The following is a 71,415-nucleotide window of genomic DNA, read 5'->3' as shown; positions in this document are numbered from 1 at the left end:
TTTTTAATCGTGGAAGGTATTTTATTGAATGACCAGTTACCAGTAACCAGAAAGTGCTGTGAGTATTTACAAGGAGTTGCAATAATGCATACTGTGTAATGATCTAAAAAATCTATCAGCCTCCATATCATTTGATCTGATGTGGTAATTATCTGCACAGTTATCCTTGGGAGGACAAAAGATGAATAGGCTGCTATTTCTTCTCCCTTATGTTGTTAATGGTATATATTGCTAATCTAGAAAGTCAAAGCCCAAAATGGATATCTTACACAGTGTGGTTCTGCTGCATAAAATTCAATTTCCAAATGATTGAATTCATCTGTCTACTTATTTGATTTTTAGCTATGTTGTTCATCTAGGATTCTAGGAACAGGGTTACTTTTTAGATGCTTCACCTTGTTCAGCAGTGAAAGCTTATTTTTTTTTGGGGGCTTGCGTACTCTGGGGTCACATATAGCCAAATATTCCTAGATACTTACCATTGATGATACCTCATGGATATTATCTCCTTTCACTTTTATATATGCATCCGATGTGCGCTTGACCTTATTCCTTGTTCTTATATTGGTTGGTTCTTTTATAGGTTGGTCCCCCCGCCTGGTTCTTTTTTCCTTTTTAATTTAATATGGGGTATTGATTTGAGCAGCAAAGTTATGTATTCACTTTCTGGTGTTGCCTGGATCATCTCTTGTTCTGAAAACTCTCTATGGCTTGTTCTGCAGCTATGACATCTTCAAGCCAATGCATGATAGGTGGAAAAACTATGTGACAAAACTCCTAAAGAATATTGGGTTGGTGTTTTGTTTCATCACTTTTGTTATGGTTTAGTTTTTTCTAAAATAGGCCTTTCCTCTAGTGATTCTGATAAACAATTGACTTGTATGTCTCTCTCACCTACAATATTGGTCTTGCAGGAAAAATCAGTTATCACAATGTCTTCTTAATGCAGACTTACATGGTGCACTTATTCTAGGTGAAGTATAAGTCACATCTCCTCCTCTTTAACTCTTTTAGGTAGACCTTTCAAAACTATAACAAGGAAATGCTATATTGTTACTCGCTGATTCGGTCCTGTCACTAATGTTTTACAAGGATCTAAGCATTCTTTGTGGTTGATCTAAATTAGGATAAGCAGTTCTCTTTATCTAAAGCCTGAATAATAGAACTTTGATAGAGAAAATTTTCGCTGTTTAACTCTTGTACAGTGGCACATGCTCACAGATAATATAATTCTTTGTTTCTGAAAAATTGTGACATTTATTTCTTGCAGTTGTTCAGTGCAAAATAGCAGGCTTAGTTGGTGTACGTGGTATCATGATTCGTGAGACCATAGAAACATTTGGAATAATCTCAGAAGACAACAAATTCCAAGGTTTGTCCTGTTCAACTTAGATTTCGTTGGCTACAATATGACATACATATACGTAGCAAATATATGTCCATTACAGTCTACTTTCAGTAGGGTTGATACCGGAGTAGAACATATTTTGACGCTTGCTTGCTTCTATCTTCTCTTTATTTTTCTTTTGCATTCTTGGTTGAGCGCTTTTCGGTTGGGCCACTCACCTTGATGAGCAATGAATCATACTACCAATTGAGGCAGTATTTTCAAGTTTTGTTAGTTTTCATTTCTACTTGTGCCATTCACATCCTTAGCTTAAAAATATTGTATTTCATTTTGAATCCAAAAGAAATTGGCACCCTAGCCGTTTTGCTATTGTTCTGAAAGAAATCTTTGGGAAGAGTAATCCATTCCGACTCTCCTTCTGGGAATCGCACCTCAGTGTAGGCTCATTTGGTAAATACTCTGTCCAACCTTATCCTTATTTCAACTAATTTTAGTTCTTCCACTTTCCATTAAGCTGTGAGTAGTCACCCATGCTGTCATTGCGACCTGAACTTCTATTTGATGCACCTTGTTGGTAATTTGGTGTATATTCTGTAAGATATTGTATTGATTAGCTGGTTCTTATTATGTATATTAATTTTCAGAGGCTTGGTAACTAAGTCTATAAATCCAATTATTGTCTTTTTTTTTTTGGATGAAGAAAGGTATTTCATTAAAAAGCATCAAGCAGATGCAAAATTACAGAATAGACAAAAGGGCTCACAGAGAGTATAAGCAAAAGTTGTTAGCTCCTTTACAATCTTCAAACTAGTACTAGAGAGCTAACAAGGTCAAGAAATAGTTCACTGCCAAATACAGGGGTTAAATTAACCCAACTGAACAGCATAAGTAAACATCTAGCTTTAAGAGAGTGGCTTGGAGTTGAGATCCCATCAAAACATCGGACTACGGTTCCTTTCAATCTATTAACACCAAAAAGTAACTCCAGGGATCAGACTTTCTTGATGGACTTATCAACTCCATGTATTCCAGCTTGCGTAGTCTTCTTTCACATTATGTGGCATGACCCATTGTAAGCCAAAAATGCATCAGAACATATTCCATAGGACCTTAGCCACTGCACAGTAAAGGAGCAGGTGATCGACTGTTTCTGTGCTATTCTTCTTACATCCTCAAGAGTGTCTATTATACATGATTTGGAGCAGGAACCTATAATCGACTTCTTATGTGAAAACCTTGAACCAAGCTAAGAAAAACTACTTCTCTTCTATGTTGCTTGGACTCTCCAAAATGCTGCCTGCCGTGTCGGATCCATCACGCACTCGGCGCCATTTTTGAAGAGTCCAAGTAACCTAGCTTATCTTTCCCTTGTCAATTTATGCCAAGAGGAGAAAGGGATGGGGAAAGAATGCATAACTCCAGTTCTTGTTTTTTTACTGCCTTCTCTCATCTTATTGCTTATCTGAATTGCAGTTGTACCAAAAAAGCTTTCTGTATTTATGCTACAAGTGGATTGCTGGAAAGTTACATTGCTTGGAGACAAACTCATTTCAAGAAACATGACTGCGTGATCGATATTGTGAAGACAAATATTTATCATATGGGAAATTTCTTCACCTTTCAGGTGAGTGGCATTACTCGCAACTACACATCTAAAATTGTTGCCACAAGCTCTGGTTATAACTAAACTTTCTTTTTGCAGTATCATCTTACAGATGAACAATGATCCCAATAGCTGTATTATTTCTTGGAAGATCAATTGGCCTAGTTTTCGTTCTTTTAGCCGATGCTGATCAAAAGAAAGACTACGTTGGGATTACAAAGGGGCATCTAAGGGCATTATTAGTTTTTGAAATTTCAATTCTGTATTAGAATTGAATGCGTCTTTGTTAGGTAAGTTTTCCCTCGGTGATAAGAATTGATGCAACAGTTTTTATATATTTTTATTGAGACACTGGTCAAGGAGCATATCAGTTGTTGCTGCAACAGAAATTCAACAACAACTACGTACTCCGTGAAACCTCACAAGTGGGGTCGGGGGAGGGTGGTGTGTACACAACTTTATACCTAACCTGTGAAGGTAGATAAACTGTTTCTGATTGAGATATTCCTCGGGTCAGTTATAGGTGTACAGTTTAACTTTTTATATAGAAAGTGATATTTGTCATATTTATTTTCTGGTTGTGTAACTAATAGCCATACACATACTGAGTTGCATAAAGTAAACACTATGGAAAGAAAAAAAAAACTACTAAGTTCTAAAATGAAGGAAATAATTGAAATTTATGCATGTTCGATCTTCTAAAAGTTCTCTAGTTTTGGAGGATCTTGCACATGCCAATCAATATTTTTGACTAGTCTGAGCAACATAGGTTGAAATTCACGTGGCATACTTTTGGTCTATATATTAAGATAAACTATATATGATAACAAAACAAGGTAATATAGCCCTTGGATTCAAAATATTTACTTCTCCCTTGTTATCTTCTTTGCATTTTGCAATCACTCTTGAAACTATAATAGCTTTCTTTGAGATTCCATCTCCAAATTGCTTCATAATTTTTCTATGTGCACTCCAGCAACTAGTAGAAAATGATTCAATCCAATTAGTTTCCTCATGAATTAATCTACAATTTTGTACTATGATTTTGCATACACCACATGTTTTCTTGTTACAAATTCTTGTCGACTTGTCAAGGCCTAACGAACAAGTAATCGTTGCACCATGGTAGAAAACTCTCTCTACTCTCTTTTTACTCGAACTTCTCATGGATTTTGAATTCATCGACATTTTCTTGCATTCTTCAAAATTTTCAATAACCTTTTCACTATGGTTCACTTTCAAGATTTTTTCAATTTTGTATCCTACTTCATGCTTCCATTCAAATCGAAAAATATCTTCCACTATGGTTTTTAAAGGATTCCCTTCAGGAATCTCGTCTAACAGCTTAAGCGGTCTGTGCACATTAAATCTCGGAGAGTCACAAATATTGGTACAAGAATTAAACACCAACCCCTTTTTTGATTTTGATATCCCTTTGTCTTGATTTTTTTCTTTTTTTGGAGAATTAGTTGAAGTTGGCTTTGGCTTGAAACATCTAATAGTAGAACTTGGATGACAAACAAGAATTGCTAGAGATGTCATTAAGAGACATTTTTCAGCCATTTTTTATGTATTTTTTGGTATTGGGAATGATGCCTAATGTATACTAAAATTCAAAAGGGCTAAGAAAATCTCAATATTAATGATCAAAATCAAGAAAAATATTCAACATGATATTATTTTTAGTACTTTATAATATGGAGATTTCAGAACTTATGAGGTGTAAATCAAGTTCAATTATTAAGATTTTATAGCCATTTAGATAACCTAATAACATAGTCTACAAAAGGAAACTTAGAGATTCTAATGAGTTAGATTTATTTCGATTAATACAATTAATTAAATCTTTTTCAATGTACCATTTTTAAAAATTAAATATAATGACTACCCCCAAATTATCTAATCAAAGTAAAAAAATAATAATTGGAACACATTCATTATGTTTCCAATTATTTGTCATGCATTTAGTTAATTCGATTTTGATGCAATTATGCACGATCTATTATGATATATGCCGTCCGTCTCAAATTATATGTCGTGATTTTATTTATATAATCCTTAGAAAACATTAATTATGCAGGATTTCTAACTATTTTATCCGTCATTGATATTTAAATTTTCTCTTTAAACAATCATAACATCACCCCATAATTGAGGTGTTTGTGGTCCTTAGAAAACAATTATTACAAGTGGGAAAACTTAATTAATTTTACTTTGAATATCTGAAATGTCAAATAATTTGAGATAACTATTTTTAGAAATCGAGATATAAATAACTATATTGAATCGAACGAGTAAATCTCACTCAACCCTCTTAATGTTTTGAGTTTGGAAAACAATATTCTCTTTCCCTTTTGAGGGAATAATAAATCCCATAATCTTAAATTAACGATAAAAAATAAATTGTATCATTACATGTTTATTCAAAATGTCAAATAGCCCTCAATTTTTTTTTTCAATAATAAAAGAATTTATGCAATTCTAATATATAAAATTTAAACTTTCATAACTCTATTTTTCTCGTTTAGCTCTTCTATTAATATTCAAAACCTGTCTTTTTTTCATCAAATATTCTTTTTGTTGAGTCCGAAATAATCTTAATCCTTCTTGTTGTTTTTATTATCGTCAAAATTGAAATTTGAGTTAAACTAGCCAATTTTCTATAAGATATTTATTCTGATTTCAAGTCAATTATACATATCTAAAGGTGAGCTAATTTTTTTTGAAAATATATTACATTGGTAGTTATTATTTATTTATTTTAAAAAAAAACATGTAACAATTTCGAATGATAATACAATTTGTAGGCAACATAATTTTCAAATTTTAAAATCATTTGAAATGCTAATTTAAGTGATTTTTCTATTTTATGCTAAAGATGAATGGGTGCCTCATTATTTATTTACCTCAACCTCTTTTTAGGTAAATCAAATAAATTACTCATTTCTATAATATACATGGGCTATTTTTAGTTATTCTCTAATTTTTAAAAGAACATATATAATAGTTTATCATAAGTTCATAACTAAAGGTTATTGTGACCTTTTATATATAAAATGATCTAACTCAATTTTGGTCGTTGATTTATGGAGTCTTTAGAGAGCCTTATGTGGTGGATTAATACCTCCGTCAATTTGAAGGTATTTGAATCAAATTTCGAACACAATAAATCGTACATCAATTTAATGCCATTTAATACTCTCAAACTCTCATTCATGCCTAATTGATGATAAGATGTTTTGGAATTTATATGATGGTGATTTGAAGCTATAATTCTAGCTCAGATATATTTCTTTTTGATATTCACACCAACTTCAAATCTGACAATTTGAATTTTTTTTAATTTTAAACTAACCAATTTCAACTTCAATTTCACATATTTGAAATTAATTCTAGAACGGCTAAATTTTTATTTTTTTAATTATATTTTTCAATTATTTTTTAAACAAAGATCCTAAAAATGGTTATTTGTACTTCTCTCCTGGTTAGGAAATGAATGAAGAATAGGACTTCGGATACATGCATTCGGTGCGTTCGAAAACAAGTATCTCGGATATAAGGGGTTAAAATTAAGTGTAATTTGTTATAGATATACTGTATCCAAGTGGATTTGCATGTATCTTGAATGCACAGACAAATCTCGTCGCTCTCCCTCCTATCTTGCTCGCCACTCTCCTATCTCACTCGTATATCTGGTATCTCAAATACATGTATCTAGTGTGATTCACATGTATCTGGGATACATAGACAGAGATCTCACATGCATCTTCCTATTTCAGCGTATCTGGTAGCAAAACACATATATTTAGATGAGTCTGACTTGAAATCTGGTATGAAATTATTAATTAGTGAGATTGAGACAATATGTAATTATTTCAAACGATGGGGAGAATTAATAAATATGATAGAAATGTTTGTGTAATTAGGTAGTTTTTCAAAAATAAGGTAACTTACAGAAATTCCACCAGTTTAGGAGTTAATTATTTAGATACATGTTAGTTTGCAATATTACAAATCTTACCACATTTTGGACTTCGGATACATGTATTTGATACATTCAGATACATGTATCTCGAATACATGGGGTCAAAATTAGGTATAATTTGTTCTATATATATTGTATTCAAGTGGATTCGCGTGTATGACAAATCTCGTTCGCTACCTCCCTTCCTGTTCTCGCTCGCCTCTCTCCTTATTTAAACGTATCTGCTAGCAAAAAATATGTATCTAGGTAGATGCAACTTGAAATCTGGTATGAAATTATTAATTAGTGAGATAATATGTAATTATTTCAAACTATAAGAAAAATTAATAAATATGATAGAAATATTTATGTAATTAGATAGTTTTTCAAAAATAACAAGAGTGGTTAAGAGGGTGCAAAAGAAATTTATAATTTGGACCTCTAATGGGCCGTAATGGTTGCTGAATGCTGATGCATCCTTCAGGGCCTTCGGGAACTCGGCCCAATAGGCTTAAACATGGGTCATGTAATTTTCATTTGAAAATAGTCATTGTTATTTGAAAAAATTACTTGGATGAGTGCATTTTAATAAATAATTATTAATTATAGTGATACTTTTTATTTATTATCATTCATAGTAATACATATTAATACTATGATAAATCTGCAATATGTATTACAATTGAAGTATGTATGCAATATACATGTATTATAATTGTTTTAAAATATATTATGCTTATTTGGTAAGAAATTGACACATTATATCATAAGTGTATTAAAATGTGTGATACATGTATTATACATCAATAAAACATGTATTATATGTGTTTTATAAATTGTTCTTTATAATATATATATATTAAAAATGTATTAAAAAGTGATCAAATAAAAAAAATTGTTACTATAAATGGTAAATAGTTTCTTGATACAGTATATTTTTGTAAGTTTCCTTGTCATTTTATGAAATTTTATTTGTGAAATTTTAAACTTCATAATAATGCCTATTTATCGGAGTATATTTATTGAATTATCGAAAAGTAAAAGAGAAAACACTTGTTCCCGTTATTCTTACTTTTGTTGACAAAGGATCATTTTTTTACTTCTTCCAAATTGAGCCTAAAGTTTTATTAATTCCTAAAATATATCATATCAAATTATACTTGCACATATAATTTTATGAAGACTTATCCAAGGGAAAAACTTAAACATAAATGTCAAAGTTGAATGTTTCTAAGCGATATTTACATTTGTTAACCCCCATGTCTCAATATTTAAATTAAACAATAATATTGTAATATATACCTATAATTATAATCACAACAAAATTGTAATATATATCCGTAGAGGATCTTGGATTATCATTAAGGAGTGTCAATGGTTGTAGTAAAAATATAATTATGAGTAGTAAAAATATAATTATGAGATTAATAGGGCAAGAACACACAACCTCAAAGAATTTTCACAACAATTAATCACTATACTACAATTTTAACTTGTGTCAAAGAAGGGTCAATACTTGTATATATATTTATTAAACCAAAATTTGACGGCGAAAGGACACTCCTTAGGTGGGTACGCCACTGATAGATACAGAGTCTCATTTACAACAACAAAACTATATAATAAATCAGTAGATTGTCATGCATGTTCAGAAACTTTAAGATCGATATTTAATTTGTGTCCAAAGAACCTACCATGCGACTCGAGAATAGCGCTACACCGGTAGAAATTGCCACAAGTCGGACAAATGAGGCGCTGCTCTTGAACTGGAATACTCTTGTGGCAGGACTGATAGTGTTTCTTGAGTAGATCGGTGCTTCCAAAGGTATGATTGCATTGCGCGCATTTATGATTCGTTGCGGACGGGTTTTCTTTTTTCGATAGGTTGTCATAGTCATTGATAGGTAAGGAATCGACTGTGAGATCGCCAGTGAAAATGAGAAGACGATGAAGATTCAGAAAATCGTCAAAAAAATAATAATCAATAAATGTATGTGCACATCTTATAAACAGGAACAATACCTTTTACGTATATATTCATATTTTTACCTCATCATTCAGAAGTTGTTTATCATAAGACAGAGAGTAGAACCAATTCTTGTTTGATATCAGATGAATACCCAAATTCATATCAACAGCCAATTCTATGCATACATACAAGGCAACACATTCAAATAGAAGATGCACTGACACAAAATAAATTTGATGCAAAAAATAATCTGAAAAGTAGCCACATATTCAGTAAACTACCATTTAACTACAATCATTTTCAAAAAACAGAATGACAACATAACCCCAAATACACTAGAAGGCATTCAATGTGTGAAAGTATGCCACACTAAAGGTATGCCATAGTATATTACATTGGAAGGTATATCCTCCACATAACCTTTCTTGTTCGACTTACTGTACATTAGAATGATATTGCTTACAGGTTACAACTGGCAACATACACGAAAAGCCATTGAAAAACATGCTAGACAACAATCACATGTACAAGTACATTAATGTTTCGCGAGTAGTTGCATTAATGAGATTGTTGTACTCCCACATACATCAACTTAGCAAAATAAGGATCTCCTAAATCACATATAAATGACACAATAAAAAATAATCCAGGCTCTATTAAAATGTATTTACTATGTAAAACTATGCACCAGAAAAAATCTTATGTGCCAGAACATAATGCAAAATGGTTGCACCAATAAACATTGCATGCAAGTTGAATACATTACAAGTTGAACACTAACTATAATCCTACATCCAGATTACTTGCAATTTCTAATGCTCATATCAAAAGAAGATTACATGTTCAGTTAAAAGAAGCACTTCAGTATTCATATTCATGCAGAGCTATAATAACAACATCCCCACTAAAGTCCTACAAGTGGGGTTTGAGGAGGTTAGCATATACATAAACATTACCACTAAGCTCAAAAAATTAATATGAGCGAAGAAACCAAGATAAAATATTACAAAGGCACCTAACCTTTCTTGTTCTCGATACTCCAGTTTCAAATTGTATATCCTCCACCTAACCTTTCTTGTTCGAATTACAGTACACTGCAAGTATATATGTATACATTTATTCTACATCCCAAAAAAATTAAAAAATATACATAACTCTAGTTCTTCTTCACTCATTTCTTCTTGTTCTTCATTAACTACATGATTTCCAATCATGCCCGAAACAACATGTTTGACTTTCCTCCTCTTGTGAATTTTTGTTTCATCCACTTTCATTGTTGACCCTTCTTTCCTTTTAGAAGAACCCGGACTTACTAATTCATCATTCAAATCCAATGTTATAGGGATATTAAGAAATTTCGATTTCTTCTCTATCTTCATCGCAACAATGGCGATTTCTTCTCTATCTCCATCGCAACAATGGAGCTTGAAATTTGTGATTGCATTTGAGTTATACACAAATCAAACGAGGATATTCCAACCATGCAATTATCGGGATAGTATGTACCTCTTGTGATCCTCCTTGGAGTATTTGTTTCCGACATTGCAATATTGAAAACAACCTTCAACTTCAACACTAGAAATAAATATAAACGTATAGCTATATAAGACTTTCAAAGAAAAAAAATAGAAAAAAATAAGAATTTGAAGAAACCTGTAGGATCTAAACAACAAATAAAACTCCGAAAATCAAGCAATGTCACTGATTGAAAGGATCCGGGCGAAGAGACTGATTTTGTGGATACTTTGAAGAGGTGAAGTTGATTTAGGAGTAATGTTTGTGATTTGAGGATAAAGATTTGATTTGGGATAATGAATGAAAGCTGAAAAAATGGGAGTAGGAAAGAGAGAAGCGTGTTTTGTGATTGCATTTGAGTTATACACAAATCAAACGAGGGTATTCCCACCATGCAATTATCGGGATAATATGTACCTCTTGTGATCCTCCTTGGAGTATTTGTTTCCGACATTGCAATATTGAAAACAACCTTCAACTTCAACACTAGAAATAAATATAAACGTATAGCTATATAAGACTTTCAAAGAAAAAAAATAGAAAAAAATAAGAATTTGAAGAAACCTGTAGGATCTAAACAACAAATAAAACTCCGAAAATCAAGCAATGTCGCTGAATGAAAGGATCCGGAAACAACAAATAAAACTCCGAAAATCAAGCAATGTCACTGATTGAAAGGATCCGGGCGAAGAGACTGATTTTGTGGATACTTTGAAGAGGTGAAGTTGATTTAGGAGTAATGTTTGTGATTTGAGGATAAAGATTTGATTTGGGATAATGAATGAAAGCTGAAAAAATGGGAGTAGGAAAGAGAGAAGCGTGTTAAATTGTATTTGCTATTTATTAATTAAATATAACCATAAAATATAAATAAAGTATACTATAGCTATATTATTTTAATATGAGATGTAGTTTGCCATTTTCTGTAGTTTTTCCTTTTTAATATAGGATAAAAGGATAAATATATCCCCAAACTATCGTAAATGGTATACATTTATACAAATACCATCCGTCATACTTTTTGGACATTGGTACCCCTGTCATCCAAACACCAGAGCATATTTACCCTTCACTCTAACGAAGACTAATTAGGGACATGTGACGCAATCCTACATATCAACCCGATTTGACCAATTAATTAACCCAAAATTTAAATACCGATCATTGACACGTTTAGCCCACCTGATACACCCATTACTCACATTAATACTAACATATCTAAAAACCTAAAAAAAAAATCTCATTTCTCTCAACTCTTTCGTTCATCTCACAAACTAAAACCTTAGTTCATCAGACGTAAAGTTGTAAACTACTCACTCGTCTCCATCGATTCTCAATGGATTCACTCTGAACTCTGAACCTTAGTTCACTCAGAGAAAAAAAATCTCATTTCTCTCAACTCTTTCACTATGTTCATCTCATAGATCTTGTTTGTGTTTGATTTTTACTTGTATTGCCATTCGTATTGTGTAAGAAATATGTTGTTCGATTCTCATTGGTATCTTTACTTTTTATCTAGAATCTGCATTTTATAGTGATTTTTAGGGGTTTGTTCACGTTTATCTTAAAACATGAATTGTGGTCGTTTTTTTGTTTTCTAGGGTTTTACTTTACTGTCGTCTTATGCGAATTTGTTAGGGGGTTTGCACCTCCATGTTAAAGAAATGTTTTTTTTTTGTTTGTGTTTCAAATGTATTACTTGCGTGGTGTTGTTTTCTGTGAATTGTGGATATTTTATCTTCTTCTTTTGCCCATTGTCTTCACCCATTTCTTTATCTCCTTTCTTTATGTCTTTGTCTTTTTCTTTTGTTTATTTGTTGTCAGTTTCTCTACTTGGTAGGATTTTCTATTATTTATGACTATTTATTGACATCTTATAAAGTTAGGTAGGTTCACAAGAACGAGATAAGTATATAATTGTAGTTGATATTTTGTTTTTTTACATTTATACATTTAGGTATTAGGACCACTTGTTTAATCTTAATTTACATAGCTTATTTGTTAATAATTAGTATTGTGTAATTAACTCAAATACTTAACAGAGACCACTTATTTAATTATTTTACTTAATTGATCTATTAATTAGTATTGTGTAATTAGTCCAAATACTTAACAAACTTAAATTTTGAGATAATATCTCAGATGGTCATTCAACTATGGATAGTTCTCTTAGAAAGTCACTCAACTATGCATGATTTTCTCAGAAAGTCACTCAACTTTATTTTGTAACCCAAAAGGCACTCAACTAAGGATAATTTTCTTAGAAAGTCACTCAACTATTGATATTTCACCTAAAAAGTCACTCAACCAATTTAGATGATTTTTCCATTAAATTTAATTTTAAAACATTTAAATTAGTTGGGTGACTTTCTAGATAAAATATCAATAGTTGAGTGACTCTCTAAGAAAATTGTCTTTAATTGAATGACTTTTGGGTTATAAAATAAAGTTGAGTGACTTTTTAAAAAATTATGCATAGTTGAGTGACTTTCTAGGAGAACTATCTATAGTTGAATGACCATGCTTTAGAGATAGGTTTTTGGTCTTAATCAAAATAGGCTTGTATAGTAATGGTTGGATCTACTACTACCTCGCCCATTGAGTATAACAGAGCAAATGATGGTATAGCAATGAATATAGGGATGATACTAGGAAATATGGTCCGGAGAATCTCGATAGTAGTTCCATGAACAATCCTTTGCGGGATTGGAATTTTTTTATAGTGAAAAAAAGCGCGACCCAAGATTCATGATATGAAAACCAAAATCTGAGATATTATCTCCTTAAATCTTCCTTGTTTAACTTACCTTATTTGATTGTCAAGTGTACTTATCCGCGCCTCGCACCGTCATAAAATAAATGCAAATTATGAACAAATGTTAGTGTTGTAATTTTGCAAAGAATAGTTTATTAATCAAGCATCTTTTCATGATCTTGTCATTTTTAAAAGATAAAATACATAAAAAAAAAAAAAAAAACCTAAACTTGGCAGCACAACTTACTTTAGCACTTAAACTATATGAGTATTTAAATACCACCCTTAACATCTTTCAAGTGATTAAAACACCCTTAGCCCTAAGGGATGATGTGGCAGAGAGAGTGAGTGTACTCTCCTGAAAATGCGTGAAAAAAGAGGGGAAAAAAGCTAAATTTTTAAAGCCTTACACATGGCCTTTTTTAATTTTATTGGCCAATATATAACAAATTATTTAAATAGTTTTTATATATTAAATCTTTAAAATATGTAAATTTCTTATTAAGAGGTAAATGAAATTAGTGGGTCCCCTTTTTAATTTCTTTAATTTTTTTATTTTTTATTTTGTTGTCTTCCTCAATACACATCGTTCTCCGTTGAAACATCTCCTCTTCCATCTTCTTCCCCACCTCTATCCACTATTTTTATTTCACTAGTCTTTTACTAATCCGTAAAATTCAATACCAATGTCATTTTATTGACGTCAATTTCACTCTATTATTTGTATCGATTTGACAAATGTAAAATTTCTTAAATTTTGAGTGACCCATTTTGATTTCTAGATCATTCAAACATTTCTCATAAAATTTATATTTTTTTTGGATCAACTTTCTTATGCAATCTTCATTTCTTATTTGAGTTGTCAAGAAAAAATTGGCTTTCAAAAAAATCCATTCTCCAAGAGGGTAAATTCGTTGGGAAGGTTCGAAGAAGATAATAATGTGAATTTCTTTCTTTAGAGTGACTTAAAAAATTGTTGAATAGTGAAGAAGAAGAAGAAGAAGAAGAAAAGAAAGTATTGAAGGTTGGAATAGTGGTGAACAACAAGGAAGAAGAAAGAGAGGGGTGGGGGGTGGGGGTATGCATTTATAAATTAATCAATTGATATAATTAATTTTAAAAAGTGTTTAAGAAAAAATAGTGAATAAGTAAAAAAGAAATAAAATTAATGACATGGTGTCTATATGGTTATGATGTGGCGCTTACGTGGCAATGATGGCAGGTGAGAGTTTGTGTTATAGTCTCAGGGTAGAAAAAAAATCACTTCAAAGATGTTTAGGGGGGTATTTAAACGCCCGTGTAGTTTAAGTACTAAAGTAAGTTATCCGACCAAGTTCTGGATTTTTTTTAATGTATTTTCTCTTTTTAAAATTCATATTTTTTTAGATAATATATATTCTTGACTGAAAGATCATGTAAGAGACATCAAAATTGAATATGAAATTATTTGTTTATCATGTATTAATTATTTGACAATGGATGCCTCTTGGCACTTTGGTTAAGTGCTCACTTTTGTTCTTTCATAAGTAATATTGAAACCAAGAAGTGCTCGGAATTTCTGGTGGAAGTTTGTTTTCATAGAAGTTAGAAGGTGATGTTGTTTAAATGCAATACAACATATCATCTTTTACTCATGCTAATTTCATTTAGGGACAAATTATAAATCAAACTGCAATTAGATAGGAGATATTTAGCGACGTATTAGTAGGATCTACTAATAAATTCCATAGACAATTCTATATTTTTGAAATTAAATTATTTCGAACTCTAGAAAGATAGTATTCTTTTTGAAACGGACTAAAAAAATATGTCACATAAATTGAATAAAAGAAGTACTTATTATTTTTATGACCATTATGAACTAAATAAGGAAATAAAAGAAGATTAATTGTATCATTACATGTTTATTCAAAATGTCAAACAGCCCTTAATTTTTTCCCCAATAATAATAGAGTTTATGCAATTTTAATGTATAAAATTTAAGTTTGCATACCTCTATTTTTCTAGCTCTTTTTTTTTTTTCAATTTTCAAAACCTGTCTTTTTTCATTAGACATTCTTTTTGTTGAGTCTGAAATTAATCTTGATCCATCTTGTTGTTTGTATTATCGCCAAAATTGCGATTTGACTTAAACTAGTCAATTTTTCATATTTAAAGGAGTATAGGTGTATATAGTACTTATTTTTTGAAAAAAATAAATATATTTCATTGGTAGTTATATATCACTAAAGCATGCAACAATTTCAAATGATAATACAATTTGAAGTCTGTAAGCATAATATTTTAAATTTTGAAATCATTTGAAATGCTAATTTCTATACGATACATTGGCTATTTTTTGTTATTCTCTAATTCTTAAAAGAAAATCTATCTATATTTGGGTAGTTAACTGATGAGGGTATTTGTAGTCTCTTGAGATAACGGCGGGGTATTTTTTCCTAGTTGGCAGTTTAAGTGGAGGGATAAGTCCACATGGCTTGCCACATCATTAAATTTTTTGGGTGTCAACTCTTGAGGGGTATTTGGTGATCTCTTAGGATAACGGCGGGGTATTTTTTATTCCAAAATGTAATGGAGGGTATAAGTGGTCTATTTTGTATAACGAGGGGTAATTTTGACCCTTTTTCGTCTATAAAATGTAAAAATAACTTTTAGTTATGATAAATATAGAAATATTTTCTTTTTGAGTACTAATAAAATAAAGAAGACAATGTCTTTATAATTTTACTGTTAATGAGATAAGGGTCTTGTTTGGTTGCCTGATCTTGTTTGGTTGCCTTCTTTTGTGAATTCCTGAATTTATCATATGACCATTTGCACACATGACCTCTTTCTTCTTTCTCTTCACTTTGATGGACCTTTCACACATTGTATGTCATTACTTTGTGTCCATCAAGTTATTCATGTAATCCATGCTATCCGTCTCGTTTTAAGAAAAAGTACATAAACGAAAATTAGAAAGAGTCACATATAATGAAAACTTATGAATAAAGAGAATAAAATTGTTTGAATGAACACGAAATTTGTACCATTGGATGGTATAATTAATCCTTTTCTACATAGTTGACTCGAAAACTATATATATATATATATATATATATATATTAATTTGTAACAAAAACATACATTAAAAAAATTGAGAAGAAAGTAATTAATAATAATTTTCTACCCCTTTTCGGCCTATGTGACACTATCTTGTGGCCCCAGTGCGTGTTGACAATTTTTTCAAGAATAGTGCCACGTAGACCGAAAAGGGGTAGAAAATTAATTAAAAAATAAGTTCGGGGGTAATAGGACCTTAGTAAAGATTAGGTGTGTCTCATGGATTTTGGGCATAGGCTGAGGGTACTTATGCATTTTCCCTAAATGAAAATCACCTATGCTTATACCTAGCTGTAATTTCTATTTTTTTGAGAAAATTTACAAAATTGTAGAACATAACTATCATTTCTTAACCATACCGTTAGAATTTGGAGTGTATTTTTACGTCAAAGATTTACATGAGATTCGGTTAAATAGATAAAATGAAAAATGAAACTAAATGTACAAATAAATATACGATCACAAAGTTGGCTAGAGGAAGTACACAATTTCGACATTGATATCTAAAATCTTTTCAATTACATTATCAAAACAATAAAATCGTAGACATAAAGCTTTGAAACACACCTTAAGAGTTATGAAAAAGTGATTATGTAATAATGAAATGAAAAATGGAAAAGTTACAACTACAAATTCTGAAAGACCATATCTGTAATGCTTGGATAGAGGTTGATTTGAACCCCCATCTGATATAGCAATTTGACAATATATACTTTTGAATAAATAATCTATATAAAAGAGTCAAGATAACCTATATCAAAGAATCAAAATTATGAACATAGAAAAAATAACTATTAATCATAATGCATATTAGATTTTGATAGTGAATATGAAGATGTTTGGATGTCATGTAAGCTAAAAATGTGTACGAAATTATAAAAAAAATTGAGTTTGTGATGGTAATATAACCTTAGTTTAGTTAAGGTATCGAAAATTTTGGTCATAGTCTAAGCATACTTGTGTCTTATCCCAAAGTTAAACTTCGGTATTTAAAAGCCAAAGATGATGAAGAATTTTAAATGTGGATTAGTGGTTAGATATGGTTAAGATTTTGAATATTAACTGAAGGCTTAAGTCATTCATAGCCACTTAAAGTTGTCCGGATATTTCACTTAAACACCTCTACTAGAGTCTGTACCTATTGAACACTTATACTATTCAAAACTAGTACCTATTAAACATTTTTCGCTGATGTGGCATGGGAAGTGCAGTACACAGACATCAGAGCGTGAGAGACCATTTTCTGCTTTTTTTTATATCTCTTTCTTCTTCTTTCTTCCTTAATTAAACGTAACTATTTCCACCACCATTTCCACCGATACTGCTGCCACCATCCATCCTTCTCTTTCTCTCTTATCGTCAACCACCTCATTCTCTCCTTCACCACTACCATATTCATCTGGAAAGCACCCCTACCATTTTCAAGAATTAAAAATTTCAACCTGAAATTGAGTTTCCTCCGGTACCAAGCACACAAACGAGATAAAAAGAAGCAAATGGAAGTGAGTTCAGTTAATGTAATTTCGAAATTCCTTTTTCAGAAATAAGTGTTTTTTTCTTCTGAAAACAACTTAATTCCTTCATTAACGGTTTAATTTCTTTCCTTAAAAAAGACGAGCAAAGGGATGAAAATGAAGAAGCGTTGTTTTCAAACAAACAATTTCAGAAATTCTTTTGTAGAGTTGAAAAATTTCTTCACTGAAACATATCAATTTCACCATTAATGGTTTCTTTGAACTTTCTTTAGAAACTGAAAAGATAAAAAAAAGGATAAAAATGAAGAAATCGAATAAGGATATGTAGTTTGCTATTTCAATTTTTTTTCTTTAAAATCAAATAAGGAAAAGGAAAAGTTGAACGAACAGACCTGATGGTGGCTCAAAGGTCCATGGGTGGACAAAGACCTTCTTTTCCCTTCTTTTTTTTTTAAATTATAATTTTTAATAAATATTTTGGCTCAAAATGTCATATGTACGTTATTCATTCGTCAAATTGCCATATCAGCGCGAGTGTATTACACACATCTTATACTTGTAGTTATTTGTTAAAAAAGTGTTCAAATGGTTCAAATTCGAGCTGGTGTAGGTGTTCAATAGGTGTAAGGTTAGATTGAGGTGTCTAAGTGAAATATGCGGACAACTTTGAGTGGCTGTGGATGACTTAACCCTTAATTGAAATATACAATTGTGCATGTGTTGGCAAGTTAGTTGGGGCAGGGGAAATGGGGTACAGGGACTTGCAGTTTTTTTGTTTTTTTTTTAAATTTTGAATTTAATATAATTACAAATAAGTACTCCATAATTATTAACTTCCAAATAAAGAGTCATAACTCAGAAATGATCTTGAATTATGGCCGCCCTATTTTAGGACTCCATATTTATCTTTTTAGTTAAACTCAAGATAAATTAGTACAATTAAAATTTATTTTTTAATTTCAATAGCTAATATAAAAATCAATTCATTGAAGTAAATTATTATTGGGAATATTGGAATTGACTTTGAACCGTCGACAAGGAAATCCTAAAAATCGATTCATTCCTTAGTGAAGTCATTAAAGTAATCACTCAACTTAAATATTTAAAAGACCATATAGAAGAGTTGAAGCTCCAAGATAACGTGATGTCCTTAACATCTTCTCAATTAGAACTGGAGGGAGGATATGATATGATGTTATAAAAATCGCAAGGAAAGAAAAAAAGGAGGATTAATATGTTAGCTAATATTAGTAATCCCTCCCCTTCAATCCATATCTCCCCACATAGGATTAATACCACCATCTAGATGTAGATTTGGATCTATGAGAAAAGACATTAAATGTACAAGATTGAATCTGAGCCTAAAACTGTATAGCACCAACACCAGATTCATATGTAATCAGCACAATTGGGAGTCGGAATGTCCAACTAAACTCATAGGTGAACTGGTCAATAACAGAACAGAAAATACAAATTCACTCGTCTTGGTTTTTTTATTATAAGAGACATACTAGATGAATCTATTGACAATCACTGAACCTTCAGAGGTATAGAGTGAGCTAAAACAGGCTTAACAAGATTGTCTTATCCTAAGATGAGGAATGCCATGTTTATCTGTATTAATGATTCTTCTACCTGCAACTACTGGTATATCATGAAACTGTTTACAGTCAAAAGTACCTGCAAAATTAAAAGCTAGGTTAGTGAAATAATCCGTAAGAGTATTCCCCTCCCTTATTCGACAAGATTTGATGCATAATAGCTTACTTAGGTCAAAATTTCAGAAAACTGGTAAATAAGAAGATAATGCATACTAACAAAAATTGAAAAACATGATACTACAAAATGGCTCATCCTGTAACTTGCATTTCATGGTGCAATATGGCTCTAAAACTTTTCAAATTTAATTACTCTAGAACAAACAAAGATGAGATATTAAAAAAGAGTCATTGCGCACTAACCTGCTCAACCATGAATGGATGAGGGAACATGTCATTAACTAGAGTGTGTAATGAAGTAAAGGATTTCACATCAATTTGATGGTTAATCGCTACCTTCCCCTGTAAGTCCAATTCAACATGTTAGACAAGAATGTAAAACTTGACAAACTGTACATACAGTTTTTTAACAATAAAGCAAAGGGAAGAGTGCAAACCTTTGGGTTTATTATAAAATTTTTGCCTTTTGGTATTCCAATTTTCCTGTCACTTAGCTCATCGGTGTCTCTATTCCAGAATCCCACATAAAAGGGGTTATAGTCTGGTGGAAGAAGTGCTTTAATGTCCTGTAACGTAGAAGAACACATTAGAATTAGGCAGCATAAGATCTATAATCTCCATTCCGTTTCAATTTGTTTGTGGTACGTTCCTTTTTAGTCTGTTTCAAAAAGAATGTCTCTATCCTTTTTTAACAATTCTTTAATTCTAACTATCCACATGACATGTTTAAGACCACAAGATTAAAACACATTTTGGTACATTTTACATATTTTTAGTTTAAGACACAAAATTCAAAAGTCTTTCTTTACTTTTCTTAAGCTTCGTGCCAAGTCAAAACTAGACAAACAAAATGAACCGGAGGGAGTAAGTAATTTCTAGGAGAGGTGTGAAGATTGTAGCATCATGATTAGCCAACTGGATTAGAGAGCAAAATGTCATATTCACAGTTTCACCTATTATGTATAATAAAAGGTAAGCAGGAGATTGGATCTGTTTCATCTTTTTTCTTGTCCTTTTAGAGATTGTAACATCATGATTAGACTACTAGATTAGAGAGCAAAATATCATTCTCCCCTTGATATATCTGCTACAAATTTCTTAAGTTACTGGTACTTGTTGGATTTTTTTCTTTTTTTAAAGGAGTGGTATTTAGGATAACCTGCGCATACCTACACTTCGACTGGTCCACTACGAACCTCCCACCTCCCACCAACACATACCCAAATAACTCTGTCCAGAAGTCTTGATCAGAAGAATTAACTAGTGTTGCTTCTCTTGAGATAAACATGATTATCAAGATTGTCCCTCCAACTCTTAGACCCTGGGGGGGGGGGGGGGGGGGGGGGGGGGGGGGGGGGGGGGGGGGGGGGGGGGGGGGGGGGGGGGGGGGGGGGGGGGGGGGGGGGGGGGGGGGGGGGGGGGGGGGGGGGGGGGGGGGGGGGGGGGGGGGGGGGGGGGGGGGGGGGGGGGGGGGGGGGGGGGGGGGGGGGGGGGGGGGGGGGGGGGGGGGGGGGGGGGGGGGGGGGGGGGGGGGGGGGGGGGGGGGGGGGGGGGGGGGGGGGGGGGGGGGGGGGGGGGGGGGGGGGGGGGGGGGGGGGGGGGGGGGGGGGGGGGGGGGGGGGGGGGGGGGGGGGGGGGGGGGGGGGGGGGGGGGGGGGGGGGGGGGGGGGGGGGGGGGGGGGGGGGGGGGGGGGGGGGGGGGGGGGGGGGGGGGGGGGGGGGGGGGGGGGGGGGGGGGGGGGGGGGGGGGGGGGGGGGGGGGGGGGGGGGGGGGGGGGGGGGGGGGGGGGGGGGGGGGGGGGGGGGGGGGGGGGGGGGGGGGGGGGGGGGGGGGGGGGGGGGGGGGGGGGGGGGGGGGGGGGGGGGGGGGGGGGGGGGGGGGGGGGGGGGGGGGGGGGGGGGGGGGGGGGGGGGGGGGGGGGGGGGGGGGGGGGGGGGGGGGGGGGGGGGGGGGGGGGGGGGGGGGGGGGGGGGTTGTAATTACTCGAAAAAAGGTGAATGATAAAAATATCCGCATAGTAGAGGGGGGGGGGGGGGGGGGGGGGGGGGGGGGGTTGTAATTACTCGAAAAAAGGTGAATGATAAAAATAATGTGATCAGTATTGTACCAACTACCAAATATAGATTTGGGTTAAACCTGAAATGCTGATAAGTTATCAGGAATTTAATCCCGAAATCAAACATTGATCAAGGATTTCAAGTCAGCCCTGAATTCCCAAATTTAAATCCCTTTTAAAGAAACTAATATCCACTTCATACATTCATGCATACTACAAGACACCTGAAGAGCCATCAGTCTTTTGAGTACTAACTTCTAAGCAGGCAATCTTTAAGTCAAGTTGTTCAATTTCCCAAGACTATAGAAATACACAAAAATAAGCAGCTGTGCTTCACAAAAACAGCCAAGGGAGATGTATTTTTTTAATTAATATAGCAACCTTAAAACTCAAGCTACGCATAGTAGGTCCCAAGCCTAATAAGGAGGAGGTTTTGGGTAGTTAGCGCCTAACGGTCAATGTAAAAAGTAGTTTGAGATAAAAGAGTAGTTGATAGATGCTGACTGATATAGCAACTATCAATTAAATGAAAGAATTAGTGTTTTGACGTTTCATGCATAGCCAGGGATAAAGCGTACAGCGTGTACCACCTCACCAAATTTGGAAAAAGCGTCTTCTGAGGTAGTATGTTTGCTAAGACTGGAAAAATAATAGATTTTGTATAGGATTCACAATAACATCAGTGTTTAGATCTCATATTATCAAGGTTCTACTGACAGTTCTAGGGTGTTCATTTGATCATGTTCTATTCTCACCTTGAAGTGTGGAGAAGAGGTGAGAGAGACAGAGGTGGAGTGAGGGGGAAGTGTATTCAGTTTTCTCTTTTTCTAAACTAAAAAAGAAAGAAAAAAGAAACCACATTGGAAAACAGAAATCCCTGCACAGAAAATCAAAACAAACAGAAACCAAGCTGATTTTTTTTAAAAAAGAAAAGAAAAGAAAGAAGTACCAAACAGACCGAGATTGTTGGCTTGGTCAACTCTCTTGGTTTAAACCAAACAATTACAGCCCTACGCATGACAAAGCCCTTCAGAAACATCTTATAGAAGTGTAATGATATAGAGAACATTAGCATGGCCTTGTGCAAGGACGGCACACATGAATAGAGAAATGGTCCTACATGTAATAGAAAATCCAACTAACATGCTCCCTTGGGATTCAAATGAATATTCTGTATCTTTTAGGAAACTAAAAACTAGTGTCATCGGTATTTCATGTAAATGGGATTATGATTACCTGTTTGAGATTGGACAGAAACCTTTTGGTCAGATAAGCTTGAACAATTGCTCGTGCACTGAGAAAGAGTAGTTGATACCCATTTTCCTGCAATCAAGAGAAAGCCTTTCTTACATTAAGCCAGCTTCCTGTTAGTCAATCATACAACTTCATATCTACAAAAAATAACAAACGAAGAATAAAGAGGGAAAGGAGATACAAGAATTCATACTATATATGTATATTACTCTTCGACCCAACTTCTACACATTGTATAGTGTCCTACATGTTGAATCAAATACTCTGCAGTGAGGTATGTAACTTTGCAGATGTCACCTAAGCAATATCTTACATAAAGGTCTTGGTCTGCGGATTAGCCTGCCGCACTTCATCTAAAGGTTATGGTAACTTGAACACAGGACCCTTCTATCTAATTATGTTATGATTCTTCCGTGCTTGCTTATTAAACCCTTATTGTTTCCCATTTTTTTGTATGGATAAATCCTATATGATAGGATCAACGATTTACTACTCATCTCTGGCTGACTTGTTTATCAATCCCATTAAGGATCATGGGCAGAGCACCCAGCATACAACAGCATACTAACCCTAAACCTAACCCTAATTAAACAATAAAACATGTTCAGCATACAACAAGATACCTAACCCTAACCCTAACTCTAATTAAACAATAAAATTGAAACAGTACACAAATACACAATTCCGATGGCAATCACTGAACGTTATAATAAACATTTATATAGTTATACCTCTTCAGAAGTTTTAGGAGCGGGACTTATGTCCAAAGAAGTTGCAGTGGGACTCAAGACTTGCGGTGCAGCGATAGTAGTTGCCGCATGTCCGGCAACTAAGCCGTTGGTCCTTAACAGGAATGTTCGTATGGCATGCTTGATAGTGGATTTTGAGATAATCCTTGCTGTCCATGGTGCGGTCGCACTGGCTACACTTGTGATTGGTTGCCGATGGGGGGTCCAACAACTTATTCCGCTTCTCTTTAGCAGGAAGATTTTCATAGTCAATCGTGTCAGGCATGGAATAGCGATGAGTGAGAACGCCGGTGAGAAGATGAAATGGAATCGGAAATCGCTAAAAAGTTGAGAGGAAGTAGCAGATGAAATCAAAATCGCTAAAATGTTGAGAGGAAGTAGCAGATGAAATCAAAATTAGTACTAAGCAGAAAGTATGAGAAATTTCCGAGTAATTATTTAAATAAGGTATTGGCAACTATATCTTTCGTTCCCGCCATAGGTATTTTTAAATATAATTTATTAAGTAACTTTTTTTTTTGTACAGTTTTAAAATAAAACAAAAAATAATCTGAGGATATATCTTAATTCAGACGGAAAACCGTCTTACCTATGTACTCTTAGAAAAGGGTCATATTTGCTCTTAGTCATATTTATGACATATTTGCTCTTACTATCTAACTTTATGTATATATTTAATTTGCTCTAGAATCGTTAAGACGTCTCCACTTTTATTATCCTATGTGACACGTATTTGACTCGCCTATGTGGATATATATATTTATTTCCTCCCAATTTTTTTTTATTCCCAACCAATACCATTTGAGGAAATTTTAAATGAAATAAATAAATATATATATAAAATCCATGTAGGTATGCCGCGTAGGCATGATATAGGATGATAAAAGTGTGGACACGATACTTAACGGTCCAATGACAAATATGTACAAAGTTGAATGGTGGGGTAAATATACCAAAAAAATATGACAAAAAACAAATATGACCCATTTCTATAATTAAAATTCCAAAAATATGTTATTTATTTTAACAGAAAACCTCTCGCAACAATATCAATCACTATCTATGTTTGAATATTTTTATATCGAATTTATCACTATTTATTTATAAAAAATCAAGTTATTTCTATATATTTATTTATTTATTTTAATTATTAATTAATTAGAAGAAGAAGCGGTTTCAACATGTCTACTATTTGTCAATTAATTTGAAAATAAAGGTATTTCAGTCATTTGTCATTAACCTAATAAGTAGGAGTACGTTTCATTGTTTTATCTTTATGTTGCATTGTCTTACACTAATTGTAAAGCTTACACGTAGCATTCAGATATCTATATATTCTCTCTATTTTCTCTAGAAGTAGAGTTCTATTTATTGAGTTTTACTTTGGAGTTGATCACTCCATATTCGAGAATTTCCAATGGAAAAGGTCTCAATTCGATTATTTTACATTCTAACTAAAGTATATAGATAATTTTCTATTTTTGGATCTTTGTTAGATCTGCAAATTTAAGGTGAAAAGATGAACAAGATTTGATAGCCCAAAAAACATGCAGCTTTATTTTTCTAATCACAGGCAATAAGCTTGACAAGGAAAATAGATTATTGACATTTATTTCCCCTTTTTTATCAGCACAAGAATAAAATTCCCTAATTTTTTGGATGAAGAATAACAAAACTTTATTAGTTATTGCTCTTGACGATTTCCCTTTGCTTTTGCTGCAAAGCTATTCTATTAAGCATAAAAATAAGATATGTTTCTGGCTTGATGTACTTACATGAATGAGCATACTCATATTTAAGGGAAAAGGTAGAAGTACCTCCCTAGACTATGATCCAAATCTCAAAGAAACATTTTAACTAAACTAAGGTCATATTACCCTCTGAATTCATTTTTTTATATAATTTTATACACCTTTTTGGCTTACGTGGCATCCAAATATATCCCACGCGCCTCAACTGCATGGAGTCACGGGGTGTGCCACATAAGCCAAAAGGTGTACAATCTTATATATATAATGAGTTCAGGTAATAAGACCTTAGTTTAGTTAAAGTATGTCTTTGAGATTTCAGTCATAGTCTAGAGGGTACTTGTGCCTTCTCCCCATATTTAAACATTTAAAGTTTTCTATGGCAGAACCAAAACTCATAGTAATAATGTATACTTTATTTGTTTTTTGTGATGCTTTGTTAATTCGTAATGAATAGTAAGAATCAATGTTATCGAACGTTACTGTTTTATTATTTTTATTCGCTTTCTAAATTGTTATAACGTATTTTTCACTTACCCGCTCTATATTTTTGTATATGCTTTTGTTATTCTTCTTATTTCATTCAACCATATAGCAAATTCTTTCTCTACATTTGCACAATTCTCTTTTAAAATATGTTTCCTTAACTACTTTTGTTGAATATTTCATTTTTTGTGTTATTTGGTTTCCTTGCAAATTGCATACCTTCTTCCAAATGTTTGAATGCAAATGCATTATCTTTTGTGTCTTACGTAACAGGTTTTAATGGAACAATCAAGAATACACCTTAGCTAACCTTCAAACATGATGTCTAACACGTTCTTTATTATGTAAAAAAATGTACATAGCTATCTTATAATTAAGCTTATGTAAAAAGTTTATAAAGTTCTATTTTTCCAATTTTTTTAGTATATTTATGATTTCCTTCATGTACATCTTACTATAATTACACTTCAAACGTTACAACACACACTCATCAATCGAGTCACTCAACCAATATCAAATTATACACTAATAGTTCATAATATTACTCGAATACTAAATATTTATGGTGTTGAGGCCGTGCTAGCACGGGCTCCTCTGTCTAGTTATTTTTATAACATAAATGGTAGATGCTCATCTCAATTTTAACCAAGATGTATAATGGTCTTTGAGAAATTATATGTGTTCTTTTTCTGTAAAATTTATGAAAATGATACTAATTGTGACAACCTCCCCAGTCATTGTGAGATGAATTTCTGCCTATGCTTACCGTTCGTGTAGAAGTGGGATTGTTCTATTATTTTTACAAAACATTTTAAGAGAAAAAATTGATAAATGGAGTATAATAATTTGAACGGAAGACGATAACAAAATAATAAGGAAGATTCAATATTTATTTTGAAAAAATAGTTCTATATATAATGTTTTATTTTAAATTAACTTTAATTTTTTTTTTGAGTCTTACGGTAAAGATAAGGGATAATTTTGGTCCCTTTCTCTACCGTGAACCTCTTTAAATGAATACTCGATAAATTAATAAATTTTTAAGATAGTAATTTTCTCGGATCCGAACTTGAGCCAGTGTAGAAAATCAACGATTTTGATATGATAGTAAGATAATATATTTTCATAAGATTGCAGTCTCATTAATAATATAAATTCATAATTCTTCAAAATTATTTATATATATATTACTCTATAATATAGAAGGAAATATTGACCAGCTTGGGGTCAAGTTTCAAAATTACAAATAGAGGAACTTGCTTTAGTTGAGAATTTCACTCTATTTTACTCTATATAATTAGTGGCATTTTGAGAAGCTTGGGCGGCTGCTTAATAATTTCCTCAAGCTCTTCACATATTGTTTCTATCCAATTATTTTCATTATTTGTATTTAATAGTTTTATTCTAATGTTTTTAGTCTTATTTCATTTTTAGTATGTCATATATTTAAATTATGAAAAAAATTACTCTATAAATTACAATAAATAACAAATTAAAATATTTTAAGAGCCTATTAAAAAAATTATTTACTATTAAAATTTTATATGTGTCACATAAATTGAGACAAATGGAGTACTTCCTCCGTCCCATTTTATGTGGCAACATTTCCTTTTTGGTCAGTCCCAAAAAGAATGTCACTTTCCTTATATGGTAAGTATTTAAAGGTGCAATTCCTCTTTTACCCTTGTTGGTTCCACTTAATCTTAAAATAATACTCCAATACATTTATGAGGAGAGAGAAAAGTGAATGTACTTTTTAAAGGGCAATTTGGTAAACATTTCAAAGTCTTCATTTATTTCTTAAACTCCGTGCCCGGTCAAATGTTGCCACATAAAATGGGACGGAGGGAGTAACATATTATTGGGCTACTTAGGATCCGTCAGAGAATCCTCTGGTTTGTCCTTCTACTTCAATTTCTTCTATTTATATTTAGTACCTACTCCATTTCAATTATTTGTCTTACTTTCTTTTTAAGTATGTTATGTATTAAAAAAATTATGAAAATATGGTATTATAAATCATAATAACTAACAACTTAAATTTTTTTTTACTCTCAAAATTTCATACGTGCTCACATAAAAATAGGGACAAAGAGTAACATATATTATTTGATATTTATATAAAAATATTATAAATCTATAATAATTAACAATTCAAAATATTAAAGTGAGTCAAATAAAATAAGGGATAAAGTAATATATATAAGATAATTTTAGAGAAATATAATTTTTTTTAAAAAATAATAATCTAGTTGAAGCTCATTTTAAAATTTTAAAATATATTATAGAAGTGTTCCCTTTTTTAATATTAGTAAAGCTAATATTGCTTGATTGGATGTGGATGATATGATGATAATCAACAATTATGAGAATGAAATTGTACAGCTCGAAGAAGCTTCTTAATGCAACTTTCAAAATGAAGGAGCTTGGCAGGTTAACATATTTTTGAAGGTTGGATGTTGAATATTTGCAGGATGGTATCATGCTAAGTCAAAGGAAGTTTGTAGAAGATCTTGTCACACAAGCATGTCTAAGTGATCAGAAGGTAGCTCACACACCTATGGAGATCAATGTGAAGTACAAAAATGATGATGGCGATCTTGCAGAACCAACATTGCATTGGAGGCTCATTATATTGGTTGTCAAATTTATTTGACAATAACAAGACCTAACATCTCTTATCCAGTTCAAGTCTCGAGCCAATTTGTTACAAATCCTTGCCAGCATCATTTTTATGCCCTCCTTAGAATCATTCGCTATGTTCGAAGTACAATTAATTGAGGTCTATTCTTTCATTCAATATCATTTCTAAATCTCGAAGGATATGCAGCTGCAGATTGGGCAGGGTGTCCAAACTCTTGAAAGTCTACGACAGGATGGTGTATGTTTATCGAATCATCACTTGTCTCATGGAAGTGCAATACAACCAAGAATTTCAAAATCATCAACGGAGGCAGAATATAGATCAATGTCAGTTGCTTGCTATGAAATTGTGTGAATACATCGATTGATGGCATAACTTCATATCTCTGTTGATGGCTCCACTACATTTCATGCTAACAATACTAGTGCAATACAAATAGTAACAAAATTGGTCCACCGTGAGAACACAAAGCACACTGAAGTGAACTGCCACTATATTCGAGAACTTGTTGTTGATCAAGTCATTAGCTTTCAACATATCACGTTGGATGATCCAATTAGCAGACTTGTTTACAAAAGCAATGACAAGGAGCAAGCACCAATTCCTATTATTCAAATTAATGCTTCTTGATAAGTAGCATCAATTTGAGAGGGTATGTTGACCATATCAGATCTGATTCCAAATATTTGGTATGATTTTTAAAGATCCGCGACAATATTCTATCTTAACTAAGCATAATCACACCATTGATATTGTGCAAGATATAATATGATATTGTGCTAGAATCATGCTTGTATTTATGGATCTTTGTATATAAATAGTGGATAGTTTATCAATTGTAAAGAAGAGAAATACAGAATAGTTTTCAACTCTAGTTTATCAATTGTAAAGAAGAGAAATACAGAATAGTTTTCAACTCTTTTTGGTCTCTAATATATCAATTGTTAAAATCTATAGATTTTTATTCCCAATTCAGACAATTTTCTTGATTTTAATACTATGTTTATGGAGACATAACCTCAATCTGAGCAAACAACAATCTAATTGAGAAGCAGAGATTAATTATAGAAATGAAAAGCCAAAAAAGAAAAACAGAGACGATGATGGAGAGTGCAGATGTTTCTGAATAAAGGCCACATGTACACATTGATGTGATGGTTCTTGAATTGTACAATAAATAACACGTTGAAATTTTATCTAGTGTGAAAATTCTATATTACCCATAAATCAGAATATATTACATCTTTATGCATGCATGTTGATACCACATTTAATCTCATTCTTCTACTATAAAAGTAGAAAGAAAGAAAGTTTATACTATAAATTCTTGCATTAACAAAATAAGAATCGTATTTTATTACTACCTAATAAAAGGAAATAAAAAAGGGAATAAGCACACAGCTGAGCGTCAACATGTCTGCTTCAGCTGTGTACTTTCTTTATTATTACTAGTTGGCTTACTGGCCAATGTTTGACATTCCATGTACAAGGTCCCAGTTTCAAACTTGGCCAACATCCTTTTATTTTTCATTCCCATTTTTGTTGCCTTTACTTTATGTAGCTCTTATAAAATAATTCATTTCATTTATTAAATATTAATAATCTATGTTATTACTTATTTATATTTTAGTCAAATTTCTATAATTTATACCTATTTTAATTATGCATGTTTCTAAGTAAGTTATACTAAATAAGTACTACTAGGCAAATATATCCCTAATGAGTTAAATTATGATTTTTGGTTTATCGTTTAAAATTCTATCATATTTTATTATTGTTAACTAAGTAATACATTTGTTTTTTTTTATCCGTATTACCCTTGATTTCTAATGTTAATATTATTAGTAGAAAAAAAACAAATATTATTGTATTTTAAAAAATAAAAGTACCACAAATAAAAATTATGAATTTCAAATAATGATAATCTAAATAATACATTTGATTATTTTATTTTTTTATCTTTTTATCCGTATTATCATTGATTTTTAATGTTAATATTATTAGTAAAAAAAAAAAATATTTTTATATTTTAAACCACAAATAAAAATAAAAATTTCAAATTTCAAATTTCAAATAATGATAGTGATGATTGAGCCCATGCTTCCCTTTTCCAGTTCTTCCCAAAGCACAAAAATATTAAAGGAACAAAGAAAAAGCAAAATATAAGATTTATGTTTTGAGTTTATTTGCCCCTTTTCCTCAAAACATGTTCTACATCCCTCTCTCTGTCTCTCTTATGAGTTTATTTGCCCCTTTTCTACATCTATTTTTATTATATAATCCTAAAATACCTATTTTTATCTTTCAATTCCTAATGGATATTTTTATTAGAATCCCCCACCTTAATTTGTATACTGTCATTAGTTTGAAGCAAACACTAATTGAGTCTATGTGTGCTCTGTTTCAGATCCATTTTTTCCACTCTCCCTCCATATTAGCCACCTCCATGCAGAGAACCCTCAATTGCTTCAAACTTCTCTTCATCAAGGTTTGGTTTTTATCCATTAATTTAGCTGTGAATTTTTTCGTTTCTTTTCCATGTTTAAGGTTTTTGATGGGCTTATAAATAGGATTAGTATACTGGTGGTGGTTAGTGTGTGAAAAAGTGATTACTTTTTGAAGTTTGTCTCAAATCATGAATTTTGGTTTCAGATTTTCGAGTATTTCACCTTCGTGATTGTTGACTTTTTGAGTACTTTGGTTTTGAATTTTGAAATTAGAAAGAGATTTCACATGGTATAACTTTAGATTCTTCATAAATGGAGATAAATATTACATGAATAGAACAGAAAAGAAAGAACGATAAGCACAATTCTTATTTAAGCTAGTCACCATCTTGGTGAATCTATATAAGGGACCATTTACATATAGCCTTTTTATATGCTTCAACCCCTACCAACATCTACGTACCTAGATGTATATAAACAGTTTAGATTTGCAACTTAGTTTTACTGTAAAGTTAGAGAAACGCTTGCCTTAAAATTGTCGATTAATTCAACCTAAATCAGTACTTGCCCTCTCTCAATAGAAACATGTTATCTGCATTATGATTAATGATGTGTACTATTTTTCTTCTCCATAAAATACACATAAAACATTGAACCTTATTTACTCTCTTTCACTAGCAATTTTTAAGAGAATTAGCTCCATAAATTTTGTTCACTTTCTTAAATTGCTCAGTATACTTTTCCATGCAATGGAGATTCATGTTAAGGTTGTTGGTACTTCTCTCTGCCACAAGATGTCACTGTTTGATTGTCATAGGGAGGGTTGATATTTTCTTCTTCTTTTTGTTTATACTTGTGACATTAAAAATTTCCCTCAACAAGTCATCCATCTGTGCAAGGCCTCACTTGAATGTCAAAAGAAACATTGGATTGGAATTTTCAAAAAAAATTGATCTTAAATAAAACAGAACCATTCCTACAAATATCACATTGAATTATTGAGTACTCAATGTGACCTAATTTCTTAGAGATACAATTGTTTTTTTAGCATAAAAATTAGCAAGTTCTAAAGATTGCAATTTTATTTGACTCTCTTTTGGACTTTCCAAAGGAAAATAGTTCTTCCGAAACTCATTTTGGATTTTTCAGATGTAAAATCTTGAACTTAGTTTTACATTTATCAAAAGAACAATCTTAGCTTATGTTTTTTATTATTGCTTATTACGCATTCTTTGTACAAAATCTTGGTACTTGCGCTACACATGGGTGGGTTGTGAAGTTTTCCAAAACAATACCATTCTTAACTTACTCTAGTCATGTTTCACATGTCAATATGTGCTTGTTATTTTATCTTTCTGGTGGCCTTTATGAAGAATGTGAATTCTATGGATGACATATTTGAGATTACTAAGGCAGATGATGAATTCTTTCATTAGTCAAGAGAACGAATAGGCCTACTGTTGAGTGGCAGTATGCTGTAAACTTAATCTGTTACATTGATAGCGGAAAACTTATTGCAAAAGTTAAAAAACGGAGGTATGTCACATACTGTTTTCTGGTCACAAAGAGGTGGTTCTACTCTTTTGAACCTTGAACCACTGCACTGTCCTCATGAATATGGTTCAAGGTTACTCTATCCATTGTTGCCACTACTTTTCTAGATTTTGGCATCTAATTGTTCGAATTTCAAATGTACAACGAAAGTAGCCGTGGTGTGTTCTAGCTAACATGCTTTCTTTTATCGAAGCTAGGAGCACGGCGTGGTCATTATGGAGGCTTTTTGTTGATTTTGGAAACTCTCTCATGCACTTTCTCAAAGTAAGTGTTTCCGACAGAAATAAGGAAAACTTGTGGTTTTTAGCCTTTTTAAAGTCCGTTTACTTCAGTTTGAGTCCAACTTGCGAATGCTTCTCTTCCTATGGCTTGTTGTGCATTTCTTGGAAACTCTACTTCTTTCTGTAAGTAGATTCAATGAGATTCAATATCAAGTGTAAACACTGATATCTGGTTACATCTAATCTTTTATTATCAATGCATATGAGCTTGTAGGGAGGTAAGGGATACAAATTTGCTAGCCCTAAGCGATGTGGGTATTCTAATAATATTGTTCAAAGTAGAACCCTGGTAAAATAACAACATAACAATTATTACTAGATCCACATGCTATGCAACTTATTTTTCTTTGGCGTTATGTGTTGGAAGAAAACAGGGAAACTGAATTTTGACTTTGAACATGAAAAATTGTAATGGTTGCCCGTCATTTGCATGACAATTGGTGATAATTCTAATGAGAAGATTTACGTAAATAAGAGTACAAAGAAGAATTCTGAAAAATTGTGTTTTTCACTTGTGCATTTTGACTTTACCTCCTTTTTTGGTAGATCTCATTTGAATCAGTCTGTGCACAAGAAATACTTGGGTTATGCTCATGGCTTGAAGCCAGATGAAGTGTGGCAATAGCATATGAATTTGAATGGTTGATATAAATGTTGCAACATTAAGTTTTCTTGCAATAGGCTGTGATATTTTTTAACTTAGCTCTCTAAGTCTTTTACACTCTTTTTACGGAAAGTTGTTCTCTGTTTTATCCAAGCCAGAATTGTCATTACAAGAAACAGCTCCTAATAATGCCTCCTTTGCTACATTATATAATTCATTGAGACATGTAAACTTTTACCAATTTTTGTTACTGTCAGTCTGTCACTATTATTGTTATTTTTATAAACTAAAGATTACTTGTACTATGTTAGGGCCCACTTTATTAAACAAGTACTGTACTAGCTTTGATAATTCACATTAATTGTAACCTGGCGTCTAATTTCTTTGAATTCCCATGTGTGTTTGTTAAAATTTGTAATTCCGTGATATTGAAAGTTTATTTGACTGTGTTTTCATCTGGACAAACATTGAACTCTCCATCTCTGCTCACCTTTTCAATTTTCATTTTGTTAATTCTTTCTCGGTTTCTCCCCATCATGGTAATGAAAGCTGCTGGATTGAAGTTCTGATTTCTTGGCTTCTCAGGTATTCAATTCTTTATCGTTGTAACATAATGTCTTTCTATATCCTCCAATAGTTTCCTTAATTCTTCAAAATTGTTTCCTGATAGACGTTTTTTTTATTGTTTTAGTGGAAGGCAGTGATAAGCTAGGTCATCAAAATGATAACGAAGTTGATGAAGGTTGCACAGAATTGGAAGAAATCCCAACCAGAACACGTGCAACTTTTCCCCCAAAAGTTCAAGTGCCTAAATTCATTGTAAAAACATTCTCTCTTCCTATTTAAAAGTACTTCTATTCATCTCACTATTTTTTTTATCAATCTTTAGATGACAAAGTGATTCTGTAGATTTCAGGGACATAAGGGTAGTTGAGCAAACAAGTGAAGTGATAAGAATTAGTAATATTGAAAAGTTATTATAACTTGCCTCATGGAACTAATCCTAAGGGAAAAGCCGTTAATTGAATTTGCTTCAACAAAATTAGTCATTACTCCTACGATTTATCTCTATAAGGATTTAGTTGAACTTTATAAGTTGATTCCCTTGCTTTCTATATATTCTAAAATTATCAGTTCTATTGTGGTTTTGTCAAAGCATTGAATTAGAAGTTATAAGTTTGTAGCTAAGGTTTATATTAGTATTGTCATAACTTTTGCGGCTATGTTGAGAATGATGTTGGTTATTCATGGTTTCAAATGATAATCGAGGCAATTGTTCTTCTTAGTGTTTCTTTCTTAGTATAGAAATTTGATAAATTTTAGTTCAATTTTGGTTTGATAAGTTTGACCTGTAGAGACAGTAAATTTCATAAACTGATCTCTTCATTTTTGTCAGAAATTATTTCAGTTTTCCTGTGATTTACCAAAGCATTTAACTTTTGGTTTATATACTCTATATTAGAAGTGAGACTTTTGAAGGACGAACACATGCTCCACGAATTGTACTACATGCTTTATAGATAATATTTTTCAATTTTGCATCATTTTTAGGCCTTTGCTCTCTTATAGAGTTCTCTTTGTGTCCTCATGTCTTTATTGAAGGACACATGTATATTGCACTTGATATTAGTGAACCACATATATTTTACCTCTAGAGACAAAGCTATCATAATCCCTTTCTTCTGATATTAAGTTCTACTCCTCAGTTTCAGAGCTAGCCGTTTTTTGTGTTTCTTTGTTCTTGACTCTTTCAAGTATCATATTTGTTTTAAGTTTCTTACCTTTCTTTTGCTCTTTTTTTAGACATGTAACTATGCGGCATCTGTGGACTTTGAGTGTGACCACTGATCACATTGAGTTGACATCTGGAAGAAAAAAGGGAAGAACTTTGATGCAGCTAACATATTTAACAATATAAATTGAAAGAATTTTTTATATATATATATATATATTTTTGCCTAAAAACTTTTTGTTGGAGCTTATTAGTGATTAACGCTGAAAACATTCAGGTGTGATTAGTTACCAAGATGGATTGGTTGAGAAGGAAGATTTGCATGAGGTTCAAAAGAAATTCATTTGCTCAGTTTCCATGACTATTTGAGTATGTTTGTGTCTCTATCAAAGCTGTTTGTTGGTCCATGTGGTGTGTGATAAGTTTTATTTGTCAATGACGTTTGTTGAAAGGACTTATGTAAATGTAAATTTATTATTCATATCTATTGGTGTCGTCTTATTTTTCATTGTCTCACCTGTGAGAGCTATTATGGTGTCCCGATTCAGTCATCTTTAACTATTATGAAGTTACCTCTTAGCTTCGACTTAAATTATTGTTTGGTGTTCCAATTCACTTTTTTTTTAAAAAAAAAAGCCTTTAGTTGTTAATAATATGTTTGCATAATGTAGTTGCTGCCACATAGATCTTGTTCACTCATTTGGGTAATTTTACTGTATGTGCTCTCTAACCTTAGAATTAAACATGCTTTATCCGTATACGAGTCCTCCTTATTTGGATACTCCTTAATTTAGGGATTTAAAAATACCATTATGTGTTTCCTTAATTAGTTTTAGATAAATAAGATTCTTATGTGATTTTATCGGAATTCAACTCAACCCGAGTCTCTTTTGAACTCCCCTTGCATATCTTTGAGTTGAAGTCCTTCGAGTCAGCCCCCAGCGATGTCTGAATTACAGGTCTTAGAGGTCAAAAATGGATGATATACGGGCTGATATACAACAGCACCGCAGTATATACATCAGAGTCTAAAACAGCTTATTTCAATATTTTTTAACCTTCAAAGTAAACTAAGATTGCAGGTACTATCATTACAGGTTTTATTGTTTGCTTCTCAAATCACAATTGTCAACAAAATGATTCAAGAGAATAAAGATGAATGCTATTATCATATCAATGACAATAATTTCCCTAAAATTCAACCTTGGTTTGATTTTTTTTTCATTTCAGCCGCATCAGGTTTTCGAGAAAAAAAGAAAGAAGCATTGCATTTAATTTCCTATCGGCCCTCTTCTCTAATGTTTTCGGAGGAAGCTTGAGAAAAGTCATTAAGATCCTCTTTTGATTATGGAAAAAAGACGCATGCCAATTATTTTGAAAGCATTGTATTGTTTGCCTTTAGTTCTTGCTATTTTTGTTTTTACCATCCCATATTTTAAAGAAAAAATTACCTAAATTCACAACATATTTGATCATATTCTTAAAAAATTTCTACTATTTAAAAAAATTACAAAAATTTCTACTCTCTCCAATTCTCGGATACATCACTTTACGTGATGTATCGGGACGTATGTGATGTATTCGAAATCGAGATGCGATGTATTGTGATGTTGAATGGTGTATCTGAAATTAGGACGTGATGTATTGAAACATTTTGGGATGTATCCGAATTCCACAAAATTTAAGGAAGTTTTGTAATTTAGAAAAGATTAAGGATATGATGTAATTAACTCTTAACACTATTGCCCTCTCTCCTCCATCTCCCAATCTTGCTCGCCAGATATTCATATACATATGCGGCCAGTTACATATATACAATTATCTAACCAACACATATATATACAATTCACCTTTCTCCCACTCTCTGCACTTTCTCGCTCGCCACTCTCCTCCTTATAACATGTAGCTACGAATCATAATTAGCAAATTATAACTATAAAACGTAATTAAGTTATTTTTGAGTGGCTATATGTGAAAAGTTTTCCCAAATTAATTTGCTTATATGGAGCATGAAGTTTAGTTTTCCCAAATATTGTAGGAGATAGTAATTTTTTTCTTTTCAAAATAAGAATGTGAAGGAAGTCCGAAACATAATGGGCCTGACAGTCGTACCTATTCCAAATCCTTATGAATATAGGAAGTCCTGCTTTTGTCTCCCTCCTTATTATAAAAACGCCCTCAAATTGTTCAATTCTTACAATCCTTGTGTTTGCCCTAGACTAGAATCCCATACATACCAGATCTCTCTTCTCTGCTATGGCGGCGGGTTGGGCAGGACTGCCAAACGACCTCCTTGTTCTTATTGCAAAGCGTGTTAAAGTGATGGAAGATTACATTGCTTTCCGTGGTGTTTGTACCTCATGGCGAATGGCTTCTCCCAAGGACAATTTCAATGTGATTTCTCCTCAATTTCCTTTGTTAATGCTTCCCCAGAAAGATGACGATTATCGAGAATTCTATTCTCTTTCCAAGGGTAAAGTCTCGCGCAAATTGTACCTCCCCGAGGCTAAAGGCCGAGAGTGTTTCCCATCTCATCAGGTAGGATGGCTTCTCACCCAATCATTCGATGGAGAAAACGTTAATTTGTTGAATCCTTTCTCCCGTACCCAAATTCGACTTCCTAATCAGTTTGCCCTAATTGATGAAGATGAGGAATTTATCGAACAAGAAGAGTATAACTACATCAGAAATGCTATTTTATCTGCTAATCCTTCTTTTACTTCAGATTATGTACTCGTCATTGCATATAATACAGATGTTAATCATTTAGCCTTTTGGCGACCTGGAGATATCAATTGGAATAAATTCCGCATCGGTGACAGAGTAGGTGGAGTGTCCGATATGATTTACTTCAAGGGCCAATTTTATCTTGTTACTTGGAGCGGTGCATTAGGTATTATTGATATTCAAGGACCTAATAGTGTTCCTCAGTCTAACGTAATTTACCTTAACGATGATAACAAGTTGTTTCGACAACATTCAACTCAGTTCTATCTAGTTGACGTAAACGATGCACTCTTACTTGTTGCCCGATTTGGTAGAAGGCGTTCAAATACTAGCAGGGCTCTCGAAACTATTAAATTTGAACTATATGAATTAGATGTAGTGAAAGGTAATATGAAAGAGATTAACAACTTGGGAGACTCAACAATTTTTGTGGGCTGTAATGGAGCAACTTCTATCGACTCCACTAAATTTACAGGGGTGATTAAGCCTAATCAGATATATTTTACTGATGATTGGTTTGATCAAAACTATCATTTGGAATGTGGCGGTGGAAAAGACATGGGATGTTATAATATTCAAGATGGAAATATTGAATCTTTTTATCCTGAAATATCACTAAGTCATATATGTCCACCAACTTGGGTTATACCATCCTTATGAGGATGAGTTATTGTGTGTGCTATATATTCAGTTAGGTTATTCAATTTTATTAGTTTTCTAACTTATTTAAAAGTTAAGTTGTAGTATTTGTTTTATTTCATAATTTCACTCAATAAGAACTTTATGTTATTTGCTTTATTGTGTTGATTTTTTTGTAGCATGATCGATTTTATTTTGATTGACTTGGTTGCTTTGATTATTCGGAAAAAAAAAACTGAAACTTTTTGATAATTAGTCTTATTAACAACTCCAATTAATCAGAAGGAATTATATATGTCACAAAATTTCTCCGCCTATTCCTTTCTAGTCGAGCCTCTTGGTCTAGGCTGGATCAAGAGAGAAGTGCATAATCTCGTGAATTTTCTGATGTAAATTGGACACTCTTTTTCTATTATTTCTTTCTTCTTACGTATCCTTAATAACAAGTTGGTTACACCTACAACTGTTCATCTTAGGTAAGATGAAAGAGGTGTGAACAAGGATTTGAATTTGTATGTTAGCATTAGTCAAATATGCGAAAATCCAATGTTTTATTATATAACTTGTAAAGAAATTAAAAATAAAATCACTTGTTTCTTGATTACCTAATATGACCAGAAAATTTGATTACGTATTCCAAATCCTTGTTCACATAAGATTTGGTTTATAAATTTATGTTTATAAATATAAAAAGAATGAGCTCCAATAGTAACCTATGGCGGACTGGGCAGGATTGAACAACGACCTCCTTGTTGAGATTGCAAAGCGTGTTAAAGTGATTGAAGATTTCATTGTTTTTGGTTGTGTTTGTAATTCATGGCGAAAAGCTTCTACTAAGGACAATTTTGATGTGCTTTCTCCTCAACTTCCTTTACTAATGCTCCCTCAGAAAGATGATTATCGAGAATTTTACTCTATTTCCAAGGGTAAAATTTCACGGAGATTGTACCTCCCTGAGGCTAAAGGGCGAGAATGTTTCCCATCTCATCAAATGGGATGGTTTTTCACCCAATCATTAGACGTTGGAGAAGAGGTCCGTTTGTTGAATCCTTTCTCTGCTACCAAAATTCAACTTCCTACCTTAATTGAAGATTTGGAGTATCCCTACATCATAAATGCTATTTTATCTGCCAATCCTTCTTTTATCTCAGATTATGTACTCGTCATTTCATATCACACATATGTTGAACAATTTGCTTTTTGGCGACCTGGAGATATCAATTGGACTCAAATTAACCTCACAAGAACATATGGTGGAGTGTACAATATGATTTACTACAAGGGCCAATTTTATTTTGTTACTTGGACCGCTGAATTAGGTATTATTGATGTTCAAGGACCTGAGCCACGCGTAGACTCTCTCAAAATTAACCTTAACGATGATAAGAAGTTCTTTTGCCAAAATTCAACTCACTTTTATCTCGTTGAGGTAAACGATGCACTCTTACTTGTTGTCCGATTTGGTAGAAGTCGTTCAAATGCTTACGGGGCTCGCCACACTTTTAAATATGAAGTATATGAAATAGATGTAGTGAAAGGTAATTTGAAAGAGATTAACAACTTGGGAGATTCAACAATTTTCTTGGGCTTTAATGCATCAACTTGTATCAACTCCACTATATTTACAGGGGTCAAGCCTAATCATATATATTTTACTGATGACTGGTGTGACGATGGAGAAGACATAGGATGTTACAATCTTGAAAATGGAAATATTGAATCTTTTTATCCTGGATTATCACTAAATTATATTTTCTCGCCAACTTGGGTAATACCATCATTATGATGCCAACTTGGGAGGAGTTATAGTGTGCTATATGTTCAGTAAATTTTTTTGCAATTTATTATAATCTAGTATTTTCTTTTCTTTTGTGATTTCAATCAATAAGAACTTTATGTTATTTGCTTTATTGTGTTGAACATTGACTTGGTTGCTTTGATTATAAGTATGAAAGAGAAGTGCATGATCTCGTGAATCACTTGTGCTATAAATTTGAACGCCTATTAGTGTTGGTGGCGCTGGTCCACGTTTGAGAGCTGGACTTTTGAGAACCAACAACAGTAATTATAGTGGATTGACGTGGAGCATTGTGTTTGAGAAAAAACTTGTGATTGGTAAGCTTTTCAAACAGTTCAGCATATGAAATTGGCGTATCACGTGCTCGAATTGCTGCAGAGATTTCGCGATATTCTTGTCCAAGATATTGGGCCTGGGCCGTACCTATTCCAAATCCTTGTGAATATAGGAAAGTCCTGCTTTGTCTCCCTCCCTATTATAAAATGCCCTCAAATTCCTACCATCTTTGTATTTGCCCTAGAATTCTCTTCATCTTCTTCCTATCTATTAAGCTATGACGGACTGGGCAGGATTGCCCCATGACCTCCTTCTTTTGATTGCTAAGCGTGTTAAAGTGATTGAAGATTACATTGCTTTCGGTTGTGTTTGTAATTCATGGAGAACCGCCTCTTCTAAGGACTGTTTCGATCTTCTCTCTCCTCAACTCCCTTTACTAATGCTCCCTGATGATGATGAAAATAATTATTATCGAGAATTTTACTCTCTTTCCAAAGGTAAAGTCTCACGCAAATTATACCTCCCTGACGCTAAAGGGCGAGATTGTTTCCCAACTCATCACATGGGATGGCTTCTCACCCAATCATTAGACGGAAAAGAGGTCAATTTGTTCAATCCTTTCTCCGCTACCAAAATTCATCTTCCAAACCAATTCGCGTTAAGAGCTTTACAGAGTCCTGACGACTTAATTGAAGAACCTGAGTTCTATCGCCACATCAAACTGGCTACGCTATCTGCAAATCCATCTTTTACATCTGATTATGTACTCGTAATTTCATATGACACAGATGTTAATTATTTGGCTTTTTGGCTACCTGGAGATATCAATTGGACTCTATTTGACATGGATGAAAGACATGGTGGAGTCTGCAATATGACTTACTACAAGAGCAAATTTTATCTTCTTACTTGGGGAGCTGAAATCTGGGTTGTTGATGTCCAAAGTCGTGATCGACGCGTAGAGTCGCACTTGATTTATCTTAACGATAACAAGGACTTGTTTCGACATTCAACTCAGTACTATCTAGTTGTCGTAAACAATGCACTCTTATTTGTTGCCAGGTTTGGTAGAAATCGCTCTAATGATAACAGTGCCGTGGAGACTTTTAAATGTGAAGTATATGAAGTAGATGAAATGAAATGTAAATTGAAACGGATTGACAACTTGGGAGATTCAACAATTTTTTTGGGTCTTAATGGAGCAATTTCCATCGACTCCACTAAATTTACAGGAGCGATTAAGCCTAATCACATATATTTTACCGATGATTGGGATGAGCAGAACTTATCGTTGGAATGTGGTGGTGGAAAAGACACAGGAGTTTACAATCTTGAAGATGGAAATATTGAATATTTTTATCCTGAATTACCACTAAGTTGTATTTGCCCGCCAACTTGGGTAATACCATCATTGTGATGCCAACTTATTCTGATTGCAAATCGTATTAAAGTGATTGAAGATTTCATTGCTTTCAGTTGTGTTTGTAATTCATGGCGAACAGTTTCTACCAAGGACAATTTCAATGTGCTTTCTCCCCAACTTCCTTTACTAATGCTCCCTGATGATCATGAAAATAATTATTATCGAAAGGTTAATTTGTTCAATCCATCAGAACTGCTATTTTATCTGCTAATCCTTCTTTTACATCAAATTATGTACTCGTCATTGCATATAACGCAGATGTTAATCATTTAGCCTTTTGGCGACCTGGAGATATCAATTGGAATAAATTCCGCATCGGTGACAGAGTAGGTGGAGTGTCCGATATGATTTACTTCAAGGGCCAATTTTATCTTGTTACTTGGAGCGGTGCATTAGGTATTATTGATATTCAAGGACCTAATAGTGTTCCTCAGTCTAACGTAATTTACCTTAACGATGATAACAAGTTGTTTCGACAACATTCAACTCAGTTCTATCTAGTTGACGTAAACGATGCACTCTTACTTGTTGCCCGATTTGGTAGAAGGCGGTCAAATGCTAGCAGGGCTCTCAAAACTGTTAAATTTGAACTATATGAATTAGATGTAGTGAAAGGTAATATGAAAGAGATTAACAACTTGGGAGATTCAACAATTTTTGTGGGCTGTAATGGAGCAACTTCTATCGACTCCACTAAATTTACAGGGGTGATTAAGCCTAATCAGATATATTTTACTGATGATTGGTTTGATCAAAACTATCATTTGGAATGTGGCGGTGGAAAAGACATGGGATGTTACAATATTCAAGATGGAAATATTGAATCTTTTTATCCTGAATTATCACTAAGTCATATCTGTCCGCCAACTTGGGTTATACCATCCTTATGAGGATGAGTTATTGTGTGTGCTATATATTCAGTTAGGTTATTCAATTTTATTTGTTTTGTAACTTATTTAAAAGTTAAGTTGTAGTATTTGTTTTATTTCATAATTTCACTCAAATAACAACTTTATGTTATTTGCTTTCTTGTATGATCAATTTTATTTTGATTGACTTGGTTGCTTTGATTATTCGGAAAAAAACTGAAACTTTTTGATAATTACTCATATTAACAACTCCAATTAATCAGAAGGAATTATATATGTCACAAAATTTCTCCGCCTATTCCTTTCTAGTCGAGCCTCTTGGTTTAGGCTGGATCAAAAGAGAAGTACATAATCTCGTGAATTTTCTGATGTAAATTGGGCACTCTTTTTCTATTATTTCTTTCTTCTTACGTATCCTTAATAACAAGTTGGTTACACCTACAACTGTTCATCTTAGGTAAGATGAAAGAGGTGTGAACAAGGATTTGAATTTGTATGTTAGCATTAGTCAAATATGCGAAAATCCAATGTTTTATTATATAACTTGTAAAGAAATTAAAAATAAAATCACTTGTTTCTTGATTACTTAATATGATAAGAAGTTGTTTTGCCAAAATTCAACTCAGTTTTATCTCGTTGAGGTAAACGATGCACTCTTACTTGTTGTCCGATTTGGTAGAAGTCGTTCAAATGCTTACGGGGCTCGCGAAACTTTTAAATATGAAGTATATGTAATAGATGTAGTGAAAGGTAATTTGAAAGAGATTAACAACTTGGGAGATTCAACAATTTTTTTGGGTTTTAATGCAGCAACTTGTATCGACTCCACTATATTTACAGGGGTCAAACCCAATCATATATATTTTACTGATAATTGTCATGACCATTACTATGATTTGGAATGTGGCGGTGGAAAAGACACAGGATGTTACAATCTTGAAAATGGAAATATTGAATATTTTTATCCTAAATTATCACTAAGTTATATTTTCCCGCCAACTTGGGTAATACCATCATTATGATGCCAACTTGGGAGGAGTTATAGTGTGCTATATGTTCAATAATTTATTTTTGTTGTTTTTGCAATTTATTATAATCTAGTATTTGTTTTCTTTTGTTATTTCAATGAATAAGAACTTTATGTTATTTGTTTTATTGAGTTGAACTTTTTGTCGCTTGATCGAATTTATTTTGATTGACTTGGTTGCTTTGATTACAAGTATGAAAGAGAAGTGCATGATCTTGTGAATCACTTGTGGTATAAGTTTGTCGGTCCTTTTCTATTACTGTATTTCTTTATTCTTCCATATCCTTAATAGCAGGTTGGTAATAGTTTCTAAACTTTGTATTTCTCCCATACCAAATCACTTGATCTTCAAATTTTATTCTTCCGTATACATGTCATATGTTGCGTTCTACTATCAAATCTCGACAACTGGGAGTTTGATTGGAATTATTGGACACACATTGTCCTCCATGATATGATTGGAATTATTGGGCACACGAACTTGCCAAATACAACACTTTAGGGGATGAACAATAGACAGCAAACCTGAAGAGAAAAAACAGAGCATATACGATCTGGAAAAAGAAAACAAAGCTTACGCTTTGAAATAGACTCAACAAAACAAACAAGTAGAGAATCAGAACGAGCAGTAACAACTAGCCAATATAACACATGACTCGAAAAGTTGACCTCTTAATTCATTCGTTCAACTTGAGGTGAAAGAATGAAGGATATGAGTCGAATACTAAGCAATAATACAGATTCATATTACTCCTTATATGAGAATTTTTTATTACCGTAATTAATTTGACTATTCTAAATCCTTGTTCATTTAGGATTTGGTTTATTAATAAATATGAATAAATCCCTCCAATTGTTTTGTAAGTTTTTCCATCCTTCTTCTTAGTAAGAGCTATGGCGGACTGGGCAGGGCTAACCCATGACCTCCTTCTTCTGATTGCAAAGCGTGTTAAAGTGATGGAAGATTTCATTGCTTTTCGTAGTGTTTGTACCTCATGGCGAACGGCTTCTCCCAAGGACAATTTTGATATTCTCTCTCCTCAACTCCCTTTACTAATGCTCCCTGATGATCATGAAAATAATTATTATCGACAATTTTACTCTCTTTCCAAAGGTAAAGTCTCACGCAAATTATACCTCCCTGACGCTAAAGGGCGAGATTGTTTCCCAACTCATCACATGGGATGGCTTCTCACCCAATCATTAAACGGAGAAGAGGTCAATTTGTTCAATCCTTTCTCCGCTACCAAAATTCATCTTCCTAACCAATTCGCGTTAAGAGCTTTACAGAGTCCTGACGACTTAATTGAAGAACCTGAGTTCTATCGCCACATCAAACTGGCTACGCTATCTGCAAATCCATCTTTTACATCTGATTATGTACTCGTAATATCATATGACACAGATGTTAATTATTTAGCTTATTGGCTACCTGGAGATATCAATTGGACTCTATTTGACATGGATGAAAGACATGGTGGAGTCTGCAATATGACTTACTACAAGGGCCAATTTTATCTTCTTACTTGGGGAGCTGAAATCTGGGTTGTTGATGTCCAAAGTCGTGATCGACGCGTAGAGTTGCACTTGATTTATCTTAACAATAACAAGGACTTGTTTCGACATTCAATTCAGTACTATCTAGTTGGGGTAAACGATGCACTCTTATTTGTTGCCCGATTTGGTAGAAATCGTTCAAATTATAATAGTGCCGTGGACACTTTTAAATGTGAAGTATATGAAGTAGATGAAATGAAGTGTAAATTGAAACGGATTCACAACTTGGGAGATTCAACAATATTTTTGGGTCTTAATGGAGCAACTTCCATCGACTCCACTAAATTTACAAGAGCGATAAAGCCTAATCACATATATTTTACCGATGATTGGGATGAGCAAAACTTATCGTTGGAATGTGGTGGTGGAAAAGACACAGGAGTTTACAATCTTGAAGATGGAAATATTGAATATTTTTATCCTGAATTACCACTAAGTTGTATTTGCCCGCCAACTTGGGTAATACCATCATTGTGATGCCAACTTGTATGAGGAGCTATTGTGCTATATGTTCAGTAATTTATTTATTTTTGTTGTTTTTGCAGTTTATCATAAAGTTAGGTTCTAGTATTTGTTTTCTTTCGTGATTTCAATCAATAAGAACTTTATGTTATTTGTTTTATTGAGTTGAACTTTTTGTAGCATGATTGAATTTCATTGGGAAGGGCTGCCCCAGCCCCCATGACCTCCTTGTTCTGATTGTGAAGCGTGTTAAAGTGATGGAAGATTTCATTGCTTGTCATGGTGTTTGTGCCTCATGTCGTACTGCTTCTACCAAGGACAATTTCGATCTTTTCTCTAATGCTCCTTGATAAAAAAAGATGATGACGTGTATCAAGAATTTCTCTCTTTTCAAGGGTGAACTCTGGCGGATATTGTACCTCTCCATGATATGATCCACCAAGTTGGTGAAATTATTGATGATGAATCTAACAAGAGTCTCCAATACTTGAAGATAGAGAATGGTCATTCTTGCCCTATTTGCTGTTATAATAGCAGCTTGCTTCTGTCTTTTAATAGTTCTTTTCAAAGGAAAAATCTAAGAAACATGAGTTAGTAGTTGTTCAAGGTAACAATTTGACTAGTCCAACCTAACTTTTACTTTGATATTTTATGTATAAATTCACTATTCATGTTACCATATTACAAACTCTTCTATATAGCCTGACATTTGACCAATTGAACAATTTTACTTTATCAAGCAAAATAAATTTAAAAATCGTTACACAAATTAAATTATTTCCATATTGCTTCTAAGTCGACATGTTCATAGTTTATTGGTACATTGAGTTATTTTATGGAAAAGCTACCTAATTAGACATACTTTTATACCATATCTACTAATTCAATTTAAACTTTCAAATAGTTACTTATTATCCCACTATTATCAGATTTGAAATCACATACATTTTGAGATATATCATTACTTAAATATAGCCTAAATAGACACTAACTCAATTATCACCCTAATTTACTCCTCCGCTACAATTCAACCCGCTCTCTCTCTCCTAATCGTTCTCCTCCCACATTTTCTTATAACAGTCAAAAAGGTGTATAAAATTATAAAACAAATGAGTTCGGATAATATGACCTTAGTTTAGTTAAGGTGTGTATTTGAAATTTCGATCATAATATAGGGGATACTTGTGCCTTATCCCGATACAAAAAGATTAACACATCTATCTAATCCTATACATATAAATTACTCAGTTCAAGAATGGAAAGTTTTAAAAATATTACTATACTTGGGTTGGTTTGGTACATTTGGCACATTCTTATCCGTCGATCCGATATTTAATAAATGTCGAGTCTGTGGATAAGATTATGACACGTGTTCCTATTTAGTCTTTCGTTAGTATAAATGGTATATATGCACTCTAACTTTTAGACGGACGGTATCTACATACCATTTACGATAGTCCGGGATATATTTGTCCTTTTTCCCTAATTTAAAAAAGAATAGAAACAAAATGTAATTAACTTTTAACACTATGAAATGTATATATGTTTTTAACTACTAATGCGCGAAATTCCTCAATTGAAGTCCAAAACATATTGGGCCTGCCACTCGTATTCCTTTTTCTATTCGAAATCCTTGTGAATATAGGCTAGTCCTGCTTTGTCCCTTAAATATAAAACTCCCTCAAATTGTTGCAATTCTTACAATCCCTTATTTAGCTATGGCTGACTGGGCAGGAATGCCCCATGACCTCCTTGTTCTGATTGCAAATCGTGTTAAAGTGATTGAAGATTTCATTGCTTTCAATTGTGTTTGTACCTCATGGCGAACGGCTTCTCCCAAGGACAATTTCGATATTTTCTCTCCTCAACTCCCTTTGCTAATGCTCCCTGATGATCATGAAAATAATTATTATCGAGAATTTTACTCTGTTTCCAAAGGTAAAGTTTCCCGCAAATTGTACCTCCCCGAGGCTAAAGGGCGAGAGTGCTTCCCATCTCATCAGGTGGGATGGGTTCTCACCCAATCATTCGACGGAGAAAACGTTAATTTGCTCAATCCTTTCTCCCGTACCCAAATTCAACTTCCTAATCAATTTGCCCTAATTGACGAAGATGAGGAATTTATCGAACAAGAAGAGTATAACTACATCAGAAATGCTATTTTATCTGCTAATCCTTCTTTTACTTCAGATTATGTACTCGTCATTGCATATAATACAGATGTTAATCATTTTAGCCTTTTTGGCGACCTGGAGATATCAATTGGAATAAATTCCGCATCGGTGAAAGAGTAGGTGGAGTGTCCGATATGATTTACTTCAAGGGCCAATTTTATCTTGTTACTTGGAGCGGTGCATTAGGTATTATTGATTTTCAAGGACCTAATAGTGTTCCTGAATCGAACATAGTTTATCTTAACGATGATAAGAAGTTGTTTCGACAACATTCAACTCAGTTCTATCTAGTTGACGTAAACGATGCACTCTTACTTGTTGCCCGATTTGGTAGAAGGCGTTCAAATGCTAGCAGGGCTCTCGAAACTGTTAAATTTGAAATATATGAATTAGATGTAGTGAAAGGTAATATGAAAGAGATTAACAACTTGGGAGATTCAACAATTTTTGTGGGCTGTAATGGAGCAACTTCTATCGACTCCACTAAATTTACAGGGGTGATCAAGCCTAATCATATATATTTTACTGATGATTGGTTTGATCAAAACTATCATTTGGAATGTGGTGGTGGAAAAGACATGGGATGTTACAATCTTCAAAATGGAAATATTGAATCTTTTTATCCTGAATTGTCACTAAGTCATATTTGTCCGCCAACTTGGGTTATACCATCCTTATGATAGTATACTAATGGTGTGCTATACATTCAGTTATTATTTGATAATTACTTTATGTTATTTGCTTTATTGTTGAAACTTTTGTATACCAATTAATTCGAAGGAATTTTTAGGACAAAAGTATGTGGTTGGATGTTATCAATTAAAGAATTATCATATATAACACAAAATTTGTCCACCTATTGCTTTCTAATCGAGCCTCTCGGTCTAGGTTGGACCAATCAGTTGTATCCTTTTCCGTCATAAGTACGAAAGAGAAGTACATAATCTCGCGAATTACTTCTAATATAAATTTGGTGCTCTTTTTTCTTTCAAATCCTTAATAGCAAGTAGGTTACGCCTACAATCGTCAATCTTGTTCTCCTGTTTTAATTTGACCTTGTCCAAGAATTTCTCCCAGACTTCCAATATGTTTCTAAATCTTGTATTTCTTCCCATACCAAATCACTTAATCTCAAACTTGATTCTTCTGTGTACATGTCATAGATGAGAGTACTCACTTTATTAAAAAAAAAAAAAGCTCATTTCTGTCATTTGCTACTATTTAAGTGTTTATATATCTTTGGTCAAGTGTGGGATGCTTATGGTACCTTATCTAATTGCTTTATTTCTTGTTCTTCTGTTATAAGATTGTTATATTTTTTTCACTATAATTGTGATATTTATGAAAAAAGAGTACTAGTATCTAATTTTCATTAAACATTTAGTAAATTATAAATGCATATCTATATGTGCACTATGATTTCATTGTATAATATAATTTTCTTTTTATAATATTTTGTGACAATGAATATGAGATATACGTTCGAAGCACGTGCTCAGAGACTAGTAAATCTTATAAACATAAACAACCTAAGGAAGTGGTACCAAATTTTTAACAATTAATTGAGAAGTGCTCAGAGACTAGTAAATCTTATAAACATAAACAACCTAAGGAAGTGGTACCAAATTTTTAACAATTAATTGAGAAGTGCTCAGAGACTAGTAAATCTTATAAACATAAACAACATGTAGTACCAAATTTTTAACAATTGAGAATCGTTATGAAGAACTTTCTCCCTTTTGAAAGTTCATTATCAATCGATTCGTATTTTAAATAGAAGAATACTCAAGAATGTACTGGTGGTGTATAAGCTACATTACTGATCAATTACAACAACAAAAGTGGGACTTACAAATAATTCACCGAGAAGCAATATATTTCCTTATGTAATTGTGTCAGGTGAGCAACTCTGTGTAAAAGGGTTAAACAACAAGCATGGTGAACTTATTGATTTGTTTCAAGAGACTGATAGTTTTTTTTAATGCAAATTATAATGGGATACATGTTTGTTCTATGTTGTGGATGGATGTTTGTTGGTACTGTGCATTAGCGTCAACTTCTAATTTCATACGTCTCTTGATTGAGGTTGTCGTCAATGTGTCGACCTATGAGGGTTGGAGGTGATAGTAGTGTTTTGTTGTAGGGCTACAAAAACCTTTGTTAATTAAATACATATGTGTTTGAGTGTTATATAGAGTGGAAAGCTAGATGGTGAACATTGCAGCTATTGCCGGAGACCGAATTGTCGCTAGGGTAAATTAGTAATTTAACATTTAAAATTTTGGAGTTATAATTTTGAGGTAGCATGTATGTTATGAGATATGATGATTAATAAAGAAAAAATTTCATTAGTACCAAACACACCAAATTAACAAATGTTTCAACTTTACATTTGGCAAATTCAATTCTATCCTAGTTTTATTTTATCTGAACCTTATATAGAAAGAGAAAGAATATTCAGTAATAAATCTCAAAAAAACAGTACACCTTGTGGATGGTCATTGTTTGATCAGTAATTTACAGAATACAACATATACAAATTCCAAAATAATTTTACTTTTGTAAATGATGAAGGTTTATAAGTTGCGATGACTATTTAATTAATGTTCCTCAATTATTTATTTGAAAGTTAGGCAAGATAAAAAGGGGTGAACAAGGTATTTAAATTTGTTTGTTTCTCCGATATTATTGGTCAAGTATGAAAAGAATCAAAGTTTAATTATATAACTTTGAGAATGATTCATACATGTTAATAAAATGTTAGTCATTTGTTGTAATACAATACCTTGATTCTTCTTCTCAAAAATCTTATTGGTAAATAATAAGTTTAAAGTAATTTATTTCAAAGTTCTCAAATATCAAATTTTGTTGTCAATATTTAACTAAAAACTTGTAAATTTGAAAAAGTAAATTTATTGTCGGCTTAATGTCATGACTAGATAAAGAAACAATTAGTTTTTAAAAATAGTATTTGTAACTTTGTAACACACATCATAGTAATTTTCTAGTGGTTATCAGAAAACTTTTATTGAAAAATTAAAATTGAGTATAACTTTTAGATATTAACATATAACACAAATGTTAATCATTTGGCTTTTTGGCTATCTGGATATATCAATTGGACTAAATTTGACATCGCCGATAGTTTATCTTAACGATAATAACAACTTGTTTCAACAACATTCACCTCTGTTCTATCTAGTTGAGGTAAACGATGATCTATTACTTGTTGTCCGATTTGGTACAATTCGTCCAAATGTTGAAATGGCCCTCGACACAATTTTGTACACTAGCTTATGTGGCATTCAAACATCTCCCACATGCATTAACTACGTGGAGTCACGGAGTGTGCCACATAAGCCAATAGGTGTACAAAATTAAAAAAATAATCCGTTCAGGGTAGTAAGATATTAGTTTAGTTAAGATGTGTCTTTGAGATTTCGATCATTGGGTTACTTGTGTCTTATCCCTATTTGTTTTTTTAGCTGTTCATCGTATTTGCCTCTATTCCTTCCTTATTTTTAATTAAATTTGTATACATTTACTTGCATTGATATATGTTGGTTTGTATTCACCTAAGACATAAGTGCCAACGACTCAAAAATATAAAAAAATAGAAATTAAAATGGGCCATCTTACCAGACAATTTAATATCTGTAAAGTGTAAACTCCCTAATCTAATCTGGAAATTGTATTATTATTTATCTCAATAAAGGTAAGTTGGTGAAGATGTGATTTTTTTAGTTTATTTATGAAATCACAACTTTTCTTCCTTTTTATTTTATTAAAAATCATATTATTACTAAGTGATCAAAAGTTTCCATCAAAAATTATATTATTAATAAGCGACCAGAAGCAGGCAGTTTTCCATCAATATACATGTTTCTAGCAGAATATAACATATATATTGGATTTGTGATAGTACGGGCTCCGATATCTAATTCTTATAGTAATATATATATATATATATATGCATGTGCCTAATGTATATCTTGTTAAGTTATTGCTTCATTGTCAGTTAGTTGTCAAAATATAATAATGTAGTTTTGATTATTATTTCAAATAATGACTAGTTAATTACCCACAAACCTAGATGCAAATGACTAACTATTTATACTATAATAATTTTATTACACTTTTGAACTATATATACTTAAATTTGATATAATTTTAACTCTTACTTAGGGTCTTAAAGAATCTTATATTTTAAATTAATGTATTATTTGATATTTTTTCGATTTAATCCGAAGCCTACAAATTTGTTTTCATTGCTCAAAATCGAGAAATTTGATTACTTGAATCTGACTTTATAGAATTTTTCGAGCCGTTTACAGTGTTATAAACAATAAAAGGAACAATTGTTAATGAATATTCCTTTTTATTGCTTAATTATTTCTTGAAATTAATTGTCTAACGTACCTTATAATCCATTTCTTAAAAAGAGGGTAGTTAATTAGTCATAACTATGTATTTTTTAAAAAAGTTTTTCAATAATTGTAATATGATTGTACAACTACTGTCTACTAGTCCTGTTTAATTATTGAATTGGTGGGAGGTTAAAATTATATTTTTAATTTCTTATTAATCGGTGTTGTTAGTGTATATAATTAAATTTTTAATTATAATATATATTAGAAAGAAAAAAAAAAGATCAAGACATCAAATATTATCTCTATTTAAAGTCGAAGTGATTAAGAAACATTCTTTCACAATATAAACTCGAAATATATATGACCAGATACTTCTTAACAATCAAATACTTAAAAAAAAAATTATAACATCCTTTCCCCGAGAGATATGCACCACTTTGGCCCTCGATTGATGAAACATAAGGGACGACCAAGAGAAGTTGTTCCTCATGTTGAGTTGATAAGACACTTTTACAAACACTGATTTTTTATTTTTTTATGACAAGGGAAACCCGCAGTCGCTACCCTTTGGATGCGCCTCCGCTCCTATGCAATAGCTCGCAAATCACATAGGAGAGGTAACCCGCACTAGGCAAGCCCGGTGCAACGAACTCGACCCAGAAGGCAAACCCCTTACTTTCGCTGGCAAGGGGTTTCGAACTTGAGACCTCCAACATGGAAGTCCCAAGCCCAAACCACTGGGCCACCCCGAAGGGTCGTTTACAAACACTGATTGTCGTTGAACACATGCAAATGTTTCATTTTAATGTTGTTTTGACAATTATTTTTATACTAATTTAGTTTGTTTGGACTTTTGGATCGGGGCGAAGCTAAAGTATAGATTTGATCGAATTTAATAATTTAGCCTTTATTTTATTTTTATTTTATTTTAAAAAAAAATTGTCAAATAATATGAGAGGTGGTGTGAGGATAGAAGTGTGGGATGATGGGAAAGGAACCGGCTATGGGGTGAGGGTGACGATGAAGATGCAATGTGTTGGAGGACGAAGAGTACAAAACCAATATGAAATACAATTTAGAATTTATTTTTTCAATCATACTAGGAAAGTCCATTTCCACATTTTATAAAGAACTTATTTTCCTACAAAATATGTTTTTCAAATTTTTTTTATCAATTACCAAACACTATCCTCCGTACATAACACACCCTTAAAACATTGTACTTAAACGTCGGTTGGTTTGAAGACAAATTATGTTGGGATATGTTATTTTGTGATTAGTTATATACAGTGATATTAGTTATGTTGAGATTAGTTCTTATGAACATAAAAAAAAATGTTGACTATATCGATACCTTCTTAAATTTTTAAGTGAATTTATGTTAAACATTTAAACTATGTTTTATTCCAATTAAGCACTACTATTCATTCATAAATCCTTTTCACCCTTAACTAGTCACTAGATGGGACGTCAACCATGGAAACACCAAAGCAAGATTTGGACCTGATTCACGCAGTCAAGCGGCAAAGACTTCTTTCTCTTCAGAAACTTTTATAACGACTATAAAAAATATTACCCACCTCATAAAAGGCTATTAAAAAAATCGATTCCTTCAACTCTCCTTGACATTGAAGGTCGCAAGAGAAAATAAAACTATTCTTCGTAACATTTTTTTCAACTTACCTAAAATAAAGAAGAAAAACAACTATCATAAAATATTTTAAAATTTAAACCGTAAATATCTAACTTAAATGTGTTATAATATAATCAATTAAAATGAATCATAATTCGAATATTTAAATAAAATTCACTAAAAAAAAAAAGAGTTCACTTTCACTACAATGATTGTGCAAGCACATACATTTCTCACTGTCAATTTTAAATAGACCAAATTTAATTTTCTTGACCAACAAAGTACAAAAAAACAAGTCAAATAAATTCGAAAGTAGAGTTACACTGTCAAAAAATTAAATAAATTGACAAGAAAACAAGACGGAATCTAATCTAATAACTCCATGTGTTTTGGATTTTTGGTAAAAAGACATATTGGAAATTTCAGAGAGAGGAGCGGGACCAAGCGCGTGTTTCTCGAGTATACACATTTAATTGATTAATTCTGTCTTTCCGTTTACTTTTACTTATCTATTTTGAATTTTATACACTTTTTAAAAATAATGATTAATATAAATATATTACTCCTCACAAGTCATAGTTATCTATATTAATCGATGTTTAGTCTTAGATCTTAAAAATTGTTAATTTCCATCTCAATTTATGTAATGCAGTTTGACTTGACACAGTTTTAAGAAGAAGAAAAAATGTTTGAAATTTATAGTCTAAAATAAGTAATATATTTTGATGTGACGGTAAATCACTTCATTAAAAATAGAATGAACATTTAAATTGTTATTAAATATACAGATATGTCATTATTTTTTTGGGACCGACTAAAAAAATGATCAATAAAAATTGAGACGGAGAGGTATACTCTATATCTAAAAGTAACAAGTAAAAATAAACGGAGGGATAGTAGAATGTTAAAATTCAAAACTTATTAGACATATAAAGAGACACTTTTTTTGAAATCAATCAAAATAGAAAGCAAGATACTTAAATTGAGACGAAATATAAATATATATATATATATATATATATATATATACTGTATTTTATTTTGACCAAAAGCAAAAAATTATAGAGGGAGTGAAACAAGAGAGTGAGAAAATTAAAGAGAAATAGTGTGTGTGTTTCTTGGGAAACTGTGTACACTATTACTCTCCTTCTCAGGGGTTATTGTAAGCAAAAATCTTGAGCTCTTCACCTCACTTTCTTTCTCCTCTTTTAAGGATATACTTCTTTTCTTGGAGCTTGAGTGAGTTTTTTTCTTTATTGAAAAATGTATGAATGACTTGTTTTTGGTTTTCACTAGAAATCTTGAGTTTCACTAGTCTGAGATCTTTCTGGTAAATTATAAAAAACTGTGAGGTACTTCAGATGTTCTTTCTTTAAAGTTTGAATCTTTTTCATGTTTTCATGGTGTTAGTGTTGTTGTATTTGCTTAGAGCATTGATTTCTCATGTGGGGTAGTTTCTTTTTTTGATAAAGTTTATGTCTTTGAGGACATATTAGTTTGGTTTTACAATGTGGGATGAGTTTTTGGGAAATATTAGCTGTTGGTTTGTGTTCTGACAAATCTTAAGACGAGTCAGACGAGGTAGTGATAAGGTCTGCGTACACTTAAGTTTCCACAAGAAAACTTGAGTTCATCTTTCTGGTAATGTCAGATTGTTCATTTATTAATGTGTCATTGTTGTTCTTTTTGTTAAAGTTTGAATCTTTATCATGTTTTCATGGGTTTAGTGTATCTGTATTTGCTTAATTTGTTGATTTTCTCATGTGGGTTGGTTTCTGTTTTGATAAAGTTTCAGTCTTTGAGGAGCTATTTGTTTGGTTTTACAATATGGGATGAATTTTTGGCTTCAAAGGCTTTGTCTATTGACTGTGTTCTGATGAAAGTGCTTTAATTTTTCTTCTTCTGTTTTTTTTTCTTTGCCTGTTTAGAGAGGAAAATGATGTGTTTTTAGTTTCTTTAGATCTGTATAATTTTTCCCAAATATGATAATAAAGAGAGATTACCATTATGATTGAAGTTTAGTTAATGAAAAATTGGTTTAAGTACCCAAAGCCTAACTAACTTTCTTCTTCTTGAAACATGACTGTCTGCTTTGCTGTTGGGCTAAATGGTCCTATTTTGCTGTTGTCTCTTTGCAATATCTTCAAGGGTTGGAATTGTCTTCTTTTTTTTTTTTGGTTTCCCACCTAGTGTGCGGTGGCACTTCCAACACGATTTTCTCCATACTTAGATCTTGAACTCGAGAACTTTGGTTAAGGGTGGAGCAGTCCCACCATGGACTGCGCGACAACAAGTAGACGTCTACATTTTCTCCTTGTGCGAATGTTGTTTAGTTAAAAAAGAAATGTTCTTTTTTCTTTATTGTCTCCTTGCTTCTGTTTTTGGGGTTTATTCTTAAGTTTTGGCAACCTGTTGGTTGCTGTAGATATCTCCATTGAAGTAGGTTTTAGTTCATATGTTTTTTGAAAGTAATATAAAATAATAAAGATACCTAAGTTTAGGAATCATTTCATCTTATTATGTTTGAAAAAGTCATTTGGTGATTACTATGTTTCCTGTCCACTTTTGAGATATTTGTTGCAATATGATTTCAAATGTCATTTTCTTATGCACCACATACCCAGTCTAATCCCACAAGTGGGGTCTGGGGAGGGTAAAGTGTACGCAGACCTTACACCTACCTCGTAGAGATAGTGAGAGACTGTTTTCGACAGACCCTCAGTTTAACTAAAGCATGTAAGAGCATGAGTAAAGATAAAGGAAAAGGAAAAAGTGGATATATGGCTTAAGTAATGATATTTGTTTGCAACTTTTCTTTTCCTTTTTCTTTGTTCTCTCATTTTCTCCTTTCCTTTTTTTGGTTTCTTTATTTTTCCATTGTAAGGTTTGGTTGGTGGAGTGGAGGTAGTTTATCTGGAGTTTCTTTGAAGGGACAGTGTTGTTTGTTTAGTTTGATTTCCGCTTTTGAGTGTTTGATTAACGTTTACATATACTTCATGAATCTTTATTCGTCTTTTGCATATGTGCATATATTAGAATTCGTTCTCAGCCACGGAATCCTCTGAACTATTTCATGTGTTGTGGGTCAGGTGGACTTTAGTACAAAGCTCATTTAGTTTCTCATTTCTACATTTTGCTGCTGAGAGGAAATTGATATGCAGACACCAAAAGGAAGGTATTTTGCATCTGTTTTGTTTGTCATCCCGTCTTCATGAGACCAGAACATTGATTTGTTTGTCATCCGTAAACGTAGATAAATTTGTCAGTTCAAGAGTGTTTCAACTAATAAGTTATCAACTACCCTTTTTCATATTAAATTATCACCTTCTTGTTTTTAGTGCATTCATTCACTAAGTCGGAGGAAATTGTTCGTCTAGAACTCAGTGGTCTTTTAAGCAAGAGTTAATACTGTTGAACTTTTGAAGAAATTATTCTCGAAATGCTCGTAACTATACTATATCATGAAATTCACATGGTATCGAGGTTGAAGATTGGCAGATCCATTTTTTTCTGTTTGGGAAAAAAAATTATGTGATGTGGCCTTGCAAGAAGGAGGTTAAAGCGTTAGATCAGCTTAAGAAATGTCATATTTAAATTTCCGTAACATATTAGTGCTACTAATGAAATGGCTTTAAGACTCTGATGTGTTCTAAATGAAGCCATTGGTGAAGTTTTCGCCAAAATATTTGGTGTGTTGAGCGATAAAAAGGAAACTTGACTTACATTATTAAAAATAAAACAAATTGTACTTATCGGCGAGTCTGTACTGTCTCTTTAACTAACTTGTTCTCTTTCTCCCATTTTGCTGAAGGACTGTTTCTGTGGAAGTGCCTCAAAGGACATCTGCTGCTACACTAAAGACAGCTCGAAAGCTCAGGACTCCAGGGTCAGATGGTGATTCTGTTTCATCTCCGAATCCAGCCAACAGAACACCTAAAGATAGGAGTCCAAAAGTTGTTTGTCGCCGGTCACCACGGAGTCCAGTGATAGAGGTGCTTGAGTTATGTTATGTGTTCAGATGTGCTAGCCACTTATTTCTGTTTCTAATTATTCGTTCTTTTCGTAGTTAAAGGTACTTATAATATTATTCTAATGCTCATTGTTCTTATTTGACAACCTAGAAGAAGCGTCCTGTCAAAGCATCTGACTTGGAAACGCAACTTGCTCAACTCCAAGATGAGGTAAAGAAGGCGAAGGACCAGCTGAGTTCTTCTGAATCATTGAAGAAAAGGGCTCAACAGGATGCTGATGAAGCTAAAAAGCAGCTTGCAGTCATGTCAGAAAAGCTCGAGGACTCTAAGAAGCAGCTGCTTGATCTCTCAGATTCAGAAGAAGCTCGACTGCTGGAGTTGCGCAAGATATCACAGGATCGAGACCGAGCATGGCAATCTGAGCTTGAGGCTATCCAGAAGCAGCATGAGTTGGACTCTGCTGCTTTGTCCTCTGCCATGAATGAAATACAGAAACTTAAACTTCAGCTGGACCGGGTGGCTGATTGTGAAGCCGCTCAAGCTCATCATGCTGAGTCAGCTTATGTTGAGATACAAAGCTTAAGGATTGAACTTACAAAGACCCTTACATTGGTTGATAAACTGAGAAACCAGCTTAACGATAGCAAGGAATCTGAGGCTTGTTCATTTGAAGAAGTGAGCAAAGCTCAGACGCAGCTGGAAGTGGCCAAGATGACCGAGGATACTCTACGTTCTGAAGGTCTGAAAGCAATGGAGGCTTGCAGGACCTTGTCTTTGGAGTTGGAAAAATCAAAGGATCGAGTAGCTTCATTGGAGGAGCTTGTCAGCAAACTCCAGTCTGGTCTGGTAGGCTCTTCCGAAAGTTCTGTAGCTGCAAAAGAAAACAGCTTAAATGTAGAAGCTGAGAAACTAAACATTGAGCTGAGTACCATCCAAGTTGAGGTAAGTCAATTAAGAGCTGCTTTGGAGGATTCAGAGAGAAAGTATCAGGAAGAATACATACAGAACACCTTGCAGACACGAAGTGCTTATGAGCTGGTGGAGCGCACAAAATCCGAATCACTTCAGAGGGAGGCTGAATGGGAGGCAATACTAAATGAAGCAAAATCGGAAGTGGAAGAGTTGAAAGAAAAATTGATGAACATAGAAGCTCAACTTGTTGATATTTCGGATGTGAATAAGGGGCTGAGTCTGCATGTTGAGCAAATGCAGTCAGCTGATAAAGAATTTGAATTAGCTGCTCAACTGAATAAATCAGAGTCAATTTTGGGAGATCTGAGAGCAAGTTTATTAGACAAAGAGACAGAGTTGCTGAGTCTTATGGAGGAGAATGAGCAGTTGAAGTTGGAAATCAGTAAGAGGGAATCAGAGAGTACCAAAGTTAGCGACGAGGCACTTGCCTTAGTAGAAGAAGCAAAAACTGCAGAAAGAGAGGCCCTGATGAAGCTGGGAGATTTGACTGAGGAAGCAGATAAAAGCGGCAGAAAGGTAACTCGTGTCACTGAGGAGTTGAATGCAGCACAGGCTGCAAACTCGGAGATTGAAACTGAGCTAAGGAGGTTAAAAGTGCAATGTGATCAATGGAGAAAGGCTGCTGAAGCAGCTGCATCTATACTTTCAACTGGAAATAACGGGAAATATGTCGAGAGAACAGGTTCTTTAGACTACCACACTATCGGTGGAAAGCTTGGTTCTCCACTCTTGGACGACTTGGATGATGACTCACCAAAGAAGAAGAATAACAACATGTTGAAGAAACTCGGTTTTTTATTGAAAAAGGGCCAGAAGTAAATAATGCGCTATCGTGCAGGTTGCTTTCACATGATCATTGCTCCATTTCTGCAGTAATCTTGATCATGTAAACATTTTTCATCATTTGTTAATAAATTTACTAATTTTCCTTCTCAGGACTTGCTGAGCTGATGCCTTCATGGAATTAATCGTTTTCGCAGATTTTTGTATAGCTGTTTGGAAATCTTCAGTTTGTATGGCAATTGGTATTTTCAGATACAGACTGTTGTATTTTCCAAGTAGTTCTTGCAAGTGTAATGAAAGCTATGACAGATGATTAATGGTAAAATTTGGTCTGTTGCATTAGATTTTTCATGTCAAAGATGACATTTTTGATCTATCTTTACTGTGTAGAGTCCCACATTGGCCCTTTTTATGGATGAGTGGTATCTTTAATATGACTTAGCTGATTTTCACATCTTCAACTAGCTCTTGGGTTGAGTTTGACCCAATATTCATTTTTTTAATATAATATCAGAGCAGGACTCATCTCAATTCTCAGTTTTGATATTGGGCTTCTATATTAATTTGTTCATGCACCATATGTCCGGCCACAAGTGTGTCGAGCGGTGTAAAGAGTCTCACATCGGCCCTTTAAAAGACAAGTAGGATAATTCTTAGAAGTCACCTTTTGAGTTAATTTTTGAGAGTCTCACATCGGCCCTTTAAAAGACAAATAGGATATTTCTTAGAAGTCACCTTTTGAGTTAATTTTTGTGGTTAAGTTTGACTCAAAATTAAATTTCTTAAGAGAAAAGATATATATAAAAAACTAAAGTACTCCAATTTTTTGAGTTTCATACTTGAATTATCATGTGTGTGTGTACTTTTAATAAACATTTAGTAATAATTCACACATTGATAGTTCAGATATGAAACTCAAAAAATTAGGATACTTGATACTTTTGACCTTCCACTATTTGTTTGACTTGGTGATTTTTTGTTTTGTTTTTACGTTGTTAGGAATATTTTTGGCTATTTTTTTTTAAAGTTAAAGCTATGAAGGGTAAAAAAAAAGGAAAAATTACTTAAATACACAACACTTCTTTACCTATTCTCAATATTTCTCTACTCTTTTACTAAAATACAAAAATCCCTTATTTCCCCCCAATTCAACTTAATCGGATACTTAATTAGATAAAGTATCCGCCCGTTATAAATTAAAGTATCCCGTTATTAATTAAAGTATCCGCACTATTAATTAAAGTATCCGCGCTGCTATATTATGTATCCGAAAAACACTAAAAAAAGGGATTTTTGGTAATTAATGAAAGAGTAGGGAAAGGAAGTAATTTCTTTCTTATACTATGTCATTTGCCTAATTTTTACAAAAAAAAAATGTAGATTTTACACAAATCTTATAGTGTTAATAGTTAATCACATCTTATCCTTGCTCTTTTCCAAATTCCATAAATTTGGTGCAATCTGGATACATCTCAAAACGTCTTGATACATTGCGTCCAGTTATAGATACATCCATCAACGTCCTAATACATCACATCTTGATTTCGGATACATCACTCAACGTCCCGATGCATCGCGTAAAGTGATGTATCCGACTGATCTATACATCCATACGTCCTGATACATCGCGTAAAGTGCTGTATCCGATCGATACATCGCATAAAGTGATGTATCCGATTGATACATTGCGTAAAGTAGAGAATTTTTGTAATTATTTCAAATGGTAGAGAATATAATAAAATAATTTGTGTATTTAAGTAATTTTTCCAAAAATTAAAGATCACCTCAAAATAGAGCATTTGTACCAATGACCCAATTATTTTCAAATCGACTCTATTGGGCCCAAATATTTGATCCAAGCAAATTTTATAAGCCCAAAGTAGCCCTCTTCGTATAAACATATATAGTCCCAAATTTCTTATAATTAGGGTTTTATTAGGCGGCAGACTCTTCTCCTTCAACCTCTGTAAACCGGAGTAATCATCTTCAATCAGCAATCATGGGGTATGCTTTATTTTTCCTTTGAACAACATATTTTATTGTGAAACATTTTTAAATTCTGCTTTTTTATAAACCAATTTTCTTAGTTCTTGATAATTGTTTGGTCAAGTACTAATGTGATTGTTTATAGTAGTGAAATCTATGGGTTTAAGAACTTTTTTTTTTCATTTGGGTGTGTGGGTTTTATTCGAAAATGGAACCTTTTTGTAGTTAATTATCTTAAAGGTGCCATTTTGATCAATTTGGCTGAGTGTTTGAGGAATTGAGATTATCGGATAGGTGAAAGTAGGAAGTTGTAATTTGTAATGACTGTAAAGAAGTGGACTTGAAAGGGGGGTTTGGTGTTGGGGCAGTGGCAGATCCATGATTTTCATTTTCAAACAAAAATGTAGTGCATAAGATTTGAACTTTGAATCTCTGGATGAATTTTGAACTTCCAAACCATGGAGCAAACTTCTAGTCTTGTTAAGGGGATTCATAATGTGTATATATTGGGGTTGGGTGGATTCATATAGCTGACTCTAACTAATCTGAGATTTAGGTATAGTTAATTCATTGGGACATGGAAAGTTTTATGTATGATGGATTGTGGCTGTTGGGGGTGGCATACCCTGTGGTGGTTTAGTTGAGGTGTGCTCAAATTGTAGATGGTACTACCACTGTTATTTTGAAAAATAAATGAGAGATTTACACACATGGAACTGTGCACGAGCTTGTGGCGGAGTGTATTTAATAGAAGTCCATTGATTTTCTTGTAAGGAAATACCTGATGCTCTCCAGAAGGAGCCAACATAGCTGCTGATGCAGAGTTAGCACTACCCTGCTTCCATCCCCTATCTCACCTTCTTTTCCTTTGTTGACATTGTCGTTTGGTCACTAACGGTCTAATTAGTCATATTATCTTTCTTTGGAGGGTTGGTTTGCTTTCTCATCCAGCTTGAGGTTGGCCAGATGTGCTTTTGCTTTGATTACTCATCCAAAATGGACAGTTCAGATGTCCTTGAACAAAATTAGGAATATCTTATAGAGCCATGAGTTAACTGATAGAGATTCGATGTGCTTCTCGAGTTCTAAGCTTGTGATAATTGTCTATGAACTTTTTTCAATTCTGTTATAGTTCTATACGATTTGTCATCCAAATGATGAGTAACATCTTAGGTGGGAAGCGCGTTAATAGAGTATTTCTTCTAAGTAACTCCTGACATGGTTAAAAATATAGGAAGACACGTGGAATGGGAGCCGGACGCAAGCTGAAGTCCCACCGCAGAAGACAAAGGTGGGCTGACAAGTCCTACAAGAAGTCCCATCTTGGTAACGAATGGAAGAAGCCATTTGCTGGATCTTCCCATGCTAAAGGCATTGTGCTTGAGAAGATGTACGTTCATCTTTACTCTAATTTTTCTGCTTTTGTATCTTAAAAACATCGAAAATTGTATCTAATCTGTGAAGTTGCTATTATGTATTTGCAGAGGTATTGAGGCGAAACAGCCAAATTCTGCTATTCGTAAATGTGCTAGGGTTCAACTCATCAAGAATGGGAAAAAGATTGCTGCTTTTGTCCCTAACGATGGTTGCTTGAACTACATCGAAGAAAATGTGAGTCTTTTGCTCTTTACATGTGTAGAGCGTTTTGCATTTTTCTGGTGTACGTACTGACTTTTTGAGTTCTTGATTTTGCAGGATGAAGTGTTGATTGCTGGATTTGGTCGTAAGGGTCATGCCGTGGGAGATATTCCTGGAGTTCGGTTCAAGGTGGTGAAGGTTTCTGGTGTCTCTCTTCTAGCTCTCTTCAAGGAGAAGAAGGAGAAGCCAAGATCTTAATTTACCTCTTTTTTCGCGAAAATACCCTCAAGCCTGCAATGGACTTTTTAGCTTGTATTCGAGTTATTATTTTGTCAACTACTATTTAATTAGACATTGTACTGGAATTTTGGTTCATTAATTTTGAGTTCGAATGTTACCTTAATGTGCCATCCAACAAAAATTTGGTCTCTTGTTTGTGTTTCCTTCTTGTATGTCTGCTTTGATACATGAATCAGGTAAATTATACAGAAAAAAGTACAACTGCATAGTTTAGGTGTGTAATTGATAATTTCACCATACTTTGGTGTGTTTTTATGTTGTATTCTGAAAAATGTGTTCTTCGAGCCTTCTTTCTCGCTCTCATCTATGATGATTGGTCTCGAATGTGAAACTATTTAACACCAGTAATGTCGTATCAAAGATCCCCTCACGAGATGGGACACAAGAGTAATAGTCAGAAGGTAATTGACGACAAAGCAAGGTCTCAATGTTAAGTACTTGATGTGTTTGATGAGTTGAAAAAAAAAAATATTCTCATTGAATGTTTATAACATACCAAGTAACTTAACTACATGAATCATTTAAAGTTTGATATGATAGGCATGATAAGTGGAAAATAGGAAAAATTACAGAAATTCCACCTTTTAGTTTACTTATTACCATTATCCCTTTTAAGTTTTACAAATTTCCAAAATCCCTCATTTTTGAGCATCAGATTAGTGTATCTCGCGCATCAAATTAATGTGTCGGCGCTTATATTATTGTATCTCGCGCATCAGATTAATATATCATGTATAAAATGTACATCAAATTAGTGTATCATGTATAAAATGTAATGTATCTTACTTAACGATTAATGTATCAGCGCTTATATTATTGCATCCGTTTGAGGAAATTCTATAATTATAAACTTTTAAGAAATAGATTGTAATTTTACCTTAAAAGTATGTGATTTCTGTAATTTGCCCTGTAAAATACTTGCCAGTATTTTTAACACATCAAGCAATTTAACTAGAAGAATCAAAGTTAATGTGCAAGGTGTATCTAACTTGCATGGACTCTTCCATATCGATGCAGCACATGCTGACATTTTTTAAGAGTCCGAGCAACATAGCAAGATATCCTCATGCAACATGATATTTATACAGCAATACATGTAATTCAAAATAGATGCATTTATCAGACATCTCCAATGAGGGTAGGAAAAAATGTACTTACTGATAGAAATTTTCTTGCATCTAGTGAGGTTTTGACTGTGAATCCTACATTGAAAGACATTCAAGGTTTTTACATTCATGTAATACATAAATCAGTACTTGCACAGACATGTTCTCAAAAACCTTGATCTTAGCTCAACACGAAAAGAAAAAAAAAATCATGCATCACTTAAGCCTTCATCATGTGTGCTATACAAACGTGATGCTTTTGCCACCCCCGGAAACTAGCCTTGTTCTTGAAGCTTAACCATATCTGAAGATCAAAGTTTAAGCGCAATTTAGCACATCAATACATCATTATATAAGAAGCAAAAGAGGTTAAAGATTAAGGTTTTCAGAAAAGTTCACTACATTGGGGAGAAAGATCTTTTCATGATAATATTAGGATAGAAACACATCTTTTACCTCGCAATGAAGCATGCTTGGCTATCCTCATAAATTGTTGTTCTCTTTATGATTGATTTGCAAAGAAGGCAAATCTAAATCAGTCTTCCCAACTACATGTTCAGCTCCTTCACAAAAATCAAGACAATCACCGGAAGAATTCTTGACAGCAAAAGGCATCCTTCTAACTGCTATCTCAGGGGTATTTAGTGACAAATAGGCCAATTTGTTCATTAGAGATTCAACCTTATTGCTAAATGGGGACATACTGACTTCTTCTACCAGACTGTTTAGTTGGTCCGCTTGATTTGCGCACACATTTTTCTTTGCATTTGTTTTCTCAGGAGTATTCAAATCATCCTTGACATCTACTCTACCTTCATCACCCCTGAAAGTTGAGTCAGATTCTCTCTCAACATGATCAATCTTGGTATGTTTGAGGTCACCATTTACATCATCCTCCAGGTTCATCTCATTCATCTGGCGAGGCATGTCCAAATTATAACCATTTACAGCATCCTCCAGGTTCATCTCATTCGTCTGGCTAGGCACGTCCAAATTATAATTAACATTGCACTGAACACCTACTCCATCTTCATCCTCTGTTTGACAGAGTCTAATGTTTTCAGTAATAGAAACCTCAACAGCCTTGATGTCAATCTTCTCAATAGTATCCAAGTTCATTTCATGCTCCATAACACCTTGTTTTTGACCCTTAGTTGCAGCCAAACCAGCAAGGATATCATTGTTCAAAACACTATGATTTTCACTCTCAATTGCAACCAAACCATCACCTGGAACATCTTCAACTGTATCAGGTCCTTCAGCCACAAAGTCCTTATTGTTCAAAGTACTTGCTACTCTTTGGCTTTCGCTCTTAATGATAACTGTATCATTGTTCAAACTGACTTGGTTTTCACTCTTCATTACAACAAAACCATCACCTGCAACATGTTCAACTGTGTCGGGCTCATCAGCCACAACTTCCTCTATTCTTTGGTGTTCACTCATAATCACATCTGTATCATTATTCACAATGACTTGATTTTCACTCTTAATTGCAAATAAACCATCACCTGCGACGTGTTCAACTGTGTCAGGTTCATCAGCCACAACTTCCTCTATTCTTTGGTGTTCACTGTTAATCACATTTGTATCATTGTTCACAGTGACTTCATTTTCGGTCTTAATTGCAACCAAACCATCACATGCAACGTGTTCAACTGTGTCAGGTTCATCGGCCACAACTTCCTCGTGAATATCATTGTTAACAATGACTTGCTGTTCACTCTTAATTGCAACCAAACCGTCATCTGCAACATGTTCAACTGTATCAGGTCCTTCAGCCACAACTTCCTCATTGTTCAATATAGCCGCAACCAAACTAGCATCTGCAACATGCTCAACTGTATCAGATCCTTTGGCTACAACTTCCTCATTGTTCAATATAGCTGCAACCAAACTAGCATCTGCAACATGCTCAACTGTATCAGATCCTTTGGCTACAACTTCCTCATTTTTCAATATAGCTGCAACCAAACTAGCATCTGCAACATGGTCAACTGTATCAGATCCTTTGGCTACAACTTCCTCATTTTTCAATATAGCTGCAACCAAACTAGCATCTGCAACATGGTCAACTGTATCAGATCCTTTGGCTACAACTTCCTCATTTTTCAATATAGCTGCAACCAAACTAGCATCTGCAACATGGTCAACTGTATCAGATCCTTTGGCTACAACTTCCTCATTTTTCAATATAGCTGCAACCAAACTAGCATCTGCAACATGGTCAACTGTATCAGATCCTTTGGCTACAACTTCCTCATTTTTCAATATAGCTGCAACCAAACTAGCATCTGCAACATGGTCAACTGTATCAGGTCCTTCGGCCACAACTTCCTCATTGTTCAATATACTTGCTATTCCTTGGTTTTCACTCATACTTGAAATCAAACTAGCATCTGCAACATGTTCAACTGTATCAGGTCCTTCAGCCATATCTTCCTCATTGTTCAAAGCACTTGCTATGCCTTGGTTTTCACCCTGAGTTGCAACCCAACCAGCACTTCGGATGTGTTCAAATGGATCAGGTTCTTCAGCCAGAACATCCATATTTTTCGAAGTATTTGCTCCACTTATTGCATGTTGAACTTCAAGAGATAACTCAGGAATAAGAGTAATATCACTTGGACCACCAATGTGATTATCTGAAACATTTGACTTGTCTGAAGAAGATACAGGAGAGCGGTGTTTCAGAGTTTCAGGCCTTTTATTTGCCCTAAGAGGAACTCTTACACTCTTAGCTTTCGTGTTTGAGTTTCCTTTTGGGCTACAGACGATAGTTTCAGTTTTGGGCACTGGACTAGCTGAACTGGATTGAGTGCCAGAGTGATTATCTGAAATATTTGACTTGTCTGAAGAAGATAAAGGAGAGAGGTGTTTCAGAGTTTCAGGCTTTCTGTTTGCCCTAAGTGGAACTTTTACACTCTTAGCTTTAGTGTTTGAGTTTACTTTTGGGCTACAGATGGTAGCTTCAGTCTTGTACAGTGCAGTAGACGAATTGGAATGAGTACCATTAGGAGTCCGGACTGCCTTCACCTGCTTAACAATGAGTTTTAACATTAAAATTTGGAAGCACACTGATTCAAGAATTACAAAGATTATTACAAGTAACGTAAGATACTTTCATGAAGCTGACAGAAAATGGCCTTGACTAAATGAAAGTCCTCCACTTGGTAATCATTTTTTCCAGACAAAAAAATCAGCAGACTTAAATACACCTATTTTCTTTCCACTTGGTAATGATCTTATCATCATAATACTAGATGCTGTCATCACATAAATCATTTCTAATGCAAGGACATGAAAATAGATACTTATGAAAAGAACACTAAACTGACCCCATCAAAGTAACCCATCTTCGGGGATGGCATGCGCAATCCTGTTGGTTTCATCATGGAGGCTGGACGAGAAACTGAGCCTGCTTGCTTTAAACTCTCTCTAGGTAAAGTTGTTCCCCTAATTTCGGGCTTATCTGACTTCTGATCACTTAAATGATTGTTTATATCCAAAGTTGAGGTGTCACTATCAAAAGATCTGCAGGAGCTGGTGTCAAAGCTAGTCCTTAACTTGCTTGACCTTTGGATCGCAGAAGATGATGATGATACAGAAGACCACTCACTAATAGAACTAGCAGGCGATATATTTGCGTTGATCTTAGAAGACATCAGATAAGCTGAGACAGCAGAATTCCCAGATGGTAGTTTACTCTTCACCGCGGCTTTTGAAGGGGTTTTGAGTTTTGCACTTGCAGAAGGTTGAGCAATAGGTTTGCTATCAACCTTTCTCCTCGCTACAGGAATTGAAGACTTAGCTGTCTTGTCAGATGAAGTACTTCCAGAACTATCACTTGAAGATCTTGTTGCATGCATTTTCATTGCAGGTGAAGATCCCACAGAAGATGGCTTCATCGACGTAGTAGGTTTGGGCATCACCCTACTAGTTTTATTTAAGGCAGATGCTTTTGGTGTCTGAGCCCCTCTAACAGAAGCTGCAATTTCCCATTAAACTATCTAGGTCAGAAAAAATGTTTAAGAAAGTGTTACAAACCATAAATGATTGAAGACAGCTATTACTCATCCTTTACTCAGAAATTAATCCAAAATTTCACAAAGTCTTTTACCACTTACCTGTACTGATTTCCATGCTGTCATTATCTGTTTTGACTCGTGTGATATCCAAAGAAGCCCTTTTGGATGCAGAAACAGGTTGCAACTTTGTGTTAACTTTTGGAGGCTTTAACGATGCTCCACTTGTCGTTCTACTGATAGACTTCATTAAACAACAGAAAGCAATGTCAGTAAAATATCAGAAGTCCCAATTCTTTTGCTAATCAATCAATACTTTAAAATCCTACAGCTAGCAGACTCAAAAAAAGGGAAAATTGAAGATGAATGATGATATTTTCTTTAAATATAAGGAATTTCTTTTAATTGGCTATAGAAAAGAAAATATGGGAAAAACAGTATTTCTAAACCTAAGGGAAAATATGAAATTATGATGACACTGTAAGAAATATTGTTTGAGCTGGCTAATAGAAATGAAACTTCAAAGACAAATTACATGCCTGTGTGACTTGTGCCTTATCCTGGTTCAACCCTTTACCCAATCTTTGTGTTCCTGTAATTTGCTTTGGCTGACTTTTTGGTATCCCAGCTTGTGCTCCAATGATTCTTTTTGGAGAAATTTTTGGCTTCATCTGACATTAGGGAATATAGACAATAATTGTTAAGAAATATAGAAAAGTAACTAAATTTTCAGATGTCATCTCTACAAAATTAAACTTACCCTATCTTTTGAAGCAAGATCCACTTTCTTTGCAGCTGTAAAAAAGATTAATATTAGATTGGAATAACGTGCGAGAAATATGCATACCTTTATGATGATTGAAACTTCAACTCAAAAGAAATCTGACCCTATAGGAAGTAACCCTTCTCCCACTCCCACTCTCAAATACTATTAACTTACAAGAATTAGCTCCATTATCGGTCTTTGCAGATAAATCCCCACTAGTTGGAATGGCCACCTTCTGGATTGAGGCTCTTATATCTCCAAATAACTCCGATTCAATATGTTCTAGTGTCAAATTATCACTTTCCAACGTGGAGATTGAATCAAGTGATTGTCGCACATCCTCCTCAATCATAGGTAAAGTTTGTTTATCACCTCCCTTAATCATGCAGGACAACTCATCGGCATCAAGCACACCTGAATATGTTGTCAGTAAACTTGAGTTTGCAGTACAAGATTAGATAAATAAATCCCCCTTAATACGAACTATAAACAAAAGCTACCTGCATCTGTAAAGAAAGCACTATCCCAAGCTAAACTTTTGCGTAAATTGACCTTTCCTTTTCTTCTGGCCTTCTCAGGTTCCTTTGACTCATGCAGCTGAGGGAACTGCTCGTCATGGTTACCTTTACCAGCCATGTCCATTTCCTCTTGAATATTAATAGCTCCTGAAAACACCAAGATTCTAGCCTCAGTCTGATTTGCTAAACAGCACAAAACGAAAATAATTCACACACAATGTACAATTTCGTGTATGCAGATGTGACTTAGTACCACTATCTGAACACAGATGAAAAAAGAAACGAATTGAAGCAGCATAAGCAAAATAAAAAGTTTTTAACTCTAATAATTGTCATAAAAACCAAGGAGGAGAGTAAAAAAGGTCCACCCTTTGAGGCTTTATCGAGAAGTTTAGCAACTCTAAATCTCCATCAGGAAGCAACAACGCTAGCTATTCTTTAAGTTCTTTCAGTTACAGAATTCCACATACTAGAAAAGATCCAAATAAAGTTGAACAAAGTAACATCGCGCAGGCATAATTATAGCAGGGTCAGGATATTCCCATCCTTAGTATCGGATGTAAGGGCTTCCCCTCATCCAGCTCTCTACAGGGTAATCTCCACTAGCTGCTTCATAAAAGGTCAGCATCCTTTTTCATTTATGAGTTAAATGAGCTGGTTAGGTCCATTCCCACATTAAGTGATTATAATTCAGAGACATACCAAATACAAAAAAGAAATAACACTCCATGAGCTCTTTAGCTCATGGGCCATCAATCAAATAGGATTAACAGATTACTTCTTTTCCAACAAAACTACTATCAAAAGGCTCAAAAAAGCATGTCTAAATCCCTCTTAAGTACTTCTCAGCCCCCAGCACGGGCTCAAAAGTTTAAGGAATAAACATGCATGAAGCCCAAATTAATAAACTCCAAGAAAATGTATATCAACCTCAAGCTACTTAGTCACTTTTTTCTATCAGCTGATTTGTTCCTTCAAGACATTTGAGGTGGGATGGATCAACCTGGAAACTCCTGATATTCCACACATTAATTCAAATGAAATCACATTAAACAGCCAAAGGGTGCGAGAAAACTCAATTTATTCCAGATCTTCACATACCCAGTGTAATCCCACAAGTAGTGTCAGGGGAAGGTAGAGTGTACACATACTTTACCCCTACCTAGAGAGGTTATACCCTCAAAGAAAACTACTCTTTTTATTCAATAGTTCAAACACTAATCAAAGAATCAAAAACTATAAATAAAGTACACAAAATCCACAACTGAAGAATTGAATTCATTAAAAACCCAAAAGGGTACAAGCTAATTTCCCTTCTTTTTCCAGATCTTGTCAGAAAGACTATCTTTTTCTCTAATCCCACAGTTTCAAATCTATCCAAAACAGCTTCTATATCACCCAAATTAGGGTAAAATCTGCATACACACTAACCTCTTCATACCTCACTAGT

The 71,415-nt window shown here is 33.6% G+C and overlaps 9 protein-coding genes and 1 long non-coding RNA gene across 15 annotated transcripts in view; 9 read left to right on the top strand and 1 right to left on the bottom strand.

Moving 5' to 3' along the window:
* LOC102584232 (uncharacterized) overlaps window positions 1-3,517 on the top strand; it is a 6,013-nt gene extending 2,496 nt beyond the window's left edge. The window contains exons 5-9 of one of the 2 annotated variants that reach the window (XM_006361721.2): window positions 723-791; window positions 915-973; window positions 1,271-1,372; window positions 2,822-2,972; window positions 3,051-3,517. In XM_006361721.2, coding sequence (XP_006361783.1) covers window positions 723-791; window positions 915-973; window positions 1,271-1,372; window positions 2,822-2,919 — 328 coding nt within the window. In that variant the 3' untranslated portion in view covers window positions 2,920-2,972; window positions 3,051-3,517. Of the gene's footprint in view, window positions 1-722; window positions 792-914; window positions 974-1,270; window positions 1,373-2,048; window positions 2,372-2,821; window positions 2,973-3,050 lie in introns of those variants that run through there. The other variant, XM_015315477.1, reaches the window with a different exon arrangement.
* Window positions 3,518-30,610: 27,093 nt separating this feature from the next.
* LOC102584030 (uncharacterized) lies at window positions 30,611-35,513 on the top strand. The gene is made up of 5 exons (XR_368446.2): window positions 30,611-30,875; window positions 32,586-32,652; window positions 33,823-33,858; window positions 33,965-34,092; window positions 35,077-35,513. It is a non-coding gene; the product is annotated as an uncharacterized lncRNA (long non-coding RNA).
* A 1,748-nt stretch (window positions 35,514-37,261) lies between these two features.
* LOC107063514 (F-box protein At2g26160-like) lies at window positions 37,262-38,392 on the top strand. Its single transcript, XM_015315459.1, has one exon. The coding sequence runs from the start codon at window positions 37,262-37,264 to the stop codon at window positions 38,390-38,392; it is 1,131 nt and encodes a 376-aa protein (XP_015170945.1).
* Window positions 38,393-39,086: 694 nt separating this feature from the next.
* LOC107063513 (uncharacterized) lies at window positions 39,087-40,515 on the top strand. The gene is made up of 2 exons (XM_015315458.1): window positions 39,087-40,036; window positions 40,380-40,515. The coding sequence occupies exons 1-2, from the start codon at window positions 39,087-39,089 to the stop codon at window positions 40,513-40,515; spliced, it is 1,086 nt and encodes a 361-aa protein (XP_015170944.1).
* A 4,143-nt stretch (window positions 40,516-44,658) lies between these two features.
* Window positions 44,659-46,133, top strand: LOC107063512 (F-box protein SKIP23-like). The gene is made up of 3 exons (XM_015315457.1): window positions 44,659-45,760; window positions 45,867-45,877; window positions 45,987-46,133. The coding sequence occupies exons 1-3, from the start codon at window positions 44,659-44,661 to the stop codon at window positions 46,131-46,133; spliced, it is 1,260 nt and encodes a 419-aa protein (XP_015170943.1).
* A 1,368-nt stretch (window positions 46,134-47,501) lies between these two features.
* On the top strand, window positions 47,502-48,077 carry LOC107063511 (F-box protein SKIP23-like). Its single transcript, XM_015315456.1, has one exon. It carries the CDS (start codon window positions 47,502-47,504, stop codon window positions 48,075-48,077), a length of 576 nt encoding a protein of 191 aa, XP_015170942.1.
* A 14-nt stretch (window positions 48,078-48,091) lies between these two features.
* Window positions 48,092-48,637, top strand: LOC107063510 (putative F-box protein At3g25750). The gene has a single exon (XM_015315455.1). The coding sequence runs from the start codon at window positions 48,092-48,094 to the stop codon at window positions 48,635-48,637; it is 546 nt and encodes a 181-aa protein (XP_015170941.1).
* Window positions 48,638-55,020: 6,383 nt separating this feature from the next.
* LOC102583027 (interactor of constitutive active ROPs 2, chloroplastic) lies at window positions 55,021-60,028 on the top strand. 5 transcript variants are annotated; one of them, XM_006361719.2, is made up of 5 exons: window positions 55,021-55,122; window positions 57,050-57,135; window positions 57,772-57,952; window positions 58,082-59,741; window positions 59,840-60,028. In XM_006361719.2, exons 2-4 carry the CDS (start codon window positions 57,116-57,118, stop codon window positions 59,720-59,722), a joined length of 1,842 nt encoding a protein of 613 aa, XP_006361781.1. In that variant the 5' UTR covers window positions 55,021-55,122; window positions 57,050-57,115; the 3' UTR covers window positions 59,723-59,741; window positions 59,840-60,028. The 5 variants fall into 5 exon arrangements, with proteins under 5 accessions (XP_006361781.1, XP_006361782.1, XP_006361779.1 ...); XM_006361720.2 differs by having other exon boundaries at window positions 55,021-55,199; window positions 58,085-59,741; XM_006361717.2 differs by having other exon boundaries at window positions 55,021-55,199.
* A 1,572-nt stretch (window positions 60,029-61,600) lies between these two features.
* On the top strand, window positions 61,601-63,653 carry LOC102582696 (40S ribosomal protein S23). The gene is made up of 4 exons (XM_006361716.2): window positions 61,601-61,690; window positions 62,907-63,062; window positions 63,157-63,283; window positions 63,368-63,653. Exons 1-4 carry the CDS (start codon window positions 61,686-61,688, stop codon window positions 63,506-63,508), a joined length of 429 nt encoding a protein of 142 aa, XP_006361778.1. The 5' UTR covers window positions 61,601-61,685; the 3' UTR covers window positions 63,509-63,653.
* Window positions 63,654-64,647: 994 nt separating this feature from the next.
* LOC102582351 (uncharacterized) overlaps window positions 64,648-71,415 on the bottom strand; it is a 7,232-nt gene continuing 464 nt past the window's right edge. Inside the window, exons 2-9 of the mRNA XM_006361715.2 lie at window positions 69,948-70,112; window positions 69,622-69,861; window positions 69,442-69,476; window positions 69,221-69,352; window positions 68,784-68,925; window positions 67,995-68,644; window positions 65,113-67,692; window positions 64,648-64,960 (exon numbers count right to left, since the gene is read on the bottom strand). Coding sequence (XP_006361777.1) covers window positions 65,140-67,692; window positions 67,995-68,644; window positions 68,784-68,925; window positions 69,221-69,352; window positions 69,442-69,476; window positions 69,622-69,861; window positions 69,948-70,112 — 3,917 coding nt within the window. The 3' untranslated portion in view covers window positions 64,648-64,960; window positions 65,113-65,139. The remainder of the gene's footprint in view (window positions 64,961-65,112; window positions 67,693-67,994; window positions 68,645-68,783; window positions 68,926-69,220; window positions 69,353-69,441; window positions 69,477-69,621; window positions 69,862-69,947; window positions 70,113-71,415) is intronic.

The sequence above is a fragment of the Solanum tuberosum genome, unplaced genomic scaffold (genome assembly GCF_000226075.1).
Source record: "Solanum tuberosum cultivar DM 1-3 516 R44 unplaced genomic scaffold, SolTub_3.0 scf00371, whole genome shotgun sequence".
Classification (NCBI taxonomy): Eukaryota; Viridiplantae; Streptophyta; class Magnoliopsida; order Solanales; family Solanaceae; genus Solanum; species Solanum tuberosum.
This window is presented reverse-complemented; position numbering and strand designations above follow the sequence as displayed.

Bases quoted from the DNA above. Each gene is read 5' to 3' on its own strand.
- LOC107063514 (XM_015315459.1), top strand. From the start codon at position 37,262: ATGGCGGCGGGTTGGGCAGGACTGCCAAACGACCTCCTTGTTCTTATT.
- LOC107063510 (XM_015315455.1), top strand. From the start codon at position 48,092: ATGATTTACTTCAAGGGCCAATTTTATCTTGTTACTTGGAGCGGTGCA.
- LOC102582696 (XM_006361716.2), top strand. The intron at 63,063-63,156 runs GTACGTTCATCT...ATGTATTTGCAG, and splicing joins GGCATTGTGCTTGAGAAGAT to AGGTATTGAGGCGAAACAGC. The intron at 63,284-63,367 runs GTGAGTCTTTTG...TTGATTTTGCAG, and splicing joins TGAACTACATCGAAGAAAAT to GATGAAGTGTTGATTGCTGG.
- LOC107063511 (XM_015315456.1), top strand. From the start codon at position 47,502: ATGGCTGACTGGGCAGGAATGCCCCATGACCTCCTTGTTCTGATTGCA.
- LOC107063512 (XM_015315457.1), top strand. From the start codon at position 44,659: ATGGCGGACTGGGCAGGGCTAACCCATGACCTCCTTCTTCTGATTGCA.
- LOC102583027 (XM_006361719.2), top strand. From the start codon at position 57,116: ATGCAGACACCAAAAGGAAG. The intron at 57,136-57,771 runs GTATTTTGCATC...ATTTTGCTGAAG, and splicing joins ATGCAGACACCAAAAGGAAG to GACTGTTTCTGTGGAAGTGC. The intron at 57,953-58,081 runs GTGCTTGAGTTA...TTGACAACCTAG, and splicing joins CACGGAGTCCAGTGATAGAG to AAGAAGCGTCCTGTCAAAGC.
- LOC107063513 (XM_015315458.1), top strand. From the start codon at position 39,087: ATGGCGGACTGGGCAGGATTGAACAACGACCTCCTTGTTGAGATTGCA. The intron at 40,037-40,379 runs GTGTGACGATGG...AACGCCTATTAG, and splicing joins ATATATTTTACTGATGACTG to TGTTGGTGGCGCTGGTCCAC.